The sequence below is a fragment of the Triticum urartu genome, chromosome 7 (genome assembly GCF_003073215.2).
Source record: "Triticum urartu cultivar G1812 chromosome 7, Tu2.1, whole genome shotgun sequence".
NCBI lineage: Eukaryota > Viridiplantae > Streptophyta > Magnoliopsida > Poales > Poaceae > Triticum > Triticum urartu.
In genome coordinates this window covers 10,574,737-10,646,825 of record NC_053028.1, presented here as the reverse complement: position 1 = coordinate 10,646,825, position 72,089 = coordinate 10,574,737, and the positions used below count along the sequence as shown (strand labels likewise).

Below are 72,089 nucleotides of genomic sequence, written 5' to 3'. Positions count from 1 at the left end.
GGGACCGCCGCCGCCTGCACACGCCGGAGCGCCGCCGAGATCCCAGCGCCCGCCACCGCTTGTCGACGCCAACCGCCGCCCAAGCACTGGCGCCACCGTGGAGCCAACAGATCGGGGAGGGAGACGTCGCGCGCCGACCACCCTCGCGGACCCCGCCGCACGCCCGAGCGCTGGCGCCACCGCGGCGCCATCAGATCGGGAGGAGGAGGAGCCCGCGCCTCGCCGCCCCACGCAGACCACGCCACCGCCATCACCGCAGCACCACCAAAGGGGAGCCCCACAGATCCACCGGCGACCCGACCTGCCGCCGAGCCGAGCGCCGCCGCGAGGGCCGGCCGTCCCGCGCCGCCCAGGAGCCTCGCGAGGAGGGAGGGAGCCCCGCCGCCGCCGACGCACGCGCGGGCTTTGCCCGGCGGCGTCCCCTGGCGGCGACGAGGGAGAAGGAAGGCGAAGGAAGGGAGCGGCGGCGGCGATCTAGGGTTCCGCCCGGGCCGCTCGCGGGAGCGGCACGGGGGACCTCTCGTCAAGTGATGGTTGATGTGGGTACGGTTGCTGTTGTAGATTGTTGGTCACTGTTTTGATCGTTTTAGAGTTTCTTTTTTCCTTTTGCTCGACTAAGGCATAGCTTCGGTCATGTTTGACTTTGTTAGTTGCCGGTGTGGGTTTTTTTTCGTTGGTTGGATATGTGCATCCTAACTATGCTGAGGCCGGACGTGTGCTCACTGTGTTTGTATCACTCGATGCTCCATTTTGAGCTAATCAAATCCACCCTTTGTCGAAAACAATCTCCTTGATGTCCTTGATGATGTTGAAGTGGAGAACCTTCCATTGATATTAATTATCTGTTGCAAACGTGTGCAATAAATCTTGTATGAAACTGCTTGACAGATGCCTTGAGATGGTAGTCTCGTCAAATCTTGACATAATTACTCTTGAGAAAGCATTGCCTCCAGATGTTATGAAGCCAATTGTAGATTCTTGGCTGACTCTTGGGTTAACTTCACCCAAAGACAAGGGATTTCCTAATGAACATGTAAGAAGGATTGCCAATGCTCTTTATTATGTTGATGTGGAGCTAGTGAAGAAGCTGCTCAAGGAAGACTGTGAAACAAAGATCACAACAGAACTTCTTGACATCGCACTTGCACATGTTAATCATAGAAATCAAGGAGGTTATACTATTCTTCACATTGCTGCCAAGCGAAGAGATCCTAAAACTTTTGTCTCTCTTTTAGTCAAAGGTGTTCGGTCTTTTGATCTTACATTTGATGGAAGAAAAAGCAGTTCAAATATCGAAGAGACTCACAATACACACAGGGATTACTGAAGAAGGATGGTATACTAAATATAGGTTCTGCCTTGAGAGATACTAGAGCAAACTGAAAGAAGGGGTCCACAACTTGAAGAAGCATTGGTTTCTCTTGCAATGGCTGGAGAATCTCAACATTTAAGGTTGTTGTACCTCAAAAACCGAGGTAATATTCATCTACAAATTGTGTGGTGTTCAAAATGTTCTATTTGCTATGGTTTCAAAATGGCAGTACTCCTATTTTGCACGTGAAGTGAAGTTCTCCATGTGCACAACCTGCCATTGTGCTATTTTTTCTTCTCTTGGGAGCTGTGTTTTCACTAAATTATATTCAAGATATGTAGTTGCTTTGATGAGGATAATGTTTGGAATTGAGGCAAGAATAGCAACCGGTGTTGCTCAAGTGGATGATACATTGGAATTTACCCTTGGTTCTAGTGCAAATCTACATCTGAAGATACAGCTTGCAGCCATTGATCTAAGTACAACTCTTTTCAAAATGAGCGATGAACACTTGACTCAGACGAGAGCCCTCTCTAAAAAGGTAAGGCATAGCACTGTCGGATCGACCACAAATTTTGAGGGTTATCGACATGACAATTCTGCATGACCAAAATGGTCGGATCTTGCAAAAGATGTCGGAGTTGGCCACTGGAGTAATTCTCCTGAACTCACGGAATTTCATCCAGATCCGACACTGTCTTGGTATATCGGCGACTGTCGGAGATTCCACTATTGGATGGCGATGAAATTTTACAAGGTAGTTGTAAACTCAACTCCGCATAATCCCACCAAAGGAATCGTTGAAACGATGCTCGACGAGGCAGGACAGCGAAAACGAATCTGTTGTCCAAAAAATTATGTGCGTAGTGCAATGGCAAAGTTGACGTTGAGCCCCCGAGCTCCATGGACGAATTTTTCCATGATCTCGGTTGAGATTGGAGATGATGTCGATGAAGACGTCTATTAATCTCTGAAAGATCTGACATGGGATGTAGTCCTCGACTTGGCCGAGGTGACCAGTTGACTCGGCGACGAAGAAGATCCCGCCGAAGACGAACTGACCGGGCAGAAAGATTGTGTCAGCCTTGATCTACTTGGTCCCCATCGTATCGCTATGACTTCTTAGCGGGCATGATCCACCAATGACGGAGTCAATTTCGGCAGATCTCGGGTAGGGACCGAGCTAGTAACCTAGATATGATGGTAACAAGACCGGAGATTTTACCCAGGTTCGGGCTCTCCAAGAAGATAAAATCCTACATCCTGCTTGCATTGTATTGATTTGGGATGGAGTATAAAGTACATGTTGATCTACCACGAGATCGTCGTGTGTTTAGATCGGGTGATCTGAGTTGTCATGGTGTAAGATGTTGGTATCGACTAGCCCAGCTCTGGTTTATATAAGTTACCGGAGGCCTAGGATTACAAGAGTCCTAGTTGAATAGGTCGGTGTGGAGAGGAGTCCTCCACAGATTAGTAGTCCTTATTTTGAATAAAGGCTTCTTGATTTTCCTTGTAGATCGTCATGGGTCGTCCAAAGTGACCTATGATGAAACCGAGGAGGGGTTCCTCTACCCAGCCCACCTAGCTGGGAGTCGACATGGTGAGAGCGCCCTAGCCAGGACACCGTTAATGTACCATGCCAAATTTAGTATATTCTTCTCATGCCAATTTTCACTTTTTTTCAACCATGGCAATTTAGGTGATACTTTCTTTTATTTTGAGCACCATGGAAATTGGTTTTTATGTAGAATGGTGATTTTGCATCATTTTTTTGCCATCATGGAAAAAAAATGACATTAAATTTTGTAATCCTCGCAACTTTTCACACATTTTTCTGCATTTAATGTTGCTTCTTCTAACCATCACGGGAAGCATCACATATGCATCATGGAAATTTTACACCACTTTGGGACACCATGGCAAACTTATAGATTATTTGTGCCACTAAATGCGCATTTTTAGGACATGACAAATTTATTTCGTTTCAAAATGGAAAAAAAGTACTATTTATTCGACCATGGCAAATTTAGGATATGGCCCATCATGGCATTTTTAGTGTAATGACCACGTCAAATTTTTTTGAACAATTTCAAAATTTAATTGAAAGCATGGCAAATTTACTTTTTTAGCATGGCAATTTTACCTTTATTTTGTTGGAGCACAGCATTTTTTATCCATTTTCTAACGTAGACCATGAAAATTCGGTAGTCGTCCTCTATCATGACATTTTTCTTTTGTTGTCAGTATTTTTGTGTGTGGTAGTTTCAAAACGGAATAACATTGCAGTTTTATCTGCTAATCCACGGCAATTGTTATATATTTTTTTCAATATCTTATTTTTCATATGATTTTCTAGTTCTTTGTGGCATTTTTATTGCAAAGTTTTTTCTCAGGTATTATTATAGTTGGGTTCTCGGCATTTTTTCGTCTCTATCTAGCGAGCTACGCGTCAAATAGGAGCTAGCGTAGGAAAAGGCCACCTATAAAATACGGTAGAAGAAGCCGTCGGATCGAGTAAATGGGCCAGGCGCGCCGGGTCGGATCGGAGTATTTTTTTTCTTTTTTTTTTATGTGATGATGCACCGTCGCCGGTCGAGTACGCCCGCGCGGGGACGGCCGTCGGCCGGGGGTTCACCTGACCTGGACCTGGTGTCAGCTCCCCCGGTCGACCACACACCGCCGCGCACGGCAGCTGTTCGATGGAATGTCGCAGCGGATCCTCTCTCACTTTCACCTACGGATCGGGTTGTGTTCTTCACCGGCAAATCGATTCAGGTCTGCAGTCAGAGGACGTTCGCATCGCACACAGCTAAGAGACAAACAAACACAGCCCGCACACAGCTCAGGCTCAGACAAAGGTGAGCGAGGCATCCCCATCCTCTCTCGTTAGTATACTCCTGACTGACTGCCTGTATTAAGACAGACTTCATTTAGTTTTGGATTCATTGCTGGACCACCACAGCTAGCAACTAGTAGTATATCAAACAAAAGAATTCATAACTGGAGCTTGGCGCTTGGCAGGGAGCGGCCAGTTCGATCCTTTGATTCGTTATTATTCAGAAAGAATGTCCTTCCGTTTCTCGAATACTTTTCATGAAAGCAAGCATATGTGAAATCGACGTGAAGTAAATTGATTGTGTTCTATCCTGGTATATGCTATGCTCATTCAGTTGTGAAGCAACCTACTCCCTCCGTTCGGAATTACATGTCGCAGAAATGGATGTATCTAGAATCTAGATACATCCATTTCCGAGACAAGTAATTCCGAACGGAGGGAGTATGATTGATTGTCTTCTATCCTATTTAGTTGCTGCACTATTGTTTATGATCCCAGTTGCGAAATATATATGGAGTTTGAACAAAGGGTCCACCGACCGATGAGTTTTGGATCCATTCCCAAATATTCTCATAGAGCTAGCTAAAGCACAGCCAACTTGATGTCATTTTACAGTTTGTCAATGTCTATCACGTTCAGATGTGCAGGTGCAGGCTCCCTTAATTAATTACTAGGACCTCAATCAATCCCCAATTCTTCTTATAGCTAATTCTTGCTTAACAGTTAAATAATCAGGTTGCTTGATTCAGATCTGCATCCACATCTGCCCAAAATCAGTTTTTTTTTATTAGGGACCTTACAGCCGGGCTCTCCTGTGAAGCCACCATCTGCTGCCTGCTCTTCAGTTCAGAACTTCAGACTAGGAAGAAGCATTTGCCTCCTTCACAGTCCACTCATAGTCGAGAGGGGATAGAAAAGCATGGAAGCAACGGCGGTGAGCGTGGGCAAGGCCGTGCTGAATGGAGCACTGGGCTATGCCAAGTCCAAGGCCACGGAGGAGATCGCCTTGCAGCTCGGCGTCGAGCGTGATGTGACCTTTATCACGGATGAACTGCAGATGATGCAGTCATTCCTGATGACGGCCGACGAGGAGCAAGGGCAACACAAGGTACTCATTACCTGGGTGCAGCAGGTCCGCAACCTGGCCTACAAGGTGGAGGACAACCTCATGGATTTCGGCCTCCACACGGAGAAGAAGCCGATCTGGGGATGCATCCCCCGTGAGCTATGTGATCGACGCCACATCGCCATGGAAGTGAGGGATCTAAGGGCAAAGGTTGAGGACGTCAGCAACAGAAACCTGCGGTACCGCCTCATCAAGGAAGGTTTGTCTGGCTGCAAGCCTGCTGCCGCTGCAGAAGAGCAGGCCAACCTTGCCTGCACGGCAATGTTTGGCATCAACGAAGCAAGGCTTGCCGCCATTGAGGAGGGAAAACCCAAGGTGGATCTCCATCAGCTGGTCACCTGCGGACAGGAGGATCTCGGCGTCATCGCTGTGTGGGGAACCGGAGGTGATCTTGGCAAAACAAACGAGATCAGGAAGGTCTATGAGAACAAACAAGTGTTTGACAAGTTTGGATGCCGTGCTTGGGTTAGGCTGATGCATCCTTTCGACCCGAAAGATTTCCTTCACAGCCTTGTGAGGCAGTTCTATGAAAATTCTCCAGAGGAAATCGGAAAGTTACAAGAAGGAGCAACTGTAGGGGGTAATGTCCTGATGAAGATGGAGAATATGGGACAAAGTGATTTGATTCGTGTGTTCAATGCTCAAGTTAGTCACAACCGATATCTGGTTGTGATTGATGACTTATCCACTATTGTCGAATGGGATTGCATCAATAGTTTCTTCCCAAGAAATAGGAGAGGTAACAGAATCATACTCTCAGCGCGCCAAGCAGAAATTGCGAGTTTGTGCCCGGACCTCCAAGTAACAGAGCTTAAGCAGCTGTCATCAGATCAAGCACTTTATCTGTTCCACCAGGAGGTAATACTTCATCAAGTGACTAGTATACACTCTTTCTTATCAATTCATGTTTTATGCAAAATGGTTGCTTGTATAGCTGCTCAGTGATCCTCATAAATTAGACATATCTTTATGTTAAGGTGCACTGCACGATGCACATCTGAATCCAAAGGTGCTTAGTAGAGGCTAAAAGATGGAGAAATTGCTTAAAGTGGGTCCTAATAAATGTTCGAGTAGTTGGGCAGATGCTAAGGTCAATAAGCTTAGTACCAAAACATTTATCACTGATATATCACACTTCATAGATCTGCTTTATCTGTAGGTTACGTCTGCATCAGATGTTGCAGAGACCGGTTCAGGCACGGGAAAAGTTATCGCCACTGAAAACAACCAAGCAAAGTCCACAAGTGAAATAGATGAGGAAAGTCAATGGCAAAAGAGTGCCGCTGGAGAAACAGTTAATGATTCTGCTCCGGTAAAGATGTTTGATCGCAGCATCACAAACACACTGATTGAGGAAGTGTTCTTTGGGCGGGAAGCAGAGCAAGATTATTTTACCAATTTAGTTGGTGGACCAGAACAAAATCAAGAAACTAAGGTGATCTCAGTGTGGGGAATGGGAGGTCTTGGGAAGACCACTCTCGTTCGAAACACGTACCGAAGCCAACAACTTGGTGGCTGGAAGCGTGCTTGGGTCACTGCACTGCGCCCGTTCAACCCAGAAGTGCTCATCAGAAGTTTAGCTTTGCAACTACCGAGTGATGTGCTAGAAGATCCGTATGGAGCAGGAAAACAAAAGGACATGGCATCAATGGGACTTCACGATCTAGTGAAAGAATTACATCGCGTTCTAAATAAAGAGTTCCTCATTGTTCTTGATGATATATCAACCACTGCAGAATGGGATTTGGTCAGAGGTTGCTTGAAAAATGCCGGAATGGTCATAGTCACCACAAGGGAGAAAACTGTTGCCAAACATTGTTCAAGAGAAGACACCAACATGTATCGTCTTGAAGGTCTGAAAGATGCGGCTGCACTTGATCTCTTCAAAAAGAAGGTACTTTCTTAAAAATCTGATGTCTTTTCTTTCCTTATGCACGAGTTTTCTTTTGGCGGTATTCTTTTGCATGAGTTTGCCATCCGACAATATTATTAAGATCTTTTTGAGATGTCTCAAACACATTCCTGATCATTCGTTTACCATTTGCATTGAGACATAAGATTGAGATTACTAGAATTACGCTCCATAACTCCATTTTACGTCGAGGTGGGTTCTGATATATCCTACAGTATTACTTAGTGGTTGGCTATCTGCTTATATTTACAATAAGCAAATACGCACGTGCTTTTGTTGTGGAAGAAAAAGGGTGAAATGTGAGAGGGCAACCATAGTCAATCAGTGTTATCTGCATTTAAAAGTATTGATAAAGAAGAGCATGCAATAGACAGTCTTCCAGTTCTTGTCTACAACAGCGTTGAAAAAAGCACGTAATAGCACAGTTTAACAAGCATAAATTGAGCTTATTAGGGGCAGGTCTTCTTTCAGAAGCCACAAACTGAAGCGAGGTTGAAAAATGCATTATTTCCCCTCAAACAGTTAATTCTTTAATCCAAACTTACAAATCTTTAAATGTATCTGTGGCAGGTGTTTAAGGACAAGAGAGGAAAGGTTGATTTGGTCCTTGATATGGAAGAACAGGCAAGACTTATCTTAAAGAAGTGTAATGGTCTTCCCCTTGCAATATCAACTATAGGTGGATTCCTAGCCACTAAGCCTAAAACTGCTATTGAATGGAGGAAGATGCATTACCGCATTAGTGCTGAGTTGGAGATAAATCCAGAGCTTAGGACTATAAAGACGGTACTTATGAGGAGCTATGATGGCTTACCCTACCACCTCAAGTCATGTTTCTTGTACATGTCCATATTCCCGGAAGACTGCATAATTAAGCGCAAACGTTTGGTGAGGCGATGGATCGCAGAGGGTTATTGCAAGGAGATGCAGGGCATGACAGCAGAAGAAGTGGGTGACAACTACTTTGATGAGCTTTTAGACAGGAGTATGATTCTGCCAGGAGAAGGTGTAAACCATCATAGTGGGAAAATTGATTCTTGTCAACTTCATGATATCATTCGTGAAATATGCATCTCGAAGGCTAAGGAGGAAAATTTTGCTTTCACACTTGAGGAAGGATGTTGTTTGAGTAGTACACAAGGTCCAATACGTCATCTTGCCATTAGTAGCAACTGGAGAAGAGATAAAGATGTGTTTGATAGTATGCTGGACTTGTCGCACGTGCGATCACTGACCGTGTATGGAGAGTGGAGACCGTATTTTATCTCTGAAAAGATGAGGTTCCTCCGAGTGCTCGACTTGGACGACACATTACGTCTCAGAAATCACCATCTTGACAAAATTGGGCAGCTCCGTCACCTCAGATACCTCTCTATACGAAATTGTGTCTATATTTGGTACCTGCCTAATTCTATTGGGAATTTGAGCCACCTACAAACACTGGATATCAAAGGCACGCGTATATTAGAACTGCCAACACCTATCACCAAGCTTCGCAAGCTACAGCACCTCCATACAACTGGTCGTTTTATTAGTACAGAAAAGGAGAATGACATGTTTTTTGAGAGTTACTGGATGCATAATGCACATCATGGTCCCTTGTTATTGTTCTGGCACCTTGGAGGAAATATATGTAGCTGGAGATATTTGCAATGCCAGGGAAGCATGTGTCTTGCACGGGCCAAGATTTTGCAGTCTCTTTTTGAATCATTTTGGAGTGCACAACGTTCAGAACTTGGTCTGAACATGCACGATATATTCAACCTGCACCAGTCTCTTTGGGCGTGTTTGCACAAAGATATGGTTGGTGTTAAAGCTCCAAAAGGGACTGGAAAATTGATGTCCCTGCAAACACTGGGTGTTGTCAATGTTTCAAGGGGGAAGGAAAAGGTCCTAAAGGAGCTCAGTGCCCTCACCCAGCTGCGTAAGCTAGGTGTGACTGGTATCAACAAGGGAAACAGGAAAAAGTTTTGGTCTGCCATTGCTGCTCACAACCAACTTTGTTATTTGACAGTGCTTGGCGATGATATAGATGGTTGTTTGGGTGGCGATTTGTTGCCACCAAAACACCTGGAGAGCCTCAAGTTGGTCGGCCGCCTAGACAGAGTACCGCATTGGATGCACCACCTACAGAGTCTATCAAAGTTGGATCTCAAGTACAGCAGTTTGGACGAAGCTGTTGACATACAAACCCTCGGGGATCTACCAAATCTCGCAGTTTTAAGACTGAGCACCTGGGCAACTGAAATGAATCAGCTGGATTTTTTAGGCTCATCTTTCCCGAGCCTCTTGGTGCTGGAGCTTTCTGGGTTAAGAGAGCTCAACTTGTTGACATTTGAAAAAGATGCAATGCCTAAGCTCGAGCTGCTACAAACTGACATATACCTGGGGATGATGGGGCTACAGTTTCTCAGGAACCTCAAGGAAATTCGTATGATTGGTCATGACATCAGTGAGATGAAGATACACTTACAGAACCAATACGCGGAGCATCAAAATCTCAAGAACGTTAGTTTGAAGCTGATGTAGCACCTGACCCTTCCTGTTGACACAAATCTGCTGGATTGGATTGGCAGCATGACTGACTCTGTCATCAGTCTGTGGAGCCTTGGCAAGCTGAAGTACCTGCCGGATCTTCATCTTAACATGTCGTGTACTGCTTCATTTCTGGGCTTGGAAGCTCTGGCTCATTTCATCAGAGGACATGGTACCCTGAAAACTATAGTACTGTCTCATGGTTCCTGGCGCCTCAAAAGCAATCATTTCCTGGGATGACTTGGAACCTCTCCGCCTTCTCCGGAGATTTGAATGCTTGCCGCACAGGTGCGTCATATTTTCCCAAATTCCTAAGTGGGTTAAAGAACTTGGTAACCCATGCATTTTGAAGATGCAGTGATGGAACTGCAGATGAATTGTGTTGATACCCTCAGATGGTTGCCTATCCTCACTGGTCGTCTGTCGCTGTATGTGCGATGGGCACCCGGTGAAAGGATCGTTTTTTACACGACGGACGAGTTCTCAGTTCTCAAGTACTTCAAGTTGAGGTACACGAGTGGTATAGCGTGGCTAAAATTTGAGGCGGGTGCAATGCCTAATATACTGAAGCTCAAGCTAGGTTTCAATACCATGCCCCAAATGGACCAATACTCAGTTGGAGACTTTGGAACCTTGTTGGCCCTTTTATTTATTTGGTTAATAAGATGGCCGTATGCATCACTCTGATGCAGAGACTGGGGAGCCCCCCCTTTCGAAAAAAAATGGACCAATACCAACTTATGCGAATCGACCGTATGCCAGGCCTTAAAGAGATATCTCTGTAAAATTTAGGGGTGTAGCTGCTCTTATAGAGTATGCCGTGAAGACCGTCATTTGTAATCGTCTGAGAAATCCTACAGTCCACGCATTTTGTGACTTCTACTTCCTATGGTGATGAAAGCACAAAACAGAGCCTTCCCACCAACTCGGCTCTCGAGTAGTGAATGGCCACTGCAATGCCAATGGAGACTCCAACTAGCCACGTCACCACAGCCTTCTCGCACTGCGAAAGTGTCTCGATGGAGGGTGTCGCAGCTGCCGGGGACGCGGATATGGAGACGCTCCACCACCTTCCCAAGTCGGAATGCGTCTGCGTCGATGTGGACGGCTGCGCCCACATTGGCTGCCACCTCGCCATCTCGTTCATGGTGCAGGTCATCTTTGCCGCATCCACCTTCCAGGTCGCCGATCTCATCAACCTCTTCCAGGTCTGCCTCTTCCTCTCCTTCTCTGTCGCCATAATTTCTTCATATCAGACGTTTATTATGCTTGCTGGGATGTGTATTGCTCAGACATTTCAATGCTACATTTGAGTCAAATGGGATATGTTGTGGAACACACACCTAATCAGAGAGGAGTCGAAGGTGAGAGAAGGGGAAGACACTGGAATTTCTGGTCGGGGCAACCTCATCCATTCATCCTCAGTACAGATATTTACAGAGTTTACACATAAGACCTCTAGCTTTCCTATTATACAACAAGAGTACCGACACTCCCCCTCAAGATGGGGCGAAGATGTCAATAAGCCCCATCTTGTTACAAATCCTCATAAATGATACAACACCTATCCCTTTTGTTAATACATCTGCAAGCTGATCTACTGACCTAACATAACTAATTTGGAATAACCTTTCATCTAATTTCTCCCGGATAAAGTGCCTATCTATCTCAATATGTTTAGTTCTATCATGATAAACAGGGTTGTTCACTATGACTATGTTAATTGTGGCCTGATTATCACAATATACCTGAATAGGTGCACCACTGCACAACTGCAACTCCGTTAGCAATGTTTTTAGCCACATCAGTTCACACAACCCTGAAGCCATTGACCTAAACTCCGCTTCCGCTGTCGAGCGAGCTACCACACTCTGCTTCTTACTTCTCCAACTAACCAAATTTCCTCCGACAAACATGCAGTAGCCTGAAGTTGAACGCCTATCATCTAAGCATCCAGCCAAGTCTGCATCTGTGTACCCCTCGATTCTCAGATGTCCATGATTAGTGAACAGGATTCCCTTCCCAGGACAACTCTTTAAGTATCTTAGAATTCTATTCGCAGCATCTAAGTGGCTAGTTCTAGGGTCATGCATGTATCTGCTTACAATACTAACAGCATATGCTATATCTGGTCTCGTATGTGACAGATAGATTAACCGCCCAGCTAGCCTTTGGTATTGGTACCTATCAACGGGATCACCACCATCTGTAGAGATCCGATGATTCTGTTCTATTGGTGTGACTGCAGGTTTGCATCCTAACATCCCTGTCTCCTCAAGTAAATCAAGCACATATTTTCTTTGTGAGAGATAAATACCTTTTGGGCCATATGCAACTTCGATTCCCAAGAAGTAGTGGAGATATCCCATATCCTTGACTTCAAACGACTTTGCTAACATCTTCTTCAACTGAGATATCTCCACCTCATTGTTACCTGTAATCACAATGTCATCTACATAAACAAGAAGTATAGTAATGTAATTGCGCTGGCATTTAAAGAATAGGGTATGATCTGCATTGCTTTGCCGATAACCCATGGAACATATTTCCTTTCGAAACCTTCCGAACCATGCCCTAGGAGACTGTTTTAGTCCATACAGAGACTTTGTTAACCGACACACTTTACCCTCTGTTTCCCGGCTTCTAAACCCGGGAGGAATTTCCATATAAACCTCCTCTTGCAGATCTCCATGGAGAAAAGCATTTTTAACATCCATTTGGAACAATTTCCACTTCTGATTTGCAGCTATCGAGATTAAAGTCCTGACAGTACTCAATTTCGCCGCTGGAGCAAACGTTTCATCATAATCCACTCCGTAAGTTTGACTATACCCTTTTGCAAGTAGCCTAGCCTTATATCTTTCCACCTTACCATCTGGAGTTTGTTTAACTGTAAATACCCATTTACAACCCACAACTTTCTTATCTACAGGGAGAGAAGTAAGTACCCATGTTTGGTTCTTATCAAGTGCTGCCATTTCCTCTAACATTGCCGCCCTCCATTCTGGGTATTGCTTCGCTTCCTGCCAGTCACGTGGTATAGGTAAAGTTGAATGCAAGGAAGCTATAAATGACTTATACAAAGGCCCAATAGAACTGTATGTAACATAATTAGAGACATCATATGGGGCTAATTTAGAGGGCAATTTTCCAGCAATAGTGCGAGGCTGATTTCTAAGGGCAATGGGAACATTTAAGTCATCATAAGCAAGAGGAGGTATACCATCGCTTGTGGAGACCGGTAGTGGAGTATGAGATGAAGCTGATGGTTGTGAACTGGAATCATGCCCGTCGGATTGAACTTGAGCTTCTGAATCATCCTCCGCTGGACTAATTTTCTCCCCCTGCACATGTTCTTCCTCAGTTTGATGTCTCCGTGTATACACCCGCAGATTTTGTTCTTCATTCAGTCTTGCCCACCGCATAACTTCAGTTGATGTATTTTGTCTCTCCCCTTGCATAGTTCGCCCTGGTTCTCCTTCTATAAGATCCACATCTATATTATCATTTCTGTCTTCCAATGGTATTACTCCAACCACCATTTCTCTTGATGGTGTAGAATTGCTCTCTTCTCCTTCTTTTTCTCCCCCTGTCCCGTTGTCCAGATCTGAAACATCACTAGAAAACAGATCAGGAAAGACATCGGTTAAATCATCAGGTTCCCCATAAAATGGTACTTGTTCCCTGAAGATTACATCCATGCTCACAAACATTCGTTTTTCTGATGGACACCAACACTTATAGCCTTTCTGCTTCCCAGAATACCCCACAAACACACACTTCACAGCCCTTGGATCTAACTTTCCAACAGATGGCCTGTAATCTTTCACAAAACACACACACCCGAACACCTTTGGTGGAACCACATATGTAGTCCTACCAGTCAGACACGCTATTGGAGTTTTGTAACCAAGAACTCTAGATGGCATTATGTTCATCAAGTATGCAGCAGTCATTACTACCTCACTCCACAAAAAATTTGGAACATTCATGGCCATCATGATACACCGTGTAATCTCTAAGAGATGCCTATTTTTTCTCTCAGCCAAGCCATTCTGTTCAGAGGTACCAGGACAAGTAGTTTGATGAATAATTCCAAAGCTTGATAAATATTCGTCAAACTCCTTATTCACATATTCCGTGCCATTATCAGTACGGCGTACTTTCACGCATGCATTATATTGGGTCATGATTAAATTATGAAAATCCCTAAAACATTCAAATACATCACTCTTGTTTTTCAACACATAGACCCAAGTAGTCCTAGTGCAGCAGTCAATGAATGTGACAAAAGAGCGATATCCATTAAGAGATAATACTCCGCTAGGACCCCATACATCTGAGTGGATGGTCTGAAGCGGTACAGTACTCCTATTATCAGAAGATACATAAGTACTCCTAGTCTGTCTCCCATAGTGGCACGCATCACATACTAGATCCTCTTTGCTAATTTTATTATACAGGTTTGGATAAAGCTGACCCAAAATGACAAAAGACGTATGTCCTAGCCTGCGATGATGAAGAAGAAATTCCTCCAGTGGAGAGTGAGACAACACAGCAGCAACAGTAGGTGACATGTTATCATCTAAGTAGTACATGCCATCACGCATGCTCCTTGTCCCAAGCCTTCTTCCAGTCCCAAGTTCCTGAAATAAGCACCATGATGGGAAGAAGATAGCAACACAATTAATCTCGTTTGTAATGCAACTAATGGATGGCAGATTAATTGGGAACGAGGGAACATGCAGAACAGATGAAAGATGCATATTAGATCCACACTTGACTGTTCCTAACCCCAGAACAGTTTGAGAGGAGCCATCAGCCAATTTGACACTTTGCCTTTTTAAATCAGGAGCATAGTCAATAAAATTTCTATAAGAACCAGCCATATGTCTAGAAGCCCCAGAGTCAATTAACCATGGTATATAAGCAACTTCATAATTCATAGTGCAAGAATTTTTACCACCAAAGTTGGCAGATGCAGCAGAAGTGGATGCAGTAGAAGCCTCGATAGATTGCTTATCCTCCAAACACATTCCCTTAAATTTGCTCCACCTCTCCCAGTCATCGACTGACATCTCCACTTTCATAGTTTGTGGGGCTTCTTCAATAACTGATGAGATATTTGCCCTGCCTGTAGGTCGCACACCACGCCCCCGGTTACCTCCACGTCCATCAAATACACATCCACGACCCCTGCCACGCCACTCTTGTCCTCTACCCCGGCCTGCTCCAACTAATTCAGGACAAGAGACTCGCAAGTGTCCTGGCTGGCCACATTCAAAACATTTCTTCTCATATATACTTGCTCCTGATCTTTGAAAATTTGCCCCTTCTGTAGCAAGGAAGGCTGAGCGCCTCTGTGCGACGCCTTGTGTAGACGATCCTGTAGCCTCCAGCTTCAACCGAGTTTCCTCACTAATAATTGCAGATATTGCTTGCTCCAGGTTAGGTAGTTTCCCACTACCATACAATGCAGCCCTTCTGTTTTCAAACTTAGAATTAAGTCCATTTAGAAAATCCCTAACATGCCTCCTCTCGGTCCATTTATTGTATTTTTCAATGCACTTGCCACACTCCATCTCAATTGGATCATAATAATCCAAATCGCTCCAAAGTCGTTTCAGCTCAGAAACATAGTCAACCACTGTCTTCTCGCCTTGACTCAGGTCCTGCAACTCCTTCTGAATCTTGCAAGCAAGCATTTCATTTCCTACTCCTGAGAATGTCCCTTTCAATAATCTCCAGATTTCAGAAGCTTCTTTAATCCTTTCAATTTGCTTAGCGATCTGAGGTGATACTGAGCTCAATAACCAGGCCCTCACAAGTGCATTTGTCGCCTTCCACTTCTGGCCTTCTTTGGAACTCTCATCTGCAGGCTTCTCCACCATGCCTAAAATATAACCTTCAAGCTTCCTAGAGACCAAAATGGTCTCTGTATGCTCTGCCCAACTCACATAACTCTCAGGCCCTTCTAATTTTACATGGGGCATTTGCAAAGGATGCACCTCTTCTTTTATCTCCACTTCTGATCTTGAGTTCCCTGCTTGCTTGTTAATTGCATCAAACAACACCCGATACTTCTCATCCATCGCCTGCAAAACAGCAGCAAGCTCCCCCGCTGTGACTCCTGCTGGGGCATTTCCATTGCCTGCCATACCTTCAGTTCCTCCACACCCAGCACACACACCTCAGACTGAGTACCCAAATGCCTGACCTGTTCAGCTCCAGCAACGAAGGGAATGCTCAAATCGAGTCACCGCAGCGGCTGAACCTCGTTGCCTGTTGACGTCCAACGCGCCCTTGCTGACCAGCGCTGCGCCTCAACTGCCGCCAGTCACACTCCTCCACCACAGCCGACCAACCCAGCCCCGATTCAGCTCTCCACCACCGCAAATTAGGCCCCCAAGCCACCCTGCTCTGATGCCATGTTGTGGAACACACACCTAATCAGAGAGGAGTCGAAGGTGAGAGAAGGGGAAGACACTGGAATTTCTGGTCGGGGCAACCTCATCCATTCATCCTCAGTACAGATATTTACAGAGCTTCACTTTTACACATAAGACCTCTAGCTTTCCTATTATACAACAAGAGTACCGACAGGATAGAACCCTATCATATGACTTCAGCAAAAAATATTTAATTTCAATGCTTTTACAAAATAGTGCTAATCATTACGTTTGTGTTGAGTATATGGTACTCAATAAGTTGGTAAGGTTTTTGAAGGGCTCTAGGATATGTTTTAGTTATTTGGAGATACCTACTAGGGTGCAACAACCACTTAGGTTCAAGAATCAAGATTCATTCCTAATCCTAACTCAGTTTGATGTAGACGTGGAAATAAACCTACACTCTCAAAACTCATGGCAAAGTTTTTCAAGCTAAAACAGTTTGAACAATGTTCTTATATTATGGGACGGAGGGAGTAGTACTTAGATGGGGTGGGGGGGGGGGGGTTTTTTAGTTAAATAGTCATCAACGCGTGCAAATGTACAAGCTAGAAATTTGAGACGGGGCCTTAATTAAATCGTTGCCTTTCCATACTCTTATTTGGAATTTGTATTTTGATTGTTCTGACTTCGCTGCAGATGACTTGTGTGTCTACCATATGATGATAATTGTTGTCGAGTTGCAACTGGCCAGTGTGCTATTTTTTCTTCACTTGGGAGTTGTGTTTGCACTAAATTATTTTCATGATATGTAGTTCGCTTTGACGAGGATAATGTTTCCAGTTGAGGCAAGAATAGAAACCGACGTTGCTCAAGTGGATGGTACATTGGAATTTATCCCTTGGTTCTAGTGCAAATCTACCCCCGGAGATACAAGTTGCAGCCATTGGTCTAAATGAAACTCCTTTCAAAATTAGTGATGAACACTTGGCTCTGATGAGAGCCCTCTCCAAAACAGGTAAGGCACAGCTTGCCTTTGTATAACCAGGGTTCTTATATACTTCCTTTGTAAAAAGCCTACCAAAAACGTCTTATAATTTGGGACGGAGGTAGTAATATTTATATTTTCAATCTAACAATACATTTGTTTAGCTAAGCTGTTGTAACATTCTTAATATGAAAGCTTGTGTAGAGGAAGTTGAAACATAAGATCTTATCTGTGTCCTCCTGTTAATAGGTCCGCTGTCAAGTGCCTTGAAAGGCCTACACAATCTTTGCATCAAATGGAAGACCATAATTCTTGGCTTGACATCAATTTGTGAATGATGGACGGTTGGGGCTCTTTCGTGCTCATTAGGAATGGTAATCCATTATGATCTAAAGAACTGAAGGGTGAAGACAAGATATGTGATCTTCCGGTTCTGTAGTTCTGTGCTCATTTCCTCCTATGTGTTCTTTCGTTTCTGTAGTCGCATGTGTTCTGCGTGATCCAGTTATCCTACGATCGGCTTTGTAAGAGGGATGCCCCTCCACCTTGTATCGTTCGGCCGTGTACTTTTTTCAGTTGTTGAAAGACAAGATATGTAGACCAAATAAGTGCACTTGTCTATAATGATCATACAAAATGCTAATCGGGGGGGTGTTGAATTGCTAATGATTAGTCTTGCACCTTTGTGAAGGGTGACGTGCAGTGAGTTGTGCACTTGCGCATTAAGTTTGTTTGGGATTCAGTTCTAAATCATATTTTACTGAGTCTATGGATCTGGACTAATTGCAAGCTGAATGTTTATACCAGTCAAACTCAGAAAGTGCTTCTTCCCGCGCTGCTCAAATATGCTGGACAAGATAAGGGATGAGGAACAGGAACCTGAGCTGGCTTCCCTCGGATCCACCGAGAGGAAGCGGAGGTTCCATGACCTGCAGGACGCGCTTCTAAGGGCATTCAGTGTGGACAATGATGAGTTTCGCAGCTCTGCCCTGATGAGATGAAAACCTTGGCCCCATTATTCCATACTCAAGACTTAAGAGATCTCAGCGGAATTTGGGGGTCTAACTGCTGGTCTGGATTATGGATCAAGGACAGGCGTTAGTAATCATCCAAGAAATCCTACGATCAACACGCAATTGGTGGGTCATGATTCCAGTGTTGATAGGAAGCAGAACACGGAAACAGCAATCGAATGACAATCTGAAGGATGAATACGACTAGAGATTGGAGAGACCAGCTGATAAAAGGTACCAACGACAGTTGCAAAAACCAGGAAATAGATACGCCCTACTGTACTTAGACTTAACCTGATTTAATCCTTCATGTTCTAACAAAGCTAGATGGTCGTTGTAATCAGGATTTCATGGTCGCCGGGATCCTCTTCGCATTTGCAAGTTTCAGGTATGCTTTTCTGTGAACTTGTTCTGATAGAGCAGTTTTGCCACCAAGTTAGTAACTTAACTAATGAAGTTACTTCAGCACCAAAGAAGATGCAGTAACCGGCTGCCAATTTTTGCAGAAATTTGACCTATACTGAAGGCAATCTTAGCCATGCTAGGGCACTAGCAGACATGTCGTATTCATCCTCAAGGGGCGTCAAATAGAGTACAACAGGTATAGATCAACATGGAGGTAGCAGGTAGCTAGCTGCTTCTGATTTTCTGTAGCAGTTACTACTCCTACTGTATACATTAATGTAAGACATTTTTGCAGTTCATTTAAACTGCAAAAAAACTTCTTATATTAGTGTATAGAGGTAGTATTAGGTTAGCTCAACTTACCGAAATCTGCTACTACTCATAGACCAGTGGCCACTTCAATTCGGCACGGTAGTCCAATTATAATTGTTGGTATGTGGTACTAGTATTTCAGTTAGATGGCACTTGGAACGTATTGTATGGACCGGACTAAAATATGAGATAATTGCATCTAAAGTGCATGAACTTGCAGTCGATGTACAAATTCATATAGCAACTTGTACAATGACTCATATTGGTCACACAACTTAGATTTTGGTTGCATTTTGATACATTTCCGTCACTTGTCGTTAGCACTCATGTAGGTGGCATGCCAGCAGGCCTATGCCCATGTGGGTCACACTGATCAGTGGGGGACAAAAATAAAGAGAGGTGAAACGAGCACGCTCGCCGGTTAGCCAACCAAAACCAGCCCAGTTATTGTTCTATGGAGAGATGGATTTGTTTTTATCCTTTATGTGTTCGGTGCGGATCCTACCTGTCAGTGGGAGAGAAAGAAAGAAGAATTAAAAAGTTGTGAGCTGCGCGCGGGACCCGAGAAGTGGCATTGGCTTTGTAATAAGCACAGGCGAGATAACCAACCCACCAGTGCAAGATTTTTTAATTGCAGCAATGCATGATTTAGTTTAATGTTAGACATACATACTCCCTCCGTTCCTAAATACTTGTCTTTCTAGGCATTTCAACAAATGACTACATACGGAGCAAAATGAGTGAATCTACACTCTAAAATATGTCTACATACATCCGTATGTAGTAGTCATTTGAAATGTCTAGAAAGACAAATATTTAGGAACGGAGGGAGTATTTTTTAGCCCAACCATAATATGGCAGAGCCGGAGTTGCAAGTGGATGAGGTTGGTCGACGTGTTGGGACCGTCCTGTTTTCAGGCCAGCAAGAAATCTTTTGGGGCTCTAGAAATTTTCTCTATTTCTTTTTGGGTTGGTTTTGTTTCAGGGTTTTAATTTTTTATTATAATGTTTTGTAATTCTTGATATACTATTAAAATTTGGATCATTTTTCAAATTATATAACATTTTTTACACATTCATGAACTTGCTTTGAATTTTCAGAACACTTTTTTAAAATTGGAACATATTTTTCATTCATAAAACTTTTAAATTCGTGATCATTTTTTGAAATGCAGAACATTTTTTAATTCATATATATTTTCTAAAATTCCTGATTTTCTAAATTATAAATATTTTAAAACTTCAGAAAATTTTATTATGCAGTTTTCTGTTTTTAGCAAGCTCAAGAAAAATGATAAAAAAACAGCAGAGAAGCCCATATATATAGCTAGCTATCCCTATGTAGACCGGCCCATTTAGCACAGTGAAGGGAATATTTTCGAATACACACTACAAACTACGTTGGTATTTTTATTAGACAGTGAAAAGATTTCTAATATAATTTGAGCTTTCTTTAATATATGAAGAACATATTTTCGGCATATTTGAACAAATTTTTAAACTAATAGTAAAAATCAAGATTTTGAATTAAAGTTTTTAATAGGGTTTTCCATATTCATGTATACTTTTTGAAAATCTGAACATTTTTCAAACTTGTGAAAAAAAATCGAACTTCTAATAATTTCAGTTTGATGAATACTGTTCTTGCAATTGGAAACATTTTTTAAAGTCTTTGGACAATTTTCAAATTTAGGAGTATTTTTTAAAATCCAAGAATTTTTTCTAAATTCATGGATATTTTTGAAATTTGGAGAAATTTAGAATTCTGGAAAAAATGATATTTCTTAATATTTTTTGCATTATGGAACAGTTTTAAAAAAATCAGGAACACTTTTAAAATTTTGAATATTTTATAGATTCCCAAACAATTTTTGAAACTTTAAACAAAAAACTCGTGCAGAATTAGGCCATGACATTGGCGCCTGCGTTAGGTGTCACCTGCATTGTTTGATGCCAATAGGGGTCGAACAAGAGGTATCGCAATGGGTACCCGATTGCTCGCCCAGAACGTGGAGGTTGGGGAGTATGAGCACTCAAAGCATCTCTAGCAGATCCTGTAAAAAAACTCGTCCGCTAAAATAACCGCCAATATAGCGGACAGGGATGTTTTTTCCGCCTGGAACAGATCTGGTATAATCAGCCATCTTCTAAACTTTTTGCGGGGTCCGGCAAATTCCGGGCCGAATCCACCATATCTATGGTTTCTCTCCCTCTTTTTGCCGGTTCCTCTATCCCTCCCGCTTGTAGGCGCGAAGGAAGTTTCAACTCGCGCGCCCTTCCCCGCCGTAGCCGCCGCCGCATCTCCCAGCCGTCTCTTGTTGACCCCGGACGTCCCGCACCATCTAGTAGCTCCAGCACCCACCGTCGCACCTTCTCCGCCAATTTTGGAGGCCATGGTGCCCATTTTCCCCCCGAGGGAGAGCAGCCGCTGCTGGCGCCATGGATCCGCCCTGGAGCTTGCCACGTGGCCTTGTAGTGGGCAGATCCGATTGGTTCCGACGCCGGTGAGCCTTGAAATCGGCCAACGGACAGCCGCGCGTGCCGGTCTCGCGGATTTGGGCCCGCGGTGAAGAAGGGGCTTGGCCGATTTGCTTGGGCCGGCGTCGGAGAAGAAATGGGCGGCAGCTCACTGGATTCTGGCCGGCGAAATTGCATCCGGGGAAGGTAAATTCAATGTAATTTATTGATTCAATTTTGACCAACAAGATTTAAGAAAAATTATAGGTGTGCATTCATTTTTTTAGAGGGATACTTGGAGTTCGTCGTCATCGTCTTCATTGGATGATTCTAACATAGAGGGGATGATTTTAGACGATGATGTCGACAACCTAGTGTTGTTGCATCTAGTGGACATATTTGAAAAGGCCCGAAGAGAAAGCGCCCTGAATCCATAGTTGTTCGGCTTTGCATTCTGTGCAACCGTGCTCTTGGCGACAACATGCTATGAAGGTCAACTTCGCCGAGGTACCGACATATCCACCTCAATTGTTCCATAGGCGATATTGAATGCTAGGTCTCTTTTCGTTCGCATTGTTGAAGATTGTGAGCAAATTTACCGTTTTCACTCGCCAAAAGAATGCCACCGGTTTACTTGGGTTTAGTGCATATCAAAAAATATCGGTAGCGATGAGAGTGACTGCATATGGCATTCCCGCCGACTATACCGATGAATATCTTCGCATTAGAGAAGAATTTTCAAAGCTCCGGTTGTGGTACCACGAGGCCTCCGGTGCGGAACAGATCCTGTAAACTCACCCCATAAATGCTTTACCAGATCTGTTCCGCTGAAGGCCTCGCGGTACCGCAATTTTTGATAGGCTAAATATGCTCTCACACGGATCTTGTGAGACGGTGTGTTTTACCGGATCTGCTAAATATGCTTCATAGGGTGATCTCCCGATGTGGACGGAGGAGATAGCGTTCGTTTATTTTTCTGTTGTATCCGTGGAGAACGAAGCATCACCGGGCAGATGCAGCCCACGACAACTAAGTCGAAACACTGCCAGCTAGTTAGTATACCTTCGATTGGTATTTTATACACTATAAAGTACACTAAAAAATGTTCTTTTTTTTCAGCAGCTGCTTTATTTTCCAGTCATAGTTGTATTAGCACATGTTCATAAAGAAAAGGTCTATTAGAACATGTTGTGAAAAATCATAGCCACGCGGTTTCTAAATTGTAAAATCCAAAACATGACGCATTTATATATTTTTGTCAGTCAATGATGTCATCTTCAAATTAAACTAAGAGCCCATGTAAATGGTATAAATCGGAGAAGCCCGGAACTGAGAACATGGCACAGCTTTTTTAAACTGCAACTGTCCCCACTAGTAGAAAACAGGGCTTTGGTCACAGGGCAATATTCACATTAGTCCCGGTTCAGTCACGAACCGGGACTAATGTGAGCATTGGTCCTGGTTCGTGCGGCTAAGGCATTAGTCTCGGTTCACCTGAGCCCTTTAGTCCCGGTATGAGACACGAACCGAGACTAAAGGGTGCGATGCCCTTTAGTCCCGGTTTGTGTCTCAAACCGGGACTAAAGATTAGACCTTTAGTCCTGGTTTGAGACACGAACCGGGACTAAAGGGTGCGATGCCCTTTAGTCCCGGTTTGTGTCTCAAACCGGGACTAAAGGTCTCATTTTCAAACTCTACCCCCTCCCCCCTGGATCGCCTTTTTTGTTTTGAAAAAATCAAAAGAAAATGATTAAAACTTGAAAAAATAGGTAGTTATATTACTACATCTACTAGTTAGGAAAATTTAAAAACTTAAATTTGGACATGTTTTGCAAAAAATGTAGGGAAAATGTAAAACGGCTATAACTTTTGCATACGATGTCGGAAAAAAACGTATAATATATCAACATGTTCAGAACGAAAACCCGCTTCCGATTTTGACAGCCTACGGCTTGTTTGCCAATTTTTAGAATCCTCAAATTCTAAAAGGAAAAAAAGTTATGCTCAAATTTCAGTTTTTTTGTATTTTCGTTAAATCTGGTCAAACTATGGTCAAACTACTTATTAGTGTTACTAAATAATTATTCAAGAATATTAGTGTTACTAAATAATTATTTCAGTTTTTTGAATTTTTGTCAAATCTGGTCAAATTGTGGTCTAACAATGGTCAAACCACTTATTCAAGAAATATTAGTGTTACTAAATAATTATTTCAGTTTTTTTTGAATTTTGGTCAAATCTGGTCAAACTATTTATTCAAGAATTATTAGTGTTACTAAATAACTATTGTTTTGTATAATAATAGTTTCAAACTCAAACAGTGAAATGTGTGACTTCATGCTCAAGCTAAACTCCCGAGGGTTAATAGGATTGACATCTTACTATTGTCAGGAAAACAACAAGTGCAGACTTGGAAACGAAGGAGAATAGAACCTGAAAGTTAAGCGTGCTCGGGCTGGAGTAGTGAGAGGGATGTGGGGGGGGGGGGGGGGGGCTTTAGTAACGACCCTTTAGTCCCGTTTCGTAAACTGGGACAAAAGGCCCTTATGAACCGGGACTAATGACCCTTTTTCTACTAGTGCCCTATAATTCGCGACAATTGAAAGGATGGCTAGAAAAAATTCTCAGTGCAAAATGAAACTTCTTAGAAAAATATTATATCATTTGTGCCGAATGTTCATCTATTTCAACCAAAAATATCCACCTGGATTCTGAAAATAGTTAACAAAATAAGAATTTTCAAGGAAAGGTTGAAATGGTTGCAATATTTTGTGAAGTATGTTATATGATCTCAAATTAATGCTTCACTAGATTTTGAGAAGAATTTTTAGCAGTCAAGAGAAGAAGCAAACAAAGCATATATATAGGACAAAAGAACGACAATCTAAGGTCGACGTGGCATCCAACCACATTTGGACATAGGTATTTTTACGTTGAGACCTCATTCATTAGTTCTTACTAATGCCCTAGGGCTTACTACAAGTTTTCGGGCACGAAATAAATAAATAGTGGTCATAGCCATTTATAATTAACTTTTTTACTTAAGTTGTACTACAATATACACATATCCAATCAATCGGTGCAAGTTGCCTAAGAATCTGGTGGCACCTATATGGGTTGTAGCATTAGATTATGTTCTTGTCTCCCAGGGTCCTAGCCTACGAAATCATGCAGCAGCTCAGACCCCATGAGGTTCCTGTACGGTAGCACCATGTCTTCCCCCTCAGCTCCAATCATGAGCGACGATTGTTGTTGCATGATCATCGCCGGTGAAGCAAACGCCTGTTGCTGCTGGAGTCCCAAGGTAAGCGACACCACGCCGCTGCCGCTATCACTGCGCAAACTTGGGTAGCCATGGAGAAATTTCCCGCCGTCCACAACCAGGGAGGATGGGATGAAGCAGTCACCAGGGTTGTTTCTGCCGCTAAGGCGATGGCAATTTTGATCTCCTGTTATCGTAACCGTCGTGCATGCTGCCAAGTTGTTGTTGTGATGATCCGTGGGAGCAGGTTCGCCTCTGCCACTGCTAGTGCCACCGTCGTCATGTTGTATGGTTTCTTCCGCGTACATCTCCTCTATCATGGGCTTCCATAGCCTAACCCTTGCATTGATGAACCAGTTGGAAACCTAGAAAATGAATTAGGTTCTACTAGTTAAGTGTAGAGTTATCATACATTCATATTCACAACAAAAAAAATTATGAAAAAGATTAAGGTAGTTCTATGGTGCTCATGTTTGAATAACAGACCTGGCTTCTTGATAACCCGGATTGGCGCGCCAGAATGTGCTTGTCTACGTCATTCGGATACCTGTTAATTCACATAGTTCTGTTCAATTCATTTTGCCAAGTACCTTCCCTTTTATAGTTTTCAGTTGTTGTTTTTTAAATAACAGTCGCCTAAAATTGCACTCTTTGGAGTAGGGAAACTTTAGTGAGATGGTGGCACAACTTTCGTTTATAAGTTCTATAGAGTAAGTATTTGGACATGAGGATAGTTTGATGTTGAAGATGGAGAAAGATTGTTTGGAACACACGTACGGGTGGAGGAAGTGCTCGAAGAGCCACGAGCGGAGGACGGCGACGGCGCGCTCTGGCAAGCCACGCTGGGGCCGCCACGGACAGCTCTCAATGGCGGCACCACCACCATATTGCTGGAACGCCCTTTGCCGCCTCAGGCATTGGTCCACAACCCTTAGCCTCGGCGTGTCCCCTTTTGATGCACCCGGTGCTACCAACATGCCGTCGGCATCCCTGCTCTCCCCCATTGACTTCTTCAAAGTTCGTATCTGCCCCACGAGCGCATCCCTCAGGCACCGGAAGTGGCGTGACATGGCACGCATCGCCATCTTCGTGTACACTTGTGCTGCCCCCACGCCGGCCACAGCCTCGAATGACATCTCTGTCGCCCGCATTTTCTCACGGTATCGCCAGTAGCACCTGTCCACCTTCATAATACATGATACCAGTTGAATTCATTGATAATGAAGCTAGGATCCTTCTTAATTTAGTTTAGGATAGTTATACTCTCTTGCTGTAGCTAGCAATTATCACCACAAATGTCATCTTGATTTCTGGCATTTACACATCACTAAATGTTTAATCATGTGGGTGACACAAAAAACAACACGACTACAATTTTTTTTACCAAAAAATACATAACCAGATGCAGCTCCGTAAACAAGAATCAGGACCAGGAAATTAATTAAGGTGAGAATATGTAAGTGAATTTATTAGAAGTTGCTTTGTCAATTGCATATAGCAAGATGCCTAGATAGGATGAAAAGTTGTATATAAGAGTGAGGATAGAAACTTCAGAAACTGTATCTATCACTTATGCAATGTATGCCAATGTCGACATATTTATGGGATTCGCTTCGGGGAAAAGTCACCAAAGTAAGTGCTCGCAAGAAAATAACAGACTCAAAAAGTTGCATGTCAGGGTGAGAGCTAGCCATGGCTCTGTAAATTAATCATAAGACCGACCGAGTAGGCAGTAACTAACTAGTAACAAGAACAATAGTAGGCTTGTGTGTGTACCAACCTCCTCAATCATGGACAGGAGCCTGGCCTTCCTCCTCTCGAGCGCCATGTAATCCATGGAGCTCACAGACGGGTTGGCGCCCCATGGGCCACATGCCGGTGACGACGCCTCCACTTCACCGTCCTGCTTCGGAGCTCGCATCATCGCGCCGCCGTTCATGGCATCACCTTCGAGGTTGCAGAACTCACTGAGCAGCTCCCTCGCGGGGCCCAGGTACCTGGAGCTATTTAACCGGAAGGGCGGCTGCTGCATGGGCATCATGGACGGCGGCGCCACCGTGAAAGGTTGCAGCTCATGCTGGCCGGCCGTGTCGTAGAGAGAGAGCGTCGACGATTGCGGCAGCCATGACCTGTCATCGGCACCTCCGAATCGCGGAGGCATGTCCTCGTGGAGTGGGGCGAAGACGCCGTGGTGGTCGAAGGCCATGGCCATGGCGGCAGGGTTAGGAGTCACCGGCGACGAGGAGGAGAAGCCAAGGAGGTGGTGGTGGGGTTCATGGGACGCCATCATCGGTATGTAGCACAGCTGTAAAAGTATGCCTGTGTGAGAGAGAGCTAACTAACTACTACTGCTTGCAAGTATATATGTATGTATATCATAGAGTATATAGCATAGCTTTTGTGTAGACATGCATGCATGAAGAGGGGAGAATTGCAAGCTAAGGGTTGAGAGAGAGACAGAGAGAGAGGACTGCTCTTGCTTTACATTTATGCAGGCACTTGTGTGGTCTCGGTGGATCCTAGGAATAAGTTTGTATGGATATGCATCAATATCATCTACATGCACACCGATGTGCGTGTGAATGACAGAGGGTGCATCTTAGCTTTTGCCACTTTGATGAACCTAACTACTTTCATATCATCTTAGCCATACTTATGCTCTCGTTGTTCTGGTACTGCAAGTGTACTGATAATAGTGCTGAGAAAATTATATTACGGAACTAAAATGGGGATTTTCCATGGTCCGAGCAAAGTATGGTTGTACTAGTACCATTGTACATAACATGCACATATTTTTCCACTGAATTTATTCGCTTTCTGCATCAATGGACCAGTTCTCTTGCAGCTAGTTGCAGCCTCTTGTGGTCCAAACATATTGGATTGCGACACAATGTATTTTTCTCCTCATTAAGCAGTAGGTAGGTTTGTCATCCCAATTAGTGGATGTGTCGTTATGTATATATGAGCCACATAATTAAGGAAAATCTTTCAAAACATTGAAAAACCATATGTCAATTGTCAAAGGTTCCTGTAGGCTCATAAATGATATTTTACTGTACACTGAAAGGATCATATAACTAATAATACGGTGCGGATTAATGGAGCAGTCATTACTCACTCTGTCCAAAATATAAGGCATGGTGTTATATTTGACGCTAAATTTTAGAATTTCTATTAATAATATATGCGGGAGTATATGGGTTGAGCCCCCTGTAAGATTAACATCATTGTATGTGTCATGCAAAACACATTTACGTCATATATCCCTTTACTGCTTTCTAGAATATAATAATTATGTGAGAATCATAAATTTGGAATTAACCGTATCTTGAAAATTTTGGAATGTCAAATGCACCTTATATTTTGAGACGGGGTTGTAGTTTACTTTGATTATTACTTCTTAAGGACAATTGGTCATTAGTCTCAGCAAACAACCTTCTCTACGTGGAGTGAGTTAGAGCCATAGAAAATGTGCTCCAAATTTCGGTGCAGATCGGCATCAATTGGTGTCCAAAAGGAATACTCCCTCCGTCACAGTTTAGAAGGCACAGTTAAATTTGCGTGCGTTTTCACAATAGACAAGGTTTATGGCGCATTGCATTTATTTTTAATAGCTAATTAGTACTCCGATATACTATTTCTATATGCATGCGTAGTGTGAATGCTATTTTTTAGCCCATCTCACAACCAATAGATAACCACCTAGGTCCTAGAGAATTTCCAAGCGCGCCTTCTAAACCGTGACGGAGGAAGTAGTACGAAACCAGTGGGCCTTTCATTTCACACCATGAATGCTAATAAATAAATAATGTAATAGGTCAAACGGCTATCAACATTGTACTCTAAAGTTTTGAGAAAAAATGTGTACCTTTTGTTGTGCTTTGCACAATAAAATGTAGTATTCCTTCGTTCCAAATTACATGGCTTTCCAGATTCCCGTGGTCAAAATTTATTTGAACCTGACTACATGTATATCAAGGGAACTTATTTAGATCCATTTAGATTCGTACTGAATATTTTTTCATTACATATTTTTTCTTGTTTTTGTAATGACATGATTTTGTTAAGATTTTTGTTGGAGGAGGTGCCAATATCTAAGACATCATGTGTTTCGGAGAAGAGAGATTAACCTTTTGGATATGTCAGCAATACTTCTAGAACTCGTCTGCTGAACTCTTATTTACATACCCTATAACATCTTGTCTATAAACGATAATAGGCGTGAACAGAATATCCCGACACGTATATATTTTTTTCGTGCAAAACAAATCCAACACAGCTTAGTCATGTAGCCACGGGTTTTCAATTTCACCTTCGTAAACCATCTTTTTCAAAGACGTTGCTTTGCACCATTATATTAGCAATAAAATTTAGTTGTGCCTATCCAAGAATGCAGGGCCGGTCAGGCCCTGTCCCTCCTTCCAAAATGAAGTTGTTAGTAAGCTTAAGATGTTTTTGAGTTAATTCTTTTTGGCTAAGCCGTTACACAACTAATGCCCCAGAAAGATACATGATGTACTGGACTGTTAGGTCCTTCCTAGTGCTCCAAGGTGTACAGGTGCTAAGGACGCCACATATGCAAAAAAGTGATGTGGCAAAGCAATTAACTAGGAGAGAGCATTATGGCGACATCGGGAAGAAACGGTGCTAAGCACGTGAATCTATGTAAAAAGACTACCAATCAATACACGAGGGAGTTTAATTATTAAACAATTCCATGAGAGAAGCTTAGCTCCCAAAGCTAAGCACCTATGCATTGTGAAAGACTAGTTGCTAAGATTTTAAATGCACTTAACATCTCATCTAAGCACAATGCATTGGAAGAGGCCTTAGGCTAGTCATAATTGGAGTAACGTAGATAGTAACATGCATGCCGCATAGGCAAGAAATATGATGTGGCAAGTAATTAATAAGAAGAGATGCAAATGAAGTAACATAATATTTATCATCACATAGCGGTTTCCAATGTGAAATGAGTCTAAAAAGTAATAAATTAAGCCCTTTATGTTACCACATGTATGACACTACCCATTATGAAGGTAGTAACATAGAGTAGTAACATATGCATGTTACTAGTCTAAGTTACTCCCCACTATTACTAGCCTTAGAGGTTTTTGACCACTTGTGTTGGTTGGGGGTGGGACACATGCAACAATCAATCAATCAATTAATGGTTGTACTATGATTCGTAGGTACTGAATAGACCTGCCAATATTGATAGGGGTTATTTCCATGTGCTGAAATTTGGTGCTTAGCTCAACCGCTGCCGACGCATTACATTGTACTACCCAAATATATTGCTACCCACATACAGGACCATAGTTATTAGTAGCTACATGCCTGCAACCAACATGTTTGATCCAACGTTAAACCCAATCGAAACCTTGTAGCTAACTAGAGTACAAACTAAGAAGCAAAATTATGATCAGTGATTTGGCGTGTGATTTGATCAAGGATGAATGTAGGCATGTTTTGTTTGCGTCGCTGTCACCGCTTGAGAGGCCTTAATCTACCCACGTGTGTCTTAGGCTAGGGATCATCCCCACCACATATATATCTTTGCATATGCCTTGTAATATATCTTTTCCCTCATTATTCATTAATATGGTCGACGCCTTGGGGGCATGATGTGAAGCTTCACCTGCACCTTCTCCTTGTCTTGCCTTTCCCAAGGTTTATTGATAATGACTAGCAAGGTTGATCAAGTAAAATTAATAGAGCGTTTTTTTGGAAATGGAGGCATACCCCGGCCTCTGCATCATAATGATGCATGCAGCCATCTTATTAAAAAGTCTCGAAGTAGCACATAGTCTCGAAGATAACCTGCAAAAAAGGATAGTGTTTTGTCTGTTAAAAATCATCTCATTTCTATAATTCCATATAGCCCAAAGAAGCGCGCATATTCCGATCCAAATACGAGCCGCGGTAATATGCTCAACCCCAGCTAAGCACGTCTCAAACAACGATTCAATGTCAACTAGAGGATTAATGTTAAAGGCTATATGGATCATTCTCCAAAGCAATTTGGCGAGTGGGCACTCAAGGAATAGATGTTGTATTGTTTCATCATGATCACCAAATAACAACGTGAACTACCTACCCATCGCCGCTTTACTAAGTTATCCTTGGTGAGGATTAATTGCTTGTGAACAAACCACATAAATATTTTAATACGCAAGGGCACCTTAACCTTCCAAATATGTAACGATCTCGAGATTGGGCCAGAATTAATCAGATCCATGTAGAAAGATTTCACCGTAAATACCCCATTTCTGGCTAACTCCCAGTGTGTCGAATCCGGTTGGTCGGATAATTGAACGTCTATCAATTTCCGAACCCAGTTCATCCAGGCCTCCCATCGCTCACCAACTAACTCACGTCTGAACTGAATATTCAAGGGAATCGTTTGAAATATTGTGCCCACGTAATCCTCCTTACATTGCACAATGTTATAAAGGGTGGGATATTGTATAGCTAGGGGCGTTTCTCCTAACCACGTATCCTCCCAAAATCTTGTTGACATTTCATTGCCAACCAAGAATTTGACCCTACGAAAGAAACAGACCTTCGTTCTCATGAGTCCCTTCCAGAATGGCGAGTCAGTTGGTCTCACGATAACCTGAGCGAGCATTTTTGACTGTAAATACTTATTGCATAGAATCTGTGCCCACATACCCTCCGGCTCTGTCTCTAACCTGTAGAGTCATTTACTCATAAGGCATTTATTCTTGATTTTCAAGTTCTCAATACCTAGGCCCCCTGGTCCTTGTGACGGCAAAGGATATTCCATCGCACTAGACGGTATTTCCTCTTGGCCTTATCTGACTGTCAGAAGAATCGAGATCTAAAGAAATCAAGTCTCTTCCGCAACCCTTTCAGAATCTCGAAGAACGATAGCAGGAACATTGGCATACTAGTAAGTACCGAGCTAATCAGCACTAACCGACCTCCATACGACATAAGCTTGCTCTTCCAACAACTAAGCTTTTTTTCAATTCGATCTTCAATGCACTTACATTCTTTAATAGATAATTTACGGCGATGAATCGGTATGCCCAAATAACTAAATGGCAAAGAACCCAATTCACACCCGAACAGTTGTCTATAAGTGTCTTGCTCTTCTTTGGCTCTTCCAAAGCAAAACAACTCGCTCTTGTGAAAGTTTATCTTTAGGCCAGACAATTGTTCGAAGAGACATAATATGACTTTCATATTTCGCACTTTTGCAATGTCATGTTCCATGAATAGAACAGTGTGGTCAGCGTACTGTAAAATGGAGGTGCCCCCTAAGACTAGATGAGGGACTAAACCCTCCACTTGACCGTTATGCTTGGCTCTGCCTATAAGAATGGTCAACATATCGGCCATTATATTAAATAGGAGAGGAGACATGGAATCCCCTTGTCTCAATCCCTTGTGTGTCTGAAAGATATCATCGTTGACCTTGATGCCGACACTACCCTTCTGGACCTGAGAACCCACTTGGTTCTGCCAGGCCTCACTAAATCCTTTCATGCGCATTGCCTGCTGAAGGAAAGACCACTTAACTTTATCATATGCCTTCTCAAAATCCACTTTGAAGATAACCCCATCTAGCTTCTTCGAATGAATTTCATGCAGTGTTTCATGTAGAACGACCACCCCTTCAAGTATGTGTCGTCCTGGCATGAACACTGTCTGTTGTACCACGGAGTGAGCAATCTGTGTCAATCTATTGGTACCCACTTTCGTGAATATTTTGAAACTCACATTAATTAAGAAGACATATTGGCCTGAATTGTTCGATCTGAACTGCCTCTTCTTTATTTGGCAACAATGTAATCATACCAAAGTTAAGATGAAACAACTCTATGAAGGAAATATGCCCTAGAGGCAATAATAAAGTTGTTATATATATTTCCTTATATCATGATAAATGTTTATTATTCATGCTAGAATCGTATTAAACGGAAACTTAGTACATGTGTGAATATATAGACAAACAGAGCGTCACTAGTTTGCCTCTACTTGACTAGATCGTTGAATCAATGATGGTTATGTTTCCTAACCATAGACATGAGTTTTCATTTGATTAACGGGATCACGTCATTAGAGAATGATGTGATTGAATTGACCCATCCATTAGCTTAGCACGATGATCGTTTAGTTTGTTGCTATTGCTTTCTTCATGACTTATACATGTTTCTATGACTATGAGATTATGCAACTCCCGAATACCGGAGGAACAGTTTATGTGCTACCAAACGTCACAACGTAACTGGGTGATTATAAAGGTGCTCTAAAGGTGTCTCCAATGGTGCTTGTTGAGTTGGCATAGATCAAGATTAGGATTTGTCACTCCGATTGTCGGAGAGGTATCTATGGGCCCTCTCGGTAATGCACATCACTATAAGCCTTGCAAGCATTGTGACTAATGAGTTAGTTGCGGGATGATGTAGAGTAAAGAGACTTGCCGGTAACGAGATTGAACTAGGTATTGAGATACCGACGATCGAATCTCGGGCAAGTAACATACCGATGACAAAGGGAACAACGTATGTTGTTACGCGGTTTGACCGATAAAGATCTTCGCAGAATATGTAGGAACCAATATGAGCATCCAGGTTCCGCTACTGGTTATTGACCGGAGACGAGTCTCGGTCATGTCTACATAGTTCTAGAACCCGTAGGGTCTGCACGCTTAAAGTTTGGTGACGATCGGTATTATGAGTTTATGTGTTTTGATGTACCGAACGTAGTTTGGAGTCCCGGATGTGATCACGGACATGACGAGGAGTCTCGAAATGGTCGAGACATAAAGATTGATATATTGGACGGCTATATTCGGACACCGGAAGTGTTCCGGATGATTTCAGAGAATACCGGAGTACCGGAGGGGTTACCGGAACCCCTCGGGGAAGTATTGGGCCTTAGTGGGCCTGAGGGGAGAGAGAGGGCTGCAGCCCAGGAGGTGGCGCACCCCCTCCCATGGGGAGTCCGAATTGGACTAGGGGAGGGGGCGCAGCCCCTCTTTCCCTCTCTCTCTCTCTCTCTCTCCCTCTCTTTCCCTCCCCCTTCCCTCTTCCTAGTTGGACTAGGAAAGGATGAATCCTCTTCCTAGTAGGAAGAGGATTCCTCCTCTCCTTGGGGCGCATCAAGGCTGGCCGGCCTCCCCCTTGCTCCTTTATATACGGGGGCAGGGGGCACCCAAAGACACACAAGTTGATTGTTCCAAGCCGTGTGCGGTGCCCCCTCCGTCATAATCTACCTCGATCATATCTTAGTTGTGCTTAGGTGAAGCCCTGCGTCGGTAGCAACATCATCACCGTCATCACCCCGTCATGCTGACGGAACTCTCCCGTGAAGCTCTGCTGGATCGGAGTTCGTGGGACGTCATCGAGCTGAACGTGTGCTGAACTCGGAGGTGCCGTGCATTTGGTACTTGGATTGGTCAGATCGTGAAGACGTACGACTACATCAACCGCGTTCTCATAACGCTTCCGCTTATGGTCTACGAGGGTACGTGGACGATACTCTCCCCTCTCGTTGCTATGCATCATCATGATCTTGCGTGTGCGTAGGAATTTTTTTGAAATTACTACGTTCCCCAACACTCTAAATGGCCGTTAAAAAAATCATGAAACATAGGCATAAGACCATCTTTAATAATATGCCAACATTTCCTATAAAATTCAGCTGGAAACCCATCTGGTGCCGGTGCTTTATTCGGTTTCATTTGTGAGATTGCATCGAGAACCTCCTTTTCAGTAAACGGTGCAGATAGAATATCATTCTCCTCCGCCCGGAGCTGGGTAATACCTCCAATAAACGATTCATTTAGCGACACCGTGCTTGCTTCCAGAGGCCCAAAAAGTTGTTTGTAATAATTAGAGATATACGCTTTGAGGTTTTCATGTCCCACAATTGTCCCCTCGTCCTGTTCGTTTAAATAAATCATACTCCTTCTGTCTGGTTTTATTCGACCGGAGGTGCCAAAATGACAAGAACAAGGCGAAATATAATTTTTAGTTACTGAACACTTGTAAATTTTACATGAGAAATTTAGCTTGTGTGTGTCATTAATACACCTTCAAGTGGCAGAGAGGCTGATTGGCCGGCATTTTGTGTGATTTTTTATTGAACAATGGCAAGGTCACGAAGGACCCAAAGTTGAACTGTATACAAACATGAGAAAAGTATAACTCTCACAAGGACCTAACTGAAAAACGAATATACCAAGGCCCAACCCACAAAATAACACAACGCCGAGTGGAATTGTCCCTTATATATTTCATTATGTGAATTCCAGGAGGAGTGTGAATTTGTGGAGAATAGGCACCTTGGAGCCTATTATTAAAAAAAAAAGAAAATGATAGTTCCAAGTTTTAAAAAATAAAAACAATTGTGTGCAAACTTATACATATTCACCACGGATCAGTGAATTTTCGTTCAATGATTTGGAAGCTGCGGAAAAATAATTCTGGCCCAACAAGAAAAATAATCGACCCATTTTTCATGTATGTATTTGCCTTTTTTTTTCACGCCATGTACGAAACTTTTCTCGAATGTGCTATTTGTGTTTCTGTATGTAATTTTATTTTCAGTTTTTCTAGGCTGTGGAAATATGATATGTTCAAAATGGCCTCCATGGAGCCTATCCTCCACTGGTCATTTTCAATCACAGGAGGTCCTCTACATAGAGATGATGTATGTGAGAGCGGCGTTGCAGCACTCGAGCTCCAGTGCTCTCTATATTTGACATTTTCAAATTCATATTTTTGAAGTTTCAAAAAAAAAGTGATGTTTTTCCGAGAATACATATACATATACCGAATACCCATGGCAAGTTTCGGTAGAAATCTCGTTTTGTTTTGGGCTATAGAGAAAAAACAAATTTCTGACAGTATATAGAAAAAAAAGGGTGCCATTTCTATCAGGATTTTCTCTTTTTTGTATTTCTCAAAATACAAAATATTTTTTTATGGATTTCTACCAGGCCTTAGGAATATGTGTACATACTCATATATTTGTTTTAAGATATTTTTGAGAACCGAAAGTATGTTTTTCAGAATTTTCAAATACTAAGAGCGATGAAGCTCGGTAGCTGCAGGCACTTTTCATGATGTATGCAACGGTTTTAGCGCCCGATAACTGAATAGCACTCGCGCGCGCCGCTTGATGAGCACTCGCTCTGAGACACATTAGAACACCGTCAGTTGATCCTTGAACACTGGTCCTTTGACTATTCACCAATTTCACCGTTGACTTTAGAAAAAAAATAATGATCTTAAATTGTTCAATTAATTTTTTTTTGAAAACTTACATAAACTTGATAATTTCATAAATGTTTTTAAATAAAATTTAAAAACCTAACAAATTATAATAATTCATGAATTTGAAAAAAGTTCACCAAATTTTGGGAAAAAGTTCGAAATTTCGAAAATAATTCATATATTTGCAAATAAATTCCCCAATTTGTAAAAATGTGTGATTTCAAAAACTTCATGGATTTGAAAATATTCATGGATTTTTAGAAAAAAACTTTAAATTATAGATAAAAATAGAAAGTAAGTAAAAATGAAAGCTGAAAGAAAAACGAAAATAACTGCCACACGTCCAAAAAAAGGGAACAAACTCATTTTGGGCCAGCCCATTCATGCTGATGCAAACTACACGTCGGAGCCAGTAACTGGGCTAAAGTAGTAACATTTAAAAAAAGATCAAAATCAGTAGTTGAGGACTACTTTGCCATGAAACCACTCCAATGGCTGCCGTATTACATCGCAGAAATATGCCAGCCACATCTGTGTGTGCTTTCTGCACCGCGCAAGATGACTGGAAACATGCTTTGATTGATTGCATTATTGCGATGAGTGTGTGGTCTCTCTGCTCGGAGGAAATTGTGGAAGCTATGGTTGATAATCTGACGATGGATGCAAAAAACTGACTATTTACTATGCATGAGACATTGTCACACGAGCAGTTCACCCTAATGGTGGTGACCTTATGGGCCATTTGGCGATCAAGGAGGAAAGCCATCCATGAAGATATTTTTGAAACCCCTTTTGCAACTCATTCTTTTGTCAACTTTTTTCTCAGAGATCTACATATAGTTGAAAGGCAAGCTCTGACGCAGCCACAAATGCCCAAAGCACGATCAACAACTTGGTTGGCACCTCCGGAGGGTCTTGCGAAGGTTAATGTTGATGCAGCGGTCTCTGTAGAAGGAAGTTTCGGAGCTGTGGCGGCAGTCTGTCGGGATTAGAGAGGAAAATTTCTTGGGGCTTCAGCTGTCACTTTTAGACACATAATTGATCCTAACACGCTGGAAGCATGGGGAGTACGTGAAGGGCAATCTTTAGTTGATGATCTTTATGAGAACCGGATTCATATTGCTTCAGATAGCAAGATGGTGGTGAATGACATCAAGGTGAACTTGGCAGTAGGGTATGGAGCCATTCTACATGAAATAAAAGACCGATCTAGGAATTTCTTTCGCTGTAATATAGTTCATAAGCTTAGGAGCTCGAATTTCGAGGCTCACACTCTCGCTAGGCAATGCTTTAGGACTCAGTTTTGGTCGCCATGCTTGGTTAGGCCGACCGGGGGAGCTTCCCTTTCCTGTAAACATTTTGGAGATTGAATAAAGCTAAGCGAGATTGTCTAAAAAAAACTAGTTGAGGAGTACTCGTTGCAAAGATCACTCCAACTTCGCAGGTTGCGACAAGTGGCACCCATGCAGCGCGCCACTTGTCGCAACCTGGGAGTTTTTCCTTTTTTCGTAGATCCGTTTATTTAAAATGTTTTATCTCTCAAACCATGCGTCCAAATCTCGAACCGTTTTCACCGTTGGATTCCTCGCGTCAAGATCTTCAAAACTAGATCCCATGTTGAAAAGGTTTTGATGAACTTTTTTTCATGAAAAAACCGGACGAAAAAACCGAACCAGGAGAACGGGTTTTTTTCCTTTCTGAAATAGGCACGCCCGTGCCTCTCACGAAATCACAACCGTGCCTCTCGCGGAAGAAAAACCGTGACTCTCGCGGAAGAAAAAAAAGAGAAAATGCATTTTTTTCGTTTCCGGGGAGGCATGGCCATGACTCTCGCGAAAGCACACCCATGCCTCTCGCGGAAGCAAAACTGTGACTCTCGCGAAAGAAAAAAAAACACAAAATGTGTTTTTTTTCGTTTCAGAGAGGCACGGCCGTGACTCTCACGAAAGCACAACTGTGTCTCTCGCGGAAGAAAAACCGTGACTCTCGCGAAAGGAAAAAACAGAAAACACGTTTTTTTCGTTTCTGAGAGGCACGGCCGTGACTCTCGCGAAAGGAAAAAAAGAAAACACGTTTTTTTATTTCCAAGAGGCACGGCCGTGACTCTCGCGAAAGCACAACCGTGCCTCTCGCGGAAGCAAAACCATGACTCTCGCGAAAGGCAAAAAACAGAAAACATGTTTTTTTCGGTTTCCGAGAGGCACGGCCGTGGCTCTCGCGAAAGCACAACCGTGCCTCTCGCGGAAGCAAACCGTGACTCTCGTGAAAGAAAGAAAAATAGAAAACGCGTTTTTTCGCGTAAAAATATTTTTTTCAAAACAAAATTTATCGAAAAGCTAAGGAAGACCGGTGAAAAACCAAAACGTCAAAAAAAACTGTTTAAATAGCCGTAAACGTGTGTGGAAAAATAAAAAAAAAATCCGAAAGGAACGCCCAGAGCGCGACACGTGAAGAATGTCTGAGAGCGCGCCAAGTGACGTTAATTGTTGCGAGGCTCCCGAAGCAGCTCTCGTTAACTAGTGGCTCCCTTAAGATGGAGCATGTGCTCGTGTCGGAGTTGCTATAAATGGCCAGGCCCAGGTAGGTTCCAGGTTAGTGCAAGGTTAGTTCATCATTTTTCCTGTTTATGGTAAATGTGTATACGAATTTCTTTTTGAGCAACAAAAAATGTACAAAAAGTTTATGAAAAATGTAGACATCAACAAAAATATATTTGAAAAATGTTATTTATGTAGTTGAAAAAATGTTAAACATTCCTACTAAATGTTCGTGATGTATAGAAAAATGTACAATACTTATATAAAATGTAGAAACAAACATTTATTGAAAAACAGTTAATCAAGTATTTGGTGAGAATATATATAAAAACCTTTCTACTATAAACCAAAAATGTACAATTTACGTGAAAAAAATAGAAATCAAAACATATATTTTAAAACAAGTTGATCATGTATTTGAAAAATGCTAAACATGCCTAAAAAATGTAGACATATACATTTTTCTGAAAAAAAGATAATCGTGTATTTGAAAGATAATGAACATGTATAAAAAAATGTTTTTACTATATATGAAAAATTGATAATGTATATAGAAAAAGTAGAAATCATAACATACATTTAAACAACGTTGGTCGAGTATATGAACTATATTAAACATGTATTAAAAAATTATTGGCGTTTACAAAAAATATTAGCATATGTTGGAAAAAAAGAGTAGGAAACAAAAAAACGAAGAAAGAATGATAAAATAAAAATAAAAACAGATAAGAAAGGAAAAAAAGGAAAACAATGGGAAACAATGTAATATAGTGAAAACAAAGAAAACTGATGAAAATGTAAAGAAGGAACACAGCAAAAAGAAAGAAACCAAAAACCAAAGAAAACAGGAGAAAGAAAGAAAAAAGAAAAACAAAAACCAAAAGAACGAAAGAAAAACTAGCAAAAGCGATACAGAATAGTCAAATGCAGTGAAAACCAAGGAAAACTGGTGAAAACCGTAAAGCAAACAAAGAGAGAAATAAATAATGAAAGAAAACCACAAAAAGGGGACCACTCCAACCGTTGTACAGAAAAAGAAGAGAACCCACTGAAACCGGACCTACAATGACCTAGAAGTGATCCCGAATGTGTCGGCCCATATGCACGGCGCTGCGGTTGAGGGGAGCTACCATCTCGTGTCAAGCGAATTATAGCTTCGGCGTGCCACAAGCCCTAAATAGAATTTTGCGCTATATATACACCGACTTAAGCGACAACCGACAGGTTAAAGGCAACCCGTAATGTGCCGGCAACTCAAGATGTGGCCCGTTAAATCATTCTTCTTTACTGAGTTTTCTAAAAATCGAAAAGTTATCCTAATATACATTTAAATATTTTGAAAACAAACTTAAATCATAGGGAAAAAATTATATAAACAAAAATATTCAGTTCCCTCAAAAAAATGTCCATGTGTACAGGTATACATTTTCATGCATTTGTAAAAAGTGTTCATCGCATATTTATAAAATATGTGTACATGTGAAAAAAATTCATTTAATGAAAAAGTCCATATGTTTTAAAAAGGTTACTCGTGTCCTCTTAATTTTATTCATGCTTTTAAAAAATATTCACATATTTAGAAAAAAGAATATTGCAATCGAAACAGTTAAAAAATTAACAAAATGAAAGAAAGGGAAAATATAAAAATAAAATAGATAACAACTAAGGAAAAAATGGCAAAACAGAAAAGGAAACAAAAATGACACGGGAAAAATAATAGCCTGGGGCTCTGCTACTGAGCTCTGACTCACTAACAAAAACTTGCAGGCGTCGCATCGTGAATTCCTTCTACGCCCACACTTTTCTTTTGAGTATAGAAAAAACTGCTAGCTTCGAGTGTTGTGGTAGGCGTGTAGAACACGCTGAATCCAAAAGAAAGTGTATTGGCGCATACAATGCAATGACAAATCAAAATTCCACTTTAGTCCTAAAACTATATAATCCAATACTTATACTTGCATGTGATGCGGAAGGCAAGCAAACACGAGGTTCCTCTTGGCTCGACTTAGGGTTAAGAAGGGGGGGTGCATGCCATCATCGGAGAAGAAGCATTTCTCTTGAGCCTGAAAGGTTGTGGGGCAGCGACAGAACCATGAAGAAAGTGGTTGGGGATCTTGGGATAAGACAGGGGTAGCGAGGAGGTGCGAAGTGACGTTGGTTGTGGGTGGCGACGGTGGTGGCCTTGAGCGGTGGTGACAGTCTTTTCTCCTACTCTCCCATCGAATAGCAACACGACAAACCAAGTGTTGTTGGTATTAGGCTACATTGGCATTACTGTAGATTCTCATAGTCTCGTTTGCCCGCCCACTTTTTCCTAGGACAGCCCAGTTCAGCTACTACAAACTAAGGCTTAAAACTCGTGGGGCTTCATACCGATGGAGAAATCGTGGTTCCTTTCTAAAATTGAAAAAGGAAAAACATTGTGCATTTATATCCAATCACTGACTCCTGTCCTCCCTCCCCACCCTCCCACCTAATCCCCACAATATCACTCCCGCTACAACTCCCTCGGTGTCTTGCTACACAGAGCTCAGTGAGAACAATCTATAGCCGGAGCCGGACTGGTCAAGATCGAGACTGATGACCTTGTGCCCAACGCCCCCTGTCTGGTAGATGCCAGGTCCTCACTCTGGGCACAGTCAGTTTTATGTAGTTCAATTCAACATATGTCCAACATTTGCATAGATTCCAATTCAACAGACTTTCAGTATTGTTGTAGATTTCAATTCAATGCCCATTAACAAGCAGCTATGTACAATGATAGCTATGTACAGTATGAAAGAAACACGATCATGTAATATTTAAGTCTTTATTTTCATATCTACACTATCACGAACATCACTTGCAAAACATCAATACATAAGTTAAAAATCACAACAATTACATCCAGGGGCATTACTACATTTTAATGGATAATCCTGACTGAGAATATCATATTGCAATACATGGAACAAACTAGACTACTGATTCCTAAGGATTTTGCACACAGGTGGCTTCTTTGGATCACGGGATTAGAAAACACGGGAATTCAAAAAACACATGAATTTGACGGGATTGCATGTGCAAAACAGAGGAAAACTGCAAGAATGGTCATTTGGTGGAACACGGGAAAAATGCCTCGATCCTATGCAAATGAGTGTAAAAAAGAGGTTAGAGTGGGTGTTCAAATTCTTATAGGATTGAGGTGTAGGAATGCAATCCATAGGAATTTTGGAGGTGTTGTTCCTTTGATCCAAAGGGCTTCCTTAGGATAAAATCCAATGGATTGGAATCCTCAAATATTCCTATGAAAATCCTTCAATGCAAAGAGCCCCGTAATCGCTGGAAAAATTCCCAGAATCCGATTCCACAAAATCTGCAAGTAAAAAAGAACATGCCCCTTAGAGTCTAGCATCAGCAAGTGTGGATAATGAACCTACTCGGCTTATTTAGGTTCAGCTCGTTAGGGATCGTGATCATTAAGGCTTGGCTTGTTAAGCCGGTTAGCCGTATAACGAGCTAAGATTTAATGGTCGGGCTTAGTTCATTATAAGCTCGTGAGCGCTTGTTAAAGGTAAAAATAACACAACATGCGCCGACCTCACGTCACAACTCGCCTAATCGCCTCCCACCGCACAGCGAAACACTTAAACACATAAGACTGGATCTTGTAAGTAAAATTTTCAGCTGGCGAGGGGAGGGGAGCGAAGAGGGGCAGCGGTGGAAGGGGACCACGCCGCCGCCCGTGTCTCCCCGGGGAGGGAGCGACCCGAGGGCTGGATGCATTTTCAGCAGAAAATCGGCACTGTCTTGGTTAGTGCTCAGTTCATTGTAAACTCGTCGCGAGTGCTCGTTAAAGGTACAAATAACAGAACATTAAGAAAATCGCACACTAAGGTTGCGGAGGCGGCTGGTTGATTGTGAATAACTGAAGTAAAGCTATAGCCAATTGAGAATATTAATGAGTTTAACAAGCTGTTCATAAGAGTTGAAGTTGAAATTTAAAATTGGCTTGGTTCATCAAGAAATGGGGTCAAGATAAAAATGAGCCGACCAAACGGGCTTGTCAAGCTTGCCGAGACTCGACCTACGGCCCTTTCCAGAAAGGAAAATGAAACCCGCATTAATATCCAGTCCCCGACTCATGGGCCCCACGCACCCACTCCCACTCCCCACTCCCACTAGCGTCTCCCCACACCGAGCTCAGTGAGCAAGAAGCAGCCGCCGCCGGAGCCGGAGCTGGTCGAGACTCGACGCCGATGGCCGGGTTCGCCACCTCGCGGCCGGCCTCCCTCGCGCTGTGCGGCTTCCTCATCTTCCTCAACGTCTTCGCCTTCCTCCTCGCCGTCGGCGCCGAGCAGCGACGCAGCACCGTACGCCCCACCTCCCCGACCACCCCTCCTCCTTCCCTTGCCCCCCGCCTGCGCCGGGGCTGATGCCTTCTTCCTCGCAGGGCAAGGTGGTGCCGGACGAGTACGACGAGCGCTCCTACTGCCTCTACGACACCGACGCCTCCACCGTCTACGGCGTCTGCGCCTTCTTCGTGCTCCTCCTCGCGCAGCTGCTGGTCACCGGCGTCACCCGCTGCCTCTGCTTCGGCCCCGCGCTCTCCTCCCGCGGATGCGCCGTCGCCGCCTTCGCCGTCTCCTGGTACGCCTCGCTCAACCCTAGATTTGGCTCGATTCGTGCTCTGTTCCTTGGGTGTACGGAGATCTGCTTCTCTTATTTTAGAACTGCTACGACTTGGGAGTATAAAATTGTTTTTCTTGTGAGCGCTAAAAATTTCAGAATGCACCGTGATAATACGCCCACTGAAAGTGAAGTCATTCGCTGCCTGTACCCTTCTGCGTATCAAGCTTGGTAGATGCATACTGAAAATCTGCTGTTTTTTACTTAATCTGCCCGGGCCCTGTAGATTTGGGACTGAGGCACACCAACTGTGATACACTGAATTGGATTCAAGTACCAACATAATTTGTGTTGGTTAGTTGTAACTAGCGGGACTCATCATTGTTGCTCCAAAACCAAGATTGAAGAAATGTAATTTGTGGGTATCTCGAAAACATTTTACTAGTACACAAGACAAGACAACATTTTATTACACACTTCAGTTGGATTACCCTCTGACAAAACCTCCAGCTTAGGCAAGGTTACTCAGCCAGCCCATTATAGGAAAATTTTATCCAACTTACACTCCTGCACGTTGTGGCCCTGCAATCCTGCAGATTCTTCAGGTTGGACAATATTTCGCTTTACACTTAAATGAAAAACAGAGTACTCAGACCAATCCACTCCATTCCTAGTGGGATGAATGAAACTCACACTTATTCTGCAAGTGTATATTCAATTTCTTTTAGGAGGTATGTTGAATTGGTGTGGTTGTGTGAATGTTGGTGCCTGGTTGTGCCTAACCCTGTAATTTCAAGTTCTGTAGTTCAAAAGAGCAATGCATTTTACTTATACCTAATTCTGTTGGATCATAATAATTGTTTTCCTAGAACTAGTTTGCTGTCAAAGGCATCTCAATGGGTTAATTCATACTCTAGATATCCATCCATAACAGCACAAATTTGCTACCCGCACTTTAGCCTTGCCGTCATAGTGTGGGCCATGCTATCGCTACAGGCTTCTCTAGAACAATCATGTAAAACCATGAGCAATGCGCGTGCTGCCGCCTGCCACGTGCTCTCTGCGCCAAAGACAAAACGGCTTTCCATGTTTGTACCCTTGCACACACCATCGCTGGACGATGACAATCAACGTCGTCATGTCACCATAATTTCATCTCTATCTCTATGCCCCCATCAGGGTTCAGCGCTTCTCACAAAAGCAGATAAGGCTTCACTAATGCGCTAATGCGTGTATGCAGTTACTCAACCTCCTCCCTCAAATAGTACATTGGCCGACACAGCCACAGCAATAAACAAAGATGTGAACATTTTAGCCTAAAAAAGATGTGGACATTTAGACATTTAGTTCTTTTCTAGCAAAAAAAATATATAGTCCTTTTTGGCAATGCCGCATTTCTAAAGAAAAGTTAAGAGCCGTGGATTACCTGGAAAAACATTTAGTTCTAATTGTATTACTAGAACTATTAATTGTATTACTTATCCAGTACTTGAAAAGTTGTCTTTTTCGACACGAGATGTTTCTAAGGTCTTCTGGCGTGCATATAAGCGTGTACGCGTGCTCTCTCTAGGTGAGATAAGACCAGGTTCTGTAAAGATATAAAAAACAAAAGTTGGACGCACTGCTCAAAAAGTTTCTGGAGTACCATTTCAACTACAATAAAAAGGTAAACCAATGGCGCCACATGCGTGGCATGTATGGCTTGTATCTTTAAGCTGCAGAACCAATTTGACAGTGCGCTTGTTCCATGGCCGGAGCACAAATAGAAAGTTTTTTGTGGGTGTTTTGATTCTTTTTTTAATTTGGGATGTTTTGATTCTTGAAAGCAATATTTAGTGTGGAGCCTACATTCTAAGGTGTAGTGTCCGGTAATGCTGTCAGAACTATTGTATGTAAAGTCCATAAGTTTATTTCTAAACAGTAAAATGTATAAGCTTTTCTAAGAAAATCTTTTAACTAGCTAAACATTGCTTTATGTATTTCTTTTCATGTCTTGTTTTAATGTTTTCTTGTAATTCTAGCTAGCATATCGTCAAGGTTCTGTTCCATCATGATTATATCTCTGTAAGTCCTAGCTAGGATACTTCAGGGGCTTCAAGCTTGATCTTCTTAATGTACACATTTTCATTGAGGGTATTTAATGGAGTGTCTTTCCTTGTTTTATAGTGGAACATACTTCTGTACTCTAGAATGAAGGCTGATTAATCATAACAGTCAATAACTCTTAGATTCTTGCACATCTGCATTTTCTGTTATGATTTTCCCAACCGATCTTGGTTGGCATCAAATACCGTCTTTTGAGCTTTCCTATTCTTCAGCACTTATTTTCATAACATTACCATTACCTCAAGTTTGCTCTTTTAAGTTGACATTTTTTAAATTTTTATTTATTGGTTATTATGGAATCAATGGTTCTCTTACCCTCTGTTACAGTCTACCTCTATTTCCTAATAAACCCAATTCAAAAGTCTATACTTAATTGTTCTGAAACCATGAGTAAGTAATGTAATCTGAGCAAAAAAAAAATGTAATCTGAGCAAAGCAATTAAGTAATTTAGGAATTTTTGTTGTCTTGGGAATGTTATGGCTTATGTAATTTATGAAATACCATTGTCTGGAAATGTATATGGTGTGGAGAAAAGTGACTCGTATCTTATTAGGACTTGAAAAATACAAGCAATGTGACAATCTCATTAGATGCAGAGTAGAAGCAATTAGGAGCACTATAGATTATTATTTGAGAACCTCATAATAGCAGGAAAAAGATTTGGACAAGAAGTTATAGTCGACTTCACCAAATCTTTTCCTGTTGCAGATTATTTCAGCGACATTGTTCCGTTCTCAGTAATAATTGCTTACTTAGACTCGATACCCAGGACTGCTGTGCATAAAAGGGTGTCCATTAAAACATACTAAAGTTTTGCCATATGAGAAGTGCTGTTTGATCATGATCATCATTATCATTCTGACAATGTCATGTTCATACCTCTTCCCAGGCTGACGTTCCTCGTCGCGGAGGCCTGCCTCGTCGGAGGATCAGCGAAGAACGCGTACCACACCAAGTACCTCGGCTACTACACAAAGCATGACCTGGTCAGCTGCGCCGCGCTCCGCAAGGGGGTGTTTGCGGCGGCCGCCGCCATGATGCTCATCAACCTTGTGGCCTCCCTGGTGTACTACTGGAGCTACTCGAAGGCGGCGGACGGCGGGTTCATCAAGCACCAGAACGAGGCCGGCGTGGGCATGACCGACTACGGCCTCGACAGGGGCGGCGGCCCTGGGCTCTGAGCGAGTGGGGTTTTGTGTTGCTTTGCTTGTCGCCTGGGCTGGGAGGTTGCTGTAACTTATGTGTGCCTGAAGCTTTGTGCTTGCACTTGCATCTGATGATCCGAGTGACGCAGAAACGGTACTGTAACTGCATCATATGTTTATGGTGTGGATCGCCTTTGGGGTGTACTCCAGAGACAATGTTGCATGAACTGTCATGGGAAAAGTAAAACATTGCGGTGTAATACTATATTTCCCATGCTGCTTTAGGTCTGTTTATTACTTTTAGTTCGTGTAAGCTGTGGTGCTAGTGAGGTGTCTTGTATGTTGGCTAGATAGAGTGAGATCGCTCATTGTTGGGCTTATTTGATGTGTTGGCATGTTAGCCATGACCTTGTTCGTGGAATGAATGAGTCAGCCTTTACACCTACAAAAAAAAAGAGAATGAGTCAGCCTTTACACCTACAAAAAAAAGAGAATGAGTCAGCCTTTCATAGAAAAAAAAACAAAGAAGAGGTGAAGACTACAACATAATGTGGGAGCATATCAACTCCGACTAAAAAAAGAAATATCCTTTTGGAAAATAGAAAGTCTTCTTTGGAAAATGTTCTAGTGTACATCATGCCCAAGTCAGAAGGTCGAATTGTTTCGGAAAATGGAAGTAGTCTTTTGTATGGCAGAAAATTATAAATATTCTTATTTTGGCACAAAGTCAACTCTTCAAGTTTTTCTTAGATGTAGTCAAACATTTAAGTGTTTATGAGATTCTTTTTTATATAAACGCCGAAGCCCAGGTTCGTGGGGCTGCACCTGCCATTGGGCTTCTTCCGGCCCATGAGCTGTGGAACAAAAACCACCACAGACGTGCGCCCATGAATGAATGAACGAAATTCTGTCGGCCGGCCAGGAGAAAAGAAACTGAACAAATCGTGCGCCCAACTCGTTCAGGCAGGCTCATGAACGTGGCGCCAACCAACTTTGTGTTCTGCCCTACTATAAACTCGCATTCTCCTGCGACGTACGGTCATCAACTCCGGCGTACGACATCGATCTACGAGCAACACCCACCTTCGACGAACATGGCGAGGACTCCAGCGATCGTCGCGGTGGTGCTGATGGCGGCTGCGGCGGCCCAGCTGGCGAGCGCCGGCTTCCCTAACCAGTACTGGCCGGCGCCGTCGACCCCGAGACCGAGCGTCCCCTCCACCGGCTTCCCGACGTACGGCTGGGAGAACGCCCACGCCACCTTCTACGGCTCCGACTCCGGTCTCGGCGGCGACTTCGGTACGTACACACCACCAAACTAGCTTGCTAGCCGCACGGCGCACATGCATGCACGGGCGCGCGAGCTAAGGGCTTCTCCAATACTGACTCTCAAACGTCCACATACGTTTAAAACATGCGATTCAAATGTATTTTGCCATTCAACGCCGGTTTGTATTAGTCTGCTAAGCAGCATCCCAATTCTTTCTCAGCAGTTGAAAATTGATATGTGATCTTGAACCCAGGGGCTCTTATGTTCTGGGCACTTTTTCCACTAAAATCGAGACAAAGTGAGGGGTTTTCAGGGTTTGCCACGTCCGCATCCTGATCCACCCGAAACCCCACGCGCTCCGCGTCTAACCATGTTACGTACATTAATTGCAGGCGGCGCGTGCGGGTACAGCGGCAGCGACATCGCCTCGCTCTACTCAACGAGGACGGCGGCGATGAGCACCCCGCTCTTCGCCGACGGGGACGGCTGCGGGCGGTGCTACGAGATCCGGTGCGTCCAGTCCAAGTGGTGCGTGCCGGGGTCGCCCTCCCTCGTCATCACCGGCACCAACCTCTGCCCGCCAAACTGGTACCAGGACAGCAACGACGGTGGCTGGTGCAACCCGCCGCGCAGGCACTTCGACATGGCGCCACCCTCCTTCTACAAGCTCGCCGCCAGGGTCGCCGGGATCGTGCCCGTCCAGTTCCGCCGCGTGCCGTGTGAGAGGAGTGGCGGCGTCCAGTTCTGCCTCATGGGGAACCCCTACTGGCTGCTCGTCCACGTCAACAATGTCGGCGGTGGCGGCGACATCGTCGAGATAGCTGTCAGGGAGAAAGGCGGGGTGTGGATCCAGATGACGCAGAACTGGGGGATCACGTTCCAGGCCTTCTTCCAGCTGGACAGGTCCGTGGGGCTCGAGTTCAGGCTCACTGGCGGCACCGACCGCAAGACCATCATCGTCGGCGACGCCGTCCCCGCCTGGTGGACCACCGGCCTCTGCTACCAGGGATCAAACAACTTCTGGTAGATCCATATGCATGCATCAATCCGATCATACATATACTTGGATCCTTCTGCAAGTGTTTTTTTTTTGTCTCATTAATCGACGAAGCTTGGAGTTGTAATCTCTCTTCATTTTGTTCGCATCTTTAATTGTCATCAATCAGAGTTGTCTTGATGATGTATATCCTTGGTTTCTATACATTTTTGTATGTGTACAGTAGCACATCTTTTCACTCTGATGCACGTTATCCTTTTTTTCTCTCTTTAAAGCGGACTTTGCTGTTTCCTCATTCTGGCCGAGAAACTGTTATTTTTCTCATGATAATACGTGTCTTGTTCATATAATAAAGGTCAAGATACAAAGCACACAACAAAACTGAAAAGATAGTAGAATGCTAGCTTTTATACAAGGACCCCGATAAGGCGTGTATGTTCGGCCTAAAGACACCCCAGACCGAACGAATCGTTCGGGAGGGCAGGGGCATCGACCGAATGATTCGTTCGAGAGGAGAACGAACCAGCACGAACGCCCCACCCACTGGGCCCTATAGGCCTTTTTTCTGTGAAAAAGAAAAAAAAGGCCCGAGGAAGACCTGGACTGGGGTCCTTGGGCCGCTGTCTCATTTCTTATGGGCCGGACAGGTGGGCCGCACTACAACTGCTGGAAGGCCGGACTACGAGGTTGTTTCGTCTCCGCATAGGAGACCATTGGAGTCTTGGTGTGTCGTCCAAGTCAAGACAGAAGATTCGACATGTTTATTTTCTCATTGTAACCGACCATATGTAACCCTAGTATTCCTGGTGTCTATATAAACCAGAGGGTTTAGTCTGTAGAGGTTAGAACAACAATCATCATCCTACTCGCCTAGGGTTTAGTTCATCTGATCTCGTGGTAGATCAACTTTGTAATCATCCTATACACTTCAATATAGTTAACCATGGCGTAGGGTTTTACCTCTTCAAGAGGGCCCCGAACCTGGTAAACATCGTGTCCTTCATCCCTTGTTCCCCATTGATCCAAGATTCACAGGTCGGTACCCCTACCCGAGATCCACCGATTTTGACACTGATATTGATGCTTTCATTGAGAGTTCTGCTATTGGGCCGCCAAAAGGATTAATGGCTTGCCCGTTCATGAACAACGGCGCCAGGGACATCTTCGTCCCCGGCAAAGTTTTTACGTTTGGTGGTAGGGATCAAAAAACTTCTGGTAGATCCATTCCATCCGGCCATGCATCCATGGCGACGATATATATATTCCTACATATTTCGATTGACCATCGATGCTGTTTGCAAGTGATTTTGTTTCAGTCATATTTGTCCACTGGAGCTATCTCCATCATGTATATCTTTGTAATTTTTTGTACAAGTCTTATAGCTTGATTTGTTTCTATCATCTTAATTATGATGCTAAGGGCATCCTCAACAGGGACCCTCAAATAATCCACAAACATCCCGAGCTGTCTGTGGACGCAATCGCTTGTGCATTTCCTCGCAAACCAGAAGCAAACCTGCCGGTGTTTTACGGGTGTCTACACATCCATAGGATGAACCAATAACCACCATGTGTCCATCTCTACTCAGCTGCTCCTATTTACAAAGTTTGACTAAGACAAATCTTATATGTAGAGTAAAAAGGATCGCATGGAGTATTTATGAATGCTTGCATAGATGGTATAATTATAAATAAGTTGTTTGTTAAAGTAAGAACAACACATTATTATAGGTTCCACTGCACAAAAATTACCAAAACAATGAAAGATAACTCAATGAAACTTGGTGAAACTCCCTTGTATCGAGAACGCCTTGATCCTTATATAAGTAAAACAACCAGCTTGTCCTTAGCAATTAAGAATTTGTCCACTACTTTATGCACCGTTGCACTTTTGTTACTTCATGTATTCCTGCAATTACTTTTGCTTTCAAACAAACCATCATACACTCTTTGCAGCAGTCAACTCTTGCTACTTTCCATCAATGGATTCATTCTACTCCTTGTTAGATTCGACACTCTTACTTATTAAAAAGTCTACAATAAATTGTCTACACGTGGGTTATCAAGCGGCGACGTCCGACGGCCATTGACGTCTACGCCCGACAGTCTCCCGCCAGCAGAGTGGGAGGCCTTTAAGTGTCTCGAGATGGCGCACGCTGATGAAGAATACATGGCTGAGCTCCGCCGGATGCATTTGCCGAGGAGCGCCGGTGGCTTGAGATGTACAAGAAGGGGGTTAAGGACGAGTCTGGCCGTCCAGTGACGCTACCGACGAGGTTGGGTTGTCTGGTGGGCAGCGGCTCCGAGTCCGGCGACGACTACGACAACATCATGGATTGCCGGACGCTCATTAAGGAGGACGATTAGGTTTCTATTTTCTTTTTAGATTCTTCAAATTGAGTTGCTTAAGCACACTAGTAGAAAAAGGGTCTAATGTGAAGCATATTAGTCCCAGTTTGCAACTGAACCGGAACTAACATGACCATTAGTGCCAGTTCAAAGGCTAGGCGGTCGGTGCTCATTAGTACCGGTTCGTGGCGAACCTTTAGTACCGGTTCATGCCACGAACCGGTACTAAAGAGGCTGTGGCTCGATGTTGTCATGATGGGGCCCGACCAGCCCCTTTAGTACCGGTTCTTGGCATGAACCTGCACTAAAGAGGTTGTGGCAGGCTGTTTTTGGTCCCACCTCGCTCCCCTAACAGGGTTTTTACCACCTTAAATATGTTACTTCTGAAACTATCACAAGCACTTGGTCTTCATTGAACTCTATGTGTAGAATTTGTGGCCGCAATATGAGTCTTCACCAGTTTCTAAATCGTTGAGGACTCATATTGACAATTCAGATTGTACACAAAAAGATCATTGATGATCGATGTTATTTTATGTATATTTTTTACTTATTTACACTGGCAATTCAAAATTTTAATAACTTATTACAACTCCGTACATTTTTTGCATTCAGCAAGCACCATCCAAAGCCACATCATCAACTTTCAACCCTTTCTGACATAATTTGCTATTTTTCATGTATTTAATAATTCGTTTTGAGCTAAATGGCCATGAAATTGGAAAGCTCTACAAATAAATTCTGAAAAGTTTGAAACTTGGCATAGTATCATCATTTCACCCGCATAGCATGTGCAAAAAAGTAGAGAGGGTCATGGCAAAAACTAGATGCATTTCGTGTACAAACTCGACAATCTCTTTCGAAGTATCAGGGTTTCGGACGAAAACTCATCTGTTACACCGGCAACTCAATATTTTAATAACTTATTACAACTCCGGACGTTTTTTGCATTCAGCATGCACCATTCAAAGCCACGTCATCAACTTTCAACCCTTTTTGACATAATTTGATATTTTTCATGCATTTACTGATTTGTTTTGAGCTAAATGGCCCTGAAATTGAAAAGCTATACAAATGAACTCTGAAAAGGTAGAAACTTGGCATGGCATCATCATTTCACCCGAATAGCATGTGCAAAAAAGTAGAGAGGGTCACGACAAAAACTGGATGCACTTCGTGTACAAACTGGACAATCTCTTTCAAAGTATCAGGGTTTCGGACGAAAACTCATCTGTTACACCGGCAATTCAAAATTTTAATAACTTATTACAACTCCGGACGTTTTTCGCATTCAACATGCACCATTCAAAGCCGCGTCATCAGCTTTCAACCCTTTCTGACATAATTTGCTATTTTTCATGCATTTACTGATTTGTTTTGAGCTAAATGGCCCTGGAATTGAAAAGCTCTACAAATGAACTCTGAAAAGGTTGAAACTTGGCATGGTATCATCATTTCACCCGCATAGCATGTGCAAAAAAGTAGAGAGGGTCATGGCAAAAACTAGATGCACTTCGTGTACAAACCAGACAATCTCTCTCGAAGTATCAGGGTTTCGGACGAAAACTCATCTGTTACACCGGTAATTCAAAATTTTAATAACTTATTACAACTCCGGATGTTTTTTGCATTCAACATGCACTATTCAAAGCCACTTCATCAACTTTCAACCCTTTCTGACATAATTTGCTATTTTTCATGCATTTACTGATTTGTTTTGAGCTAAATGGCCCTGAAATTGAAAAGCTCTACAAATGAACTCTGAAAAGGTTGAAACTTGGCATGGTATCATCATTTCACCCGCATAGCATGTGCAAAAAAGTAGAGAGGGTCATGGCAAAAACTAGATGCACTTCGTGTACAAACCAGACAATCTCTCTCGAAGTATCAGGGTTTCGGACGAAAACTCATCTGTTACACCGGTAATTCAAAATTTTAATAACTTATTACAACTCCGGATGTTTTTTGCATTCAACATGCACTATTCAAAGCCACTTCATCAACTTTCAACCCTTTCTGACATAATTTGCTATTTTTCATGCATTTACTGATTTGTTTTGAGCTAAATGGCCCTGAAATTGAAAAGCTCTACAAATGAACTCTGAAAAGGTTCAAACTTGGCATGGTATCATCCTTTCACCCGCATAGCACGTGCAAAAAAGTAGAGAGTGTCACGGCAAAAACAGGATGCACTTCGTGTACAAACTGGACAATCTCTTTCGAAGTATCAGGGTTTCGGACGAAAAATCATCTGTTACACCGACAATTCAAATTTTTAATAACTTATTACAACTCCGGACTTTTTTGCATTCAGCATGCACCATTCAAAGCCACGTGATCAACTTTCAACCCTTTCTGACATAATTTGCTATTTTTCATGCATTTACTGATTTTTTTGAGGTAAATGGCCCTGAAAGTGAAAAGCTCCACAAATGAACTCTGAAAATGTTGAAACTTGGCATGGTTTCATCATTTCACCCGCATAGCATGTGCAAAAAAGTAGAGGGTCATGGCAAAACTGGATGCACTTCGTGTACAAACTGGACAATCTCTTTCGAAGTATCAGGGTTTCGGACGAAAACTCATCTGTTACACCGGCAATTCAAAATTTTAATAACTTATTACAACTCCGGACGTTTTTTGCATTCAGCATGCACCATTCAAAGCCATGTCATCAACTTTCAACCCTTTCTGACATAATTTGCTATTTTCATGCATTTACTGATTTGTTTTGAGCTAAATGGCCCTGAAACTGAAAAGCTCTACAAATGAACTCTGAAAAGTGAAACTTGGCATGGTATCATCATTTCACCCAGATAGCATGTGCAAAAAAGTAGAGAGGGTCACGGCAAAAACTGGATGCACTTCGTGTACAAACCGGACAATCTATTTTGAAGTATGAGGGTTTCAAACGAAAATTCATCTGTTACACCGGCAATTCAAAATTTTAATAACTTATTACAACTCCGGACGTTTTTTGCATGCAGCATGCACCATTCAAAGCCATGTCATCAACTTTCAACCCTTTCTGACATAATTTGCTATTTTTCATGCATTTATTGATTTGTTTTGAGCTAAGTGGCCCTGAAATTGAAAAGCTCTACAAATGAACTCTGAAAAGGTTGAAACTTGGCATGGTATCATCATTTCACCCGCATAGCATGTATAAAAAAGTAGAGAGGGTCACGGCAAAAACTGGATGCACTTCGTGTACAAACTGGACAATCTCTTTCAAAGTATCAGAGTTTCGGATAAAAATTCATCTATTACACTGGCAATTAAATTTTTTAATAACCTATTGAAATTCCGAACGTTTTTTGTGTTCATCATGCACCATTCAAAACCACGTCATCAACTATCAACCCTTACTGACATAATTTACTATTTTTCATGCATTTACTGATTTGTTTTGAGCTAAATGGCCCAATTGAAAAGCTCTACAAATGAATTCTGAAAAGGTTGAAACTTGGAATGGTATCATTATTTCACTGGCATAGCATGTGCAAAAAATTAGAGAGGGTCATGACAAAAATTGGATGCACTTCGTGTACAAACTGGACAATCTCTTTCGAAGTATCAGGGTTCCAAACAAAAACTCATCTGTTACATCGGCAATTCAAAATTTTAATGCCAGTTTCTGTTTTCTTCATTGTTTTTGAGTATCGCAGAAAAGGAAAACCAAACGGAGTCCAATTGACCTGAAATTTCACGGAGATCATTTTTGGACCAGAAGAAGCCCACGGAGTACCAGAGGTGGGCCAGAAGAGTCCCGAGGCCACCACGAGGGTGGGGGGCGCGCCCCCTGCCTCGTGGCCGCCTCGGGGACCCCCTGACTTGTCCCTGACTCCAACACCTCTTATATAACTCAAAACTTCCAGAAAGAAACCTAAATCGGGAGTTACGCCGCCGCAAGCCTCTGTAGCCACCGAAAACCAATCTAGACCTGTTCTGGCACCCTGCCGGAGGGGGGAATCCCTCTCCGGTGGCCATCTTCATCATACCGGCGCTCTCGATGAGGAGGGAGTAGTTCACCCTCGGGGATGAGGGTATGTACCACTAGCTATGTGTTTGATCTCTTTCTTTCTCTCGTGTTCTTGATTCGACACGATCTTGATGTATCGCGAGCTTTGCTATTATAGTTGGATCTTATGATGTTTCTCCCCCTCTACTCTCTTGTAATGGAATGAGTTTTCCCTTTGAAGTTATCATATCGGATTGAGTCTTTACAGATTTGAGAACACTTGATGTATGTCTTGCATGTGCTTATCTGTGGTGACAATGGGATATCACGTGATCTACTTGATGTATGTTTTGGTGATCAACTTGCGAGTTCCGTGACCTCGTGAACTTATGCATAGGGGTTGGCACACGTTTTCGTCTTGACTCTCCGGTAGAAACTTTGGGGCACTCTTTGAAATTCTTTGTGTTGGTTGAATAGATGAATCTGAGATTGTGTGATGCATATCGTATAATCATACCCACGGATACTTGAGGTGACATTGGAGCATCTAGGTGACATTAGGGTTTTGGTTGATTTGTGTCTTAAGGTGTTATTCTAGTATGAACTCTTGAATAGATCGATCAGAAAGAATAACTTTGAGCTTGTTTCGTACCCTACAATAATATCTTCGTTTGTTATCCGCTATTAGTGACTTTGGAGTGACTCTTTGTTGCATGTTGAGGGATAGTTATATGATCCAATTATGTTATTATTGTTGAGAGAACTTGCACTAGTGAAAGTATGAACCATAGGCCTTGTTTCCTAGCATTGCAATACCGTTTACGCTCACTTTTACCACTTGCTACCTTGCTGTTTTTATATTTTCAGATTACAAAAACCTATATCTACTATCCATATTGCACTTGTATCACTATCTCTTCGCCGAACTAGTGCACCTATACAATTTACCATTGTATTGGGTGTGTTGGGGACACAAGAGACTCTTTGTTATTTGGTTGCAGGGTTGTTTGAGAGAGACCATCTTCATCCTACGCCTCCCACAGATTGATAAACCTTAGGTCATCCACTTGAGAGAAATTTGCTACTGTCCTACAAACCTATGCACTTGGAGGCCCAACAACGTCTACAAGAAAAAGGTTGTGTAGTAGACTGATACATCCATTTTGCATCACGCTTTTATATCAATATTTATTGCATTATGGGCTGTTACTACACATTATGTCACAATACTTATGCCTATTCTCTCTTATTTTACAAGGTTTACATAAAGAGGGAGAATGCCGACAGCTGGGATTCTGGGCTGGAAAAGGAGCAAATATCAGAGACCTATTCTGCACAGCTCCAAAAGTCCTGAAACTTCACGGAAGATGTTTTCCAAATATATATAAAATACTGAGAGCAAGAACTTCATCGGGGGGCCACACCCTGCCCATGAGGGTGGGGGGCGCGTCCTACCCCCCTGGGCGCGCCCCCTACCTCATGGGCCCCCTAGTGGCCCTCCGGTGGCCATCTTCTGCTATATGGAGTCTTTCGATGGGAAAAAAATCATAAGCCATCTTCTCGGACGAAACTCCGCCGCCACGAGGCGGAACCTTGGCAGAACCAATCTAGGGCTCTGGCGGAGCTGTTCTGTCGGGGAAACTTCCCTCCCGGAGGGGGAAATCACCGCCATCGTCATCACCAACGCTCCTCTCATCGGGAGGGGGCAATCTCCATCAAAATCTTCATCAGCACCATCTCATCTCAAAACCCTAGTTCATCTCTTGTATCCAATTCTTGTCTCCAAGTCCGGGATTGGTTCTAGTAGGTTGCTAGTAGTGTTAATTACTCCTTGTAGTTGATGCTAGTTGGTTTAATTGGTGGAAGATCATATCCTATATGCATATTAATACCCCTCTTATTATGAACATGTTTATGCTTTGTGAGTAGTTACTTTTGTTCTTGAGAACATGGGAGAAGTCTTGCTATTAGTAGTCATGTGAATTTGGTATTCGTTCGATATTTTGATGAGATGTATGTTGTCTCTCCTCTAGTGGTGTTATGTGAACGTCGACTACATGACACTTCACCATTGTTTGGGCCTAGAGGAAGGCATTGGGGAGTAATAAGTAGATGATGGGTTGCTAGAGTGATAGAAGATTAAACCCTAGTTTATGCGTTGCTTCATAAGGGGCTGATTTGGATCCATATGTTTCATGCTATGGTTAGGTTTACCTTAATACTTTTGTTGTAGTTGCGGATGCTTGCAATAGAGGTTAATCATAAGTGGGATGCTTGTCCAAGTAAGGGCAGTACTAATAACCCAAAAGTATAGGGGATCGCAACAGTTTTCAATAAGTAAGAGTGTCGAACCCAACGAGGAGCTAAAGGTAGAACAAATATTCCCTCAAGTTCTATCGACCACCGGTACAACTCTACGCACGCTTGACGTTCGCTTTACCTAGAACAAGTATGAAGCTAGAAGTACTTTGTAGGTGTTGTTGGATAGGTTTGCAAGATAATAAAGAGTACGTAAATAAAAAGTAGGGGCTGTTTAGATAAAGAAACAATAAAGTAAATATAGCGAGTGTGGAAAAGTGGTGGTAGGAGTTGCGAAATTGCCCCTAAGCAATTGACTACTTTACTAGACCGATATCAAGTATTATGTGGGAGAGGCCACTGCTAGCATGTCATCCCTGACTTGGAATTCTATGCACTTATGATTGGCAAGCATCCGCAACTACTAACGTTCATTAAGGTAAAACCCAACCATAGCATTAAGATATATTGGTCCCCCTTCAATCCCGTATGCATCAATTTCTATGCTAGGTTGAAACTTCTGTCACTCTTGCCCTCCAATACATAGTCATATCAACATACAACTAACCCTATGGTGTGATCCACGCGCGCGCTCATATGATGGGCACCAAAGGACAGCAACATAACCACAAGCAAATTAAATCAATCATAGCAATTCATCAACCACCCGATAAGACAACGAAAATCTACTCAGACATCATAGGATGGCAACACATCATTGGATAATAATATGAAGCATAAAGCACCATGTTCAAGTAGAGGGTACAGCGGGTTGCGGGAGAGTGGACCGCTGTAGATAGAGGGGGAAGGTGATGGAGATGTTGGTGAAGATGGCGGAGGTGTTGGTGTAGATCGCAGTGATGATGATGATGGCCACGACAGCGTTCCGGCGCCACCAGAAGAGAAGGGGAGAGGGGGCCCCTTCGTCTTCTTCTTCCTTGACCTCCTCCCTAGATGGGAGAAGGGTTTCCCCTATGGTCCTCGGCCTCCATGGCATGGGAGGGGTGAGAGCCCCTCCGAGATTGGATCTGTCTCTCTGTCTCTCTCTGTTTCTGCGTTCTCAGATTCTACCCTTTCACCGTTTCTTATATTCCCGGAGATCCGTAACTCCGATTGGGCTGAAATTTTAACACGATCTCTATCCAGATATTAGCTTTCTTGCGGCGAAAGAAGGGCACCAACTACCTTACGGGGTGGCCACGAGGGTCAGGGGCGCGCCCCCCTGCCTCGTGGCCCCCTCGGGCACCGTCTCGCGTGGATTTTTCTTCCCAAAAATCATATATATTCCAAAAACTCCGTCAGTTTTTATCCTGTTTGGACTCCATTTGATATGGATTTCTGCGAAACAAAAAAAATGCAATAAACAGGAATTGGCACTGGGCACTAGATCAATATGTTAGTCCCAAAAATAGTATAAAAAGTTGCCAAAAGTATATGAAAGTTGTAGAATATTGGCATGGAACAATAAAAAATTATAGGTACGACGGAGACATATCAGCATCCCCAAGCTTAATTCCTGCTCGTCCTCGAGTTGATAAATGATAAAATAGATAATTTTTGATGTGGAATGCTACCTAGCATAATCTTGATCATGTAATCTAATCATGGCATGGATATTAAGACACGAGTGATTCAAAGCAATAGTCTATCATTTGACATAAAAACAATAATACTTCAAGCCCACTAATAAAGCAATCATGTCTTTTTAAAATAACAAGGCCAACGAAAGTTATCCCTACAAAATCATATAGTCTGGCTATGCTCCATCTTCACCACACAAAATATTCACATCATGCACAACCCCGATGACAAGCCGAGAAATTGGTTCATACTTTTTAACGCGCTTCAACATTTTCAACCCTCACACAATACATGAGCGTGAGCCATGGATATAGCACTATAGGTGGAATATAATGGTGGTTGTGGAGAAGACAAAAAGGAGAAGATAGTCTCACATCAACTAGGCGTATCAATGGGCTATGGAGATGCCCATCAGTAGATATCAATGTGAGTGAGTAGGGATTGCCATGCAACGGATGCACTAAGAGCTATAAGTGTATGAAAGCTCAAACTGAAAACTAAGTGGGTGTGCATCCAACTTGCTTGCTCATGAAGACCTCGGGCATTTGAGGAAGCCCATCATCGGAATATACAAGCCAAGTTCTATAATGAAAATTCCCACTAGTATATGAAAGTGATAACTCAAGAGACTCTCTATATGAAGAACATGGTGCTACTTTGAAGCACAAGTGTGGAAAAAGGATAGTAGCACTGCCCCCTCTCTTTTTCTCTCTTTTTTTTATTTTTTGGTGGGCTTCTTTGGCCTCTTTTTTTTATTTGGATTCTTTGGCCTCTTTTATTTTTTTGTAAAGTCCGGAGTCTTATGCCGACTTATGGGGGAATCATAGTCTCCATCATGCTTTCCTCACTGGGGCAATGCTCTAATAATGATGATCATCACACTTTTATTTACTTACAACTCAATATTACAACTCAATGTCTAGAACAAAGTATGACTCAATATGGATGCCTCTGGCGGTGTACCGGGATGTGCAATGATCTAGCGTAGCAATGGCATCAAAAAACAGACAAGCCATGAAAACATCATGCTAGCTATCTTACGATCATGCAAAGCAATATGACAATGAATGCTCAAGTCATGTATATGATGATGATGGAAGTTTCATGGCAATATATCTCGGAATGGCTATGGAAATGCCATAATAGGTAGGTATGGTGGCTGTTTTGAGGAAGGTATATGGTGGGTTTATGGTACCGGCGAAAGTTGCGCGGTATTAGAGAGGCTAGCAATGATGGAAGGGTGAGAGTGCGTATAATCCATGGACTCAACATTAGTCATAAAGAACTCACATATTTATTGCAAAAATCTATTAGTCATCGAAACAAAGTACTACGCGCATGCTCCTAGGGGGATAGATTGGTAGGAAAAGACCATCGCTCGTCCCCGACCGCCACTCATAAGGAAGACAATCAATAAATAAATCATGCTCCGACTTCGTTACATAATGGTTCACCATACGTGCATGCTACGAGAATCACAAACCTCAACACAAGTATTTCTACAATCCACAACTTCCCACTAGCATGACTCTAATATCACCATCTTTATATCGCAAAACTATTGCAAGGAATCAAACATATCATATTCAGTGATCTACAAGTTTTATGTAGGATTTTATGACTAACCATGTGAATGACCAATTCCTGTCATCTCTCTAAATAGATATAAGTGAAGCAAGAGAGTTTAATTCTTTCTACAAAAGATATGTCCACACTCTAACAAATATAAGTGAAGCAAAAGAGCATTCTACAAATGGCAGTTTACTATGTAAATAGAAACATGCAATCCAAACTTCAAATGATATAAGCGAAGCACATGAAGCATTCTATAAAGCCATACTCAAAAGATATAAGTGAAGTGCAATGAGAATTCTATAAATCAACCAAGGACTATCTCATACCAGCATGGTGCATAAAAGAAAAATGAAAACTAAATGCAAAAGACGCTCCAAGATTGCACATATCGCATGAACGAAACGAATCCGAAAACAAAATGATACTTGTTGAAGAAAGAGGGGATGCCTTTCGGGGCATCCCCAAGCTTAGACGCTTGAGTCTCCTTGAATATTTACTTGGGGTGCCTCGGGCATCCCCAAGCTTGAGCTCTTGCCTCTCTTCCTTCTTCTCACATCGAGACCTTCTCGATCATCGAACACTTCATCCACACAAAACTTCAACAGAAAACTCGGTAAGATCCGTTAGTATAATAAAGCAAATCACTACTCTAAGTACTGTTGCAAACCAATTCATATTTTGTTTTTTCCTTGTGTCTACTGTAATATAACTTTTTCATGGCTTAATCCACTGATATGAATTGATAGTTTCATCAAAACAAGCAAACTATGCATCAAAAACAGAATCTGTCAAAAACAGAACAGTCTATAGAAATCTGAACATTCACCATACTTCTGATACTTAAAAACTTCTACCAAAATTATGAAAAATAAACAATTGTATAGGAAGACAGTGCAAAAAGAATCAGAACCATTTGACATTCTAGCTAAAAATGTAAAATCACGCACTACAACCAAAGTTTCTGTCCTGCATCGTACAAACCATCAAGCAAATGTAAACATCCTAAAGGCAAACCTTGGCACATTATTTTTATTTCTAAACTTTATAAAAGCACACAACAGAAATAAATGACTCTCTAAAACTTCCGGGTTGTCTCCCTGGCAGCGCTTTCTTTAAAGCCATTAAGCTAGGCATATAGTGCTCAAGTAATGGATCCACCCGGATCCCAAGGTATATCAAAGCCAATTTTAATTAACAATGATTTATAATTTAGTAGTGAGCACAAAGTAACATATATCATGCAACAACTAAGTCTAACTCTCTTCCTATGCATCGGCATGTCATAAAAGAACAATTCATGCACACAAATAAAGGCCAATGCATAGTATAAACATTTTCTTGCAATTTTATCATATTGGAAACATAGAGAGGTGGAGATATAGTTCCTCTCTCATAATAATTGCAAGTAGGAGCAGCAAGAACATGCATATTATATTCATCAAAATCATCATGTGTAACGGAAAAAGGCAACCCATCAATATAATCCTTAATAAGTGCAAACTTCTCCGATATAGTGTAGTTTGGAGAATTCAAAAAGATAATAGGACTATCATGTGTGGGTGCAATAGCAACAATTTCATGTTTAACATAAGGAACTATCATCCTCCGGTAAGCACGAAAGGGAAATTAAACAATTATGAGTTGAAGAGTTACTCTCATTAGAAGGTGGGCACGGGTAGCTATCCGCTCTTCCTCCTTTTGTTCTTCGCTCTCCTCATCATCTTTTTCATCCAATGAGCTCACAGTTTCATCAATTTCTTCTTCCATAGACTCCTGCAAAATATTAGTCTCTTCTTGGACAGCGGAGACTTTCTCAATAAGTGCATTAATTTCATAATTGTATTCATAATTCTCATAACAATATTTAAGGATAGCTAAATTTTCAGGTCTATAAACCGAATCATCAAAATCTCGAAACTCTTTAAACATAGATTCAATTTCATAAGCACCCATAAAAGCAACAAATTCTTCTATTTGTTCCACATCATAGTAATCATATATACCTCTAGCATAAGAAGCTAAGGTTTTATTATCATTAAATTCGCATAAAAAGGGAAGGTGTGGAGCCTTCATCTTAGAGCAACAAGTATAATCATATCTCAAGCATAGTTGCCTAGCATACCACTTCAATATATGAATTTGATCCCATAATAGTTTCCCTTTTTGTGTCAAGCGGTAATCCCTAAAGTATTCACGTTGATCCAACGTTACTCCCATTACATAATTGAATGGGGTTTTCTCAGGATTATTAAAGTAGTACATAATATTTTTCACATAACCAGCATCGAGGGTTTTAGGAGGTTCCCCATCTCCATGAGTAGCAAGTACACCTAATTTTTTTGGTATTTCGTGTTCCATATCCATAACTAAAGATAAAGAACAACTAAGAACAGCAAATAAAAATTACTTAGTGATAAAGAAAACAAGCACACACGAGAATATTCACCCCACGCTGTTGCTCCCCGGCAATGGCGCCAGAAAAAGGTCTTGGTAACCCACAAGTATAGGGGATCGCAACAGTTTTCGATAAGTAAGAGTGTCGAACCCAACAAGGAGCTAAAGGTAGAACAAATATTCCCTCAAGTTCTATCGACCACCGGTACAACTCTATGCACGCTTGACGTTCTCTTTACCTAGGACAAGTATGAAGCTAGAACTACTTTGTAGGTGTTGTTGGATAGGTTTGCAAGATAATAAAGAGTACGTAAACAAAAAGTAGGGGCTGTTTAGATAAAGAAACAATAAAGTAAATATAGCGAGTGTGGAAAAGTGGTGGTAGGAGTTGCGAAATTGCCCCTAAGCAATTGACTACTTTACTAGACTGATAGCAAGTATTATGTGGGAGAGGCCACTGCTAGCATGTCATCCCTGACTTGGAATTCTATGCACTTATGATTGGAACTATTAGCAAGCATCCGCAACTACGAATGTTCATTAAGGTAAAACCCAACCATAGCATTAAGATATATTGGTCCCCCTTCAACCCCGTATGCATCAATTTCTATGCTAGGTTGAAGCTTCTGGCACTCTTGCCCTCCAATACATAGTCATATCAACATACAACTAACCCTATGGTGTGATCCACGCGCGCGCTCATATGATGGGCACCAAAGGACAGCAACATAACCACAAGCAAATTAAATCAATCATAGCAATTCATCAACCACCCGATAGGACAACGAAAATCTACTCAGACATCGTAGGATGGCAACACATCATTGGATAATAATATGAAGCATAAAGCACCATGTTCAAGTAGAGGGTACAGCGGGTTGCGGGAGAGTGGACCGCTATATATAGACGGGGGGAAGGTGATGGAGATGTTGGTGAAGATGGCGGAGGTGTTGGTGTAGATCGCGGTGATGATGATGATGGCCATGACAGCGTTCCGGCGCCACCGAAAGAGAAGGGGAGAGGGGGCCCCTTCGTCTTCTTCTTCCTTGACCTCCTCCCTAGATGGGAGAAGGGTTTCCCCTCTAGTCCTTGGCCTCCATGGCATGGGAGGGGCGAGAGCCCCTCCGAGATTGGATCCGTCTCTCTGTCTCTCTCTATTTCTGCGTTCTCAGATTCTACCCTTTCACCGTTTCTTATATTCCCGGAGATCCGTAACTCCGATTGGGCTGAAATTTTAACACGATCTCTATCCGGATATCAGCTTTCTTGCGGCGAAAGAAGGGCACCAACCTCCTTACGGGGTGGCCACGATGGTCAGGGGTGCGCCTGCCCCCTGGGGCGCGCCCCCTGCCTCGTGCCCCCTCGGGCACCGTCTCGCGTGGATTTTTCTTCCCAAAAATCATACATATTCCAAAAAAAATCTCCGTTAGTTTTTATCCCGTTTGTACTCCGTTTGATATGGATATTCTGCGAAACAAAAAACATGCAACAAACAGGAACTGGCACTGGGCACTGGATCAATATGTTAGTCCCAAAAATAGTATAAAAAGTTGCCAAAAGTATATGAAAGTTGTAGAATATTGGCATGGAACAATCAAAAATTATAGATACGACGGAGACGTATTAAGTACGCAAGCACCGGTCCACCCACATACCAAATTATCAAAGTACCGAACGCGAATCATATGAACATGATGAAAACTAGCTTGACGATATTCCCATGTGTCCTCGGGAGCGCTTTACATCATATAAGAGTTTGTCCAGGCTTGTCCTTTGCTACCAAAAGGCTTGGGCCACCTTGCCGCACCTTATTTACTTTTGTTACTTGTTGCTCGTTACAAATTATCTTATCACAAAACTATCTGTTACCACTTATTTCAGTACTTGTAGAGAATACCTTGCTGGAAACCGCTTATCATTTCCTTCTGCTCCTCGTTGGGTTTGACACTCTTACTTATCGAAAGGACTACAATAGATCCCCTATACTTGTGGGTCATCAAGACTCTTTTCTGGCTCCATTGCCGGGGAGTGAAGTGCCTTTGGTAGGTGGGATTTGGTAAGGAAAAATTTATATAGTGTGCTGAAATTTACTGTCACTTGTTACCATGGAAAGTAATCCTCTGAGGGGCTTGTTCGGGGTATCTTCACCCCGACCAGTAGAGCAAAGAGTTGCTTCTCAACCTACTGAACCTACTGAAAATGAAAATGAAAATGAAAATGCTTGCTTTGAAGTTCCTTCGGGTATGATAGAAAAACTGCTAGCTAACCCTTTTTTTAGGAGATGGAACAAAACATCCTGATGAACATCTGATATATGTGGATGAAGTTTGTGGATTATTTAAGCTTGCAGGTGTACCCGGAGATGTTGTTAAGAATAAGGTCTTCCCTTTATCTTTGAGGGGAGATGCATCGACATGGTATATGTTGGGGAACGTAGTAATTTCAAAAAAATTCCTACGCACACGCAAGATCATGGTGATGCATAGCAACGAGAGGGGAGAGTCTTGTCTACGTACCCTCGTAGACCGGCAATGGAAACGTTGACACAACATAGAGGAAGTAGTCATACGTCTTCCCAATCCGACTGATCCAAGTACCGAACATACGGCACCTCCGAGTTCTGCACACGTTCAACTCGGTGACGTCCCTCGAGCTCCGATCCATCCAAGTGTTGAGGGAGAGTTTTGTCAGCACGACGGTGTGATGACGGTGATGATGTTCTACTGACGCAGGGCTTCACCTAAGCACCACTACGATATGACCGAGGTGGAATATGGTGGAAGGGGGCACCGCACACGGCTAAGGAACGATCACGAAGATCAACTTGTGTGTCATGGGGTGCCCCCCTGCCCCTGTATATAAAGGAGGGAGGGGGGGAGGTGCGGCCGGCCCCTAGGGGTGCGCCTGGAGGAGTCCTACTCCCACCGGGAGTAGGACTCCCCCCTCTTGCTTTGTTGGAGAAGGAAAGGGGAAGGGGGAAAGAGGAAAGTGGGGCGCCGCCCCCCCCTTCCTTGTCCTATTTGGACTAGGGGGAGAGGGGACGCGCGGCCTGCCCTGGCCAGCCCTCCTCTTCTCCCTTAGGGCCCATGTAGGCCCATTAACCCCCTGGGGGGGTTCCGGTAACCCCCCGGTACTCCGATAAAATCCTGATTTCACCCGGAACGATTCCGATATCCAAATATAGGCTTCCAATATATCAATCTTTCTGTCTCGACCATTTCGATACTCCTCGCCATGTTCGTGATCACATCCGGGACTCTGAACAACCTTCGGTACATCAAAACACAAAAACCCTAATTACGATCGTCACCGAACTTTAGGCGTGCGGACCCTACGGGTTCTAGAACTATGTATATATGACCGAGACACGTCTCCGGTTAATGACCAAGAGCGGAACCTGGATGCTCATATTGGTTAAGTTCCTACATATTCTACGAAGATCTTTATCGGTCAAACCGCATAACAACATACGTTGTTCCCTTTGTCATCGGTATGTTACTTGCCCGAGATTCGATCGTCGGTATTCCAATACCTAGTTCAATCTCGTTACCGGCAAGTCTCTTTACTCGTTCCGTAATACATCATTCCGCAACTAACTCATTAGTTGCAATGCTTGCAAGGCTTAAGTGATGTGCATTACCGAGTGGGCCCAAAGATACCTCTCCGACAATCGGAGTGACAAATCCTAATCTCGAAATACGCCAACCCAACAAGTACCTTCGGAGACACCTGTAGAGCACCTTTATAATCACCCAGTTATGTTGTGACGTTTGGTGGTGTAACGCCCTCGATGCGGCTATATCTCCCACGTGTCTAAGCACGACTTAGAGGCATAACCGCATTGAAAGCAATGTCGCAAGTGAGGTAATCTTTGCAAACAACCCATGTAATACAATAGGGGAAAAGATACATAGTTGGATTACAATCGCCACTTCACACAATACATGAATAAAGCATTACAACAACCAAATACAATCAAGGTCCGACTACGGAACCAAAATAAAAGAAGAACCCCAAATGCGACAAGGTCCCCGATCGACCCCAACTGGGCTCCACTACTGATCAACTAGAACGAAACAACACAAAGGACAAGATCTTCATCGAGCTCCTCCTGAGCTTGGTTGCGTCATCTGCTCGGATCAACGGCACCTGCAAGCTGGTTTTGGAAGTAACTGTGAGTCACGGGGACTCAGCAATCTCACACCCTCGCGATCAAGACTATTTAAGCTTATAGGTAAGGTATAGGTATGGGGTGGAGCTGCAGCAAGCGACTAGCATATATGGTGGCTAACCTATTCGCAAAAGAGAGCGAGAAGAGAAAGCAAAAGCACGGTCGAACAACTATGATCAAGAAGTGATCCTAGAACAACCTACGTCAAGCATAACTCCAACAACCGTGTTCACTTCCCGGACTCCGCCGGAAAGAGACCATCACGGTTACACACGCGGTTGATGCATTTTAATTAAGATCAACTTCAGGTTTTCTACAACTGGACATTAACAAATTCCCATCTGCCCATAACCGCGGGCACGGCTTTCGAAAGTTCAAATCCCTGCAAGGGTGTCCCAACTTAGCCCATCACAAGCTCTCACGGTCAACGAAGGATATTCCTTCTAGCGGAAAGACCCGATCAGACTCGGAATCCCGGTTACAAGACATTTCGACAATGGTAAAACAAATCCAGCAACACCGTCCGAATGTGCCGACAAATCCCGATAGGAGCTGCACATATCTCGTTCTCAGGGCACACTCAGATGATCTCTCCATACAACTAAAACCAAACCTCGAGTTTCCTCGAGGGGGCGCTGCACAGGACTCTAGTTTCGACCAGCACTCAGAGGAGCACTGGCCCCGGGGGGGGGGGGTTAAAATAATGATGACCCTTGAGTCTGCAGAACCCAAGGGAAAGAAAAAGGCTAGGTGGCGAATGGTAAAACCAATGTTGGGTATTGCTGGAGGAGTTTTATTCAAGGCGAACTGTCAAGGGGTTCCCATAATAGCCCAACCGCGTAAGGAACGCAAAATCCGGGAACATAACACCGATATGACGGAAACTAGGGCGGCAAGAGTGGGACAAAACACCAGGCATAAGGCCGAGCCTTCCACCCTTTACCAAGTATGTAGATGCATTAATTAAATAAGAGATATTGTGATATCCCAACAAGTAAACATGTTCCAACAAGGAACAACATCTCCATGTTCCAACAAGGAACAAACTTCAATCTTCACCTGCAACTAACAACGCTATAAGAGGGGCTGAGCAAAGCGGTAACATAGCCAATCAACGGTTTGCTAGGACAAGGTGGGTTAGAGGCTTGGTTCAACAATATGAGAGGCATGATAAGCAAGTGGTAGGTATCGCGGCATAGGCATAGCAAAAGAGCGAGCATCTAGCAAGCAAAGATAGAAGTGATTTCGAGGGTATGGTCATCTTGCCTGAAATCCCGCAAGGAAGAAGAACGAGTCCATGAAGAAGACAAACGGACGTAGTTGAACGGGTCCTCACAAACGCGACATTACCGGATTACCGAGACGAAGTACACCGGAAAGAAAGCAAACAACAAAGTAAACAACCACTACAACAACATGGCATGATGTGCAAACAAGTATGATGCATGTCCGGTTTAATGAAGCATGGCATGGCAAAGTGCACAAACAATACTACACATTAAGTGGAGCTCAATATGCAACTCCGTTGCATATTGATGAAACACCACATTCAAGCTATTTAGTTCGATCTTGTTTATGTACCCAACAATATTAAATGTTGTTAAACATGGCAAGAGGGTGAAGCAAAGTAAAACTACCTATCTAGTCAAGTTTAAATGAGGCCGGAAACAACGAACAACAATTCCGGAAACTCCTCATGAGCATATTATAGATTTGGTACTGTTCTGCCCTAAACATTATTTTAGAGTTGTTAAACATGCAAGATGAGTGCACCAAGTTAAACTAGGCATTTTTCTACCCCATTTACATATAAAGTTTATTAAATTCTGAGTTACGGTTATTTAGTTATGAATTAAGTCATTTTAGCATGGCATTTAAGCAAATTTAAACAGACAACATTTTAAGCATTTTAAACATGGATGGAAATGACATATAATTAACCTACACATAATTCTAAGCATTTTTCATATATAATTCTTTTACATATGATGCACGGTTGTTGAGTTTTAAAATGCATGGAGTTTAAGGGTTTTTCTGCAAAACTGGAAAATCCTGGATAAATACTAAATTCGCAGAGAGGGAAAAAACATGGGCTGAAACGGAACCGAGCTGGGCTGGGGAAACTCCTCACATTGGGCCTCGGCTTGTTCGGAGAGGAGACAGACTGGTGGAGAGACTGGGCCTCAACGACTTGCTGGGCCACGATGAAGCACAAGGCGAGGCCGGCCCAGGCACTCGATCGGGACGCAGCGGTGGCTGGTCAACGCGCAGGGAGCGGGACGAGCGGTCTGCTCGTTGTAGAGGAAGCAGAGGCCACGACATGGAGGAAACAGAGCAGCTGCAGCTTGCAAGAGGAGATGCGAGATGGTGCTGGACGAATCCGGGCAGGAGGTTGTTATAGACGACGACGGCGGAGCTTGGCAGAGCCGTCCCTCCATGGCGGGCCAAGGCATGAAGCAGGGCGGCGGCTCCAGGGACTTGGCGCACGGCGGAGCGGCTTGAACGGGAGGCGATCGCCGGATCCGGGGCTAGGGAGGAGATGGAGCTCCATTCAGAGGTAGCTCGCAGTAGATCGGGCGGAGACGAGGCGGGGTCCTGGAAGAAGCAGAGGACGCAGCAGCAGCGGGATCGTGCGGGCGAAGCGGTGGGCGGCACCGAGCTCGTTCCCGAGCAGAGGTGCGGTATGGGCTTCGCTGGGCATGGCTCTCGCACGAGCAGCGCAGGGGAAGAAGACGCGATGGCATCAGCGGCTGCGGGACTTGGTGACGAGTTTGCTCCGGCAAGGGACATGGCGGGGCGACGACTCGTTCGTGGCGACGGAGCTTGGCGGGGCGGCGACCGGGGCGACGAACTGGAGGAGGTAGTCGGGCGGCTCGGTGGCTCGGCGTGGTTCAACAAGTCGGGGACGGCCGGCTTCGGCTGCGGGACACCGGTTCCCGGCGACCACGAGGCGAACTGGAGCTCGGGGAGGCTTCCATGGCGTTCGAGTGACGACGGAGACTGCGCGGGAGCACGAGACGAGGAGGTCCATGGCGGAGGGGCTCCTCCTGTAGGCAAACAAAGAGGGACGGAGTCGGGTGAGAGAAGATGAGAGGGATCGAGAGAAGGGAAGGGGCGAGGCTGGGCACGGCGGCTACCTGCTGGTCCGGTGGTGCCCCGATGAGGATGGAGGCGACGGGGTCAGATGAAGGCGCGCACGGGAGGAGCTCATGCTCCTGGATGAGAGGAGGCTCGGGCGATGGGCAGAGGAGGCTGTGGATTGGGCAGCGGTGAAAATCAAGGGAGGTGGTCGGAGAGAATTCGAATTGGGTAGGAGATCGAGAGGTGGAGGCCCGGGCGCTGGTTGGAGGGAGATGGATCTGGGAGGATCCCGATGAAGATGCAAGAGACTGGCGGCGGAGGAGGGATTGGATGGATGGGACTGACTAGGCTAGGGTTTGACTGTTTATATAGGTAGGGGATTAGGTTAGGGGGTATCTCGTTCCTCCGATTGAAAATGGACGGTCGAGAAAAATAGGTTAGGGAGGCCAAATAAGAAAGCGGTGACGTTTTGTAGACGTTTGGGGATGATCCGGATCCAACGGTGACGACTGTCTGGGTCGGGTCCGGGACAATTTCCGGACGCGCGCGAGGGGGGCTGCGGGCTGACGAGAGAGGTTAGGTTGGACCTGGCGGTAGGTAGTGAGCTGTGTAGATGGTCTCGAGCTGAGAGAAGAGAAGAGAGAGGCCCGGCGACTGTTTCCAGAGACCGAAAATGTCCGACGTTAGACCGGCTACTATTGCCGCTATATTTATCCGTTGTGGCATCAAACGGACTCCGAATGCGATGAAACTTGGCAGGCGGTCTATTGACAACAAAACAACACCGCATGCCAACTTTCAACCCATTCGGAGAACATTTTCCGGCCACTTATAAAATAATATTTCGGACATGCCGCGGGCGCGTGCAAGTGTGGTTGGGCTCAGAACGGATAACGGAGAGAACTGGGAGAACCCGGGCTAATGCAAGTATTGAAAACATGATGATGCAATGCATATGATGACATGGCAAGATGCAACACGCAAGCAAATGACATGGCAACAATGGCGAATAACGGGAAGACACGTGGCACATCGGTATCGAGGGCGTTACAGGTGGCACACAAAGTGTTCCTCCGGTAAACGGGAGTTGCATAATCTCATAGTCATAGGAACATGTATAAGTTATGAAGAAAGCAATAGCAACAAACTAAACGATCAAGTGCTAAGCTAACGGAATGGGTCAAGTCAATCACATCATTCTCCTAATGATGTGATCCCGTTAATCAAATGACAACTCATGTCTATGGTTAGGAAACATAACCATCTTCGATCAATGAGCTAGTCAAGTAGAGGCATATTAGTGACACTCTATTTGTCTATGTATTCACACATGTATTATGTTTCCGGTTAATACAATTCTAGCATGTATAATAAACATTTATCATGATATGAGGAAATAAATAATAACTTTATTATTGCCTCTAGGGCATATTTCCTTCAGTCTCCCACTTGCACTAGAGTCAATAATCTAGATTACATAGTAATGACTCTAACACCCATGGAGCCTTGGTGTTGATCATGTTTTTCTCGTGGAAGAGGCTTAGTCAGCAGGTCTGCAACATTCAGATCCGTATGTATCTTGCAAATTTCTATGTCTCCCACTTGGACTAAATCCCGAATGGAATTGAAGCGTCTCTTGATGTGCTTGGTTCTCTTGTGAAATCTAGATTCCTTCGCCAAGGCAATTGCACCAGTATTGTCACAAAAGATTTTCATTGGACCCGATGCACTAGGTATGACACCTGAATCGGATATGAACTCCTTCATCCAGACTCCTTCATTTGCTGCTTCCGAAGCAGCTATGTACTCCGCTTCACATGTAGATCCCGCCACGACGCTTTGTTTAGAACTGCACCAACTGACAGCTCCACCGTTCAGTATAAACACGTATCTGGTTTGCGATTTAGAATCGTCCGGATCAGTGTCAAAGCTTGCATCAACGTAACCATTTCTGATGAGCTCTTTGTCACCTCCATATACGAGAAACATATCCTTAGTCCTTTTCAGGTACTTCAAGATGTTCTTGACCGCTGTCCAGTGATCCACTCTTGGATTACTTTGGTACCTCCCTGCTAGACTTATAGCAAGGCACACATCAGGTCTGGTACACAACATTGCATACATGATAGAGCCTATGGCTGAAGCATAGAGAACATCTTTCATTTTCTCTCTATCTTCTGCGGTGGTCGGACATTGAGTCTTACTCAACTTCA

General features: G+C 43.2%; 4 protein-coding genes and 1 pseudogene across 4 annotated transcripts; 4 read left to right on the top strand and 1 right to left on the bottom strand.

Annotated features, from left to right (window-relative positions):
- The first annotated feature begins 789 nt into the window (after window positions 1–789).
- On the top strand, window positions 790–18,102 carry LOC125518094 (annotated as a pseudogene).
- Window positions 5,024–10,923, top strand: LOC125519865 (disease resistance protein Pik-2-like). The gene is made up of 3 exons (XM_048684643.1): window positions 5,024–6,135; window positions 6,437–7,171; window positions 7,760–10,923. Exons 1-3 carry the CDS (start codon window positions 5,071–5,073, stop codon window positions 9,716–9,718), a joined length of 3,759 nt encoding a protein of 1,252 aa, XP_048540600.1. The 5' UTR covers window positions 5,024–5,070; the 3' UTR covers window positions 9,719–10,923.
- A 6,184-nt stretch (window positions 18,103–24,286) lies between the features above and the next one.
- On the bottom strand, window positions 24,287–27,162 carry LOC125524425 (homeobox protein BEL1 homolog). Its single transcript, XM_048689479.1, has 4 exons — window positions 26,331–27,162; window positions 25,328–25,734; window positions 25,037–25,097; window positions 24,287–24,915 (listed from the first exon to the last, which is right to left on the bottom strand). The coding sequence occupies exons 1-4, from the start codon at window positions 26,838–26,840 to the stop codon at window positions 24,442–24,444; spliced, it is 1,452 nt and encodes a 483-aa protein (XP_048545436.1). The 5' UTR covers window positions 26,841–27,162; the 3' UTR covers window positions 24,287–24,441.
- A 15,297-nt stretch (window positions 27,163–42,459) lies between these two features.
- On the top strand, window positions 42,460–46,487 carry LOC125522673. The gene is made up of 3 exons (XM_048687717.1): window positions 42,460–42,691; window positions 42,772–42,968; window positions 45,944–46,487. The coding sequence occupies exons 1-3, from the start codon at window positions 42,578–42,580 to the stop codon at window positions 46,233–46,235; spliced, it is 603 nt and encodes a 200-aa protein (XP_048543674.1). The 5' UTR covers window positions 42,460–42,577; the 3' UTR covers window positions 46,236–46,487.
- A 762-nt stretch (window positions 46,488–47,249) lies between these two features.
- On the top strand, window positions 47,250–48,730 carry LOC125522674 (expansin-A17-like). Its single transcript, XM_048687718.1, has 2 exons — window positions 47,250–47,498; window positions 47,862–48,730. The coding sequence occupies exons 1-2, from the start codon at window positions 47,294–47,296 to the stop codon at window positions 48,494–48,496; spliced, it is 840 nt and encodes a 279-aa protein (XP_048543675.1). The 5' UTR covers window positions 47,250–47,293; the 3' UTR covers window positions 48,497–48,730.
- Window positions 48,731–72,089: the final 23,359 nt, after the last annotated feature.

Excerpts from the sequence above, each read along its gene's own strand:
- LOC125522674 (XM_048687718.1), top strand. The coding sequence starts at position 47,294 with ATGGCGAGGACTCCAGCGATCGTCGCGGTGGTGCTGATGGCGGCTGCG. Across the intron at positions 47,499-47,861 it reads CGGTCTCGGCGGCGACTTCG|GCGGCGCGTGCGGGTACAGC; the intron begins GTACGTACACAC and ends CATTAATTGCAG.
- LOC125519865 (XM_048684643.1), top strand. The coding sequence starts at position 5,071 with ATGGAAGCAACGGCGGTGAGCGTGGGCAAGGCCGTGCTGAATGGAGCA. Across the intron at positions 6,136-6,436 it reads TTTATCTGTTCCACCAGGAG|GTTACGTCTGCATCAGATGT; the intron begins GTAATACTTCAT and ends CTTTATCTGTAG. Across the intron at positions 7,172-7,759 it reads TTGATCTCTTCAAAAAGAAG|GTGTTTAAGGACAAGAGAGG; the intron begins GTACTTTCTTAA and ends TATCTGTGGCAG.
- LOC125524425 (XM_048689479.1), bottom strand. The coding sequence starts at position 26,840 with ATGATGGCGTCCCATGAACCCCACCACCACCTCCTTGGCTTCTCCTCC. Across the intron at positions 25,735-26,330 it reads TCCTGTCCATGATTGAGGAG|GTGGACAGGTGCTACTGGCG; the intron begins GTTGGTACACAC and ends TGTATTATGAAG. Across the intron at positions 25,098-25,327 it reads TTCGAGCACTTCCTCCACCC|GTATCCGAATGACGTAGACA; the intron begins GTACGTGTGTTC and ends GTGAATTAACAG.
- LOC125522673 (XM_048687717.1), top strand. The coding sequence starts at position 42,578 with ATGGCCGGGTTCGCCACCTCGCGGCCGGCCTCCCTCGCGCTGTGCGGC. Across the intron at positions 42,692-42,771 it reads CCGAGCAGCGACGCAGCACC|GGCAAGGTGGTGCCGGACGA; the intron begins GTACGCCCCACC and ends TCTTCCTCGCAG. Across the intron at positions 42,969-45,943 it reads GCCGCCTTCGCCGTCTCCTG|GCTGACGTTCCTCGTCGCGG; the intron begins GTACGCCTCGCT and ends ACCTCTTCCCAG.